Source organism: Lactuca saligna, chromosome 4 (assembly GCF_052625555.1).
Source record: "Lactuca saligna cultivar CGN05327 chromosome 4, ASM5262555v1, whole genome shotgun sequence".
Taxonomy (NCBI): Eukaryota; Viridiplantae; Streptophyta; class Magnoliopsida; order Asterales; family Asteraceae; genus Lactuca; species Lactuca saligna.
In genome coordinates this window covers 115,262,902-115,334,990 of record NC_136420.1, presented here as the reverse complement: position 1 = coordinate 115,334,990, position 72,089 = coordinate 115,262,902, and the positions used below count along the sequence as shown (strand labels likewise).

The 72,089-nt window shown below is 39.2% G+C and overlaps 1 protein-coding gene, 1 non-coding gene and 1 pseudogene across 2 annotated transcripts; 1 reads left to right on the top strand and 2 right to left on the bottom strand.

The window, feature by feature from the left end:
- Positions 1–30,444: 30,444 nt before the first annotated feature.
- On the bottom strand, positions 30,445–30,526 carry TRNAS-AGA (transfer RNA serine (anticodon AGA)). Its single transcript has one exon. It is a non-coding gene; the product is annotated as a tRNA-Ser (tRNA).
- Positions 30,527–33,610: 3,084 nt separating this feature from the next.
- LOC145040060 (uncharacterized) lies at positions 33,611–34,021 on the top strand. The gene has a single exon (XM_078988047.1). It carries the CDS (start codon positions 33,611–33,613, stop codon positions 34,019–34,021), a length of 411 nt encoding a protein of 136 aa, XP_078844173.1.
- A 10,060-nt stretch (positions 34,022–44,081) lies between these two features.
- Positions 44,082–44,199, bottom strand: LOC145044783 (5S ribosomal RNA; annotated as a pseudogene).
- Between the last annotated feature and the right edge of the window lie 27,890 nt (positions 44,200–72,089).

Sequence of the window (72,089 nt, the reverse complement as noted above, 5' to 3'; positions counted from 1 at the left end):
TTATTAATTTTTTTTATATATTTAATAAATTAATTAGAAATCAAAATAAGTGATTTATTAATATAATATGAGAATAATATTAATTAGATATAGTGTTGTTGAATTAAGAATTAATCAGAAATTAATTTGAATTAATTTTGGGGTTAATTGGATTAATTAAAAGTGGAAGGACTAAAGGTGAAAATGTTCAAAAGTTGAACATTAACCAATTCTAGAACCTCCGGATGGATGCAATTCTAGTTGCTTAATGGTTTCTAGAGCTTTTCTTGGGCTATAAGGAAACTTGGATGCCTTAGGGGAAAAACAAAAGGGATAAGACTTATCTAAGGAAACTGCCTTATACTTAGTAGGGATGAGCATAGGTAGGTACCCGTCTCATTTTTTCGGAACCGGAACCGACGGTTCCGGTGAAATTAGAACTAGAACCAGAACCGGTCTAGGTGGTTTTTAAAATTTTGTAACCAGTCCCGGAACCGGCGGTTCGGGTTACAAGAGCGGGTAACCCGGTTATGTCGTTTTTTAGTTTCGTTAATGCAAAATAATTCATAGCCATTGAAACAAAAAATAAATATTATAACTAGTTCATTATGAATTTGTGATACAAGTTACAAACGCTATAAAAATCGTTTTAAAAGATACTCTAATATTCAATTAGATAGTCCCAAAAATGTCTTAGCTATCAATGTTATTACGACCAATTCGTTTTAGTATTAAGTATTTTTAAATTGTAATATTTCGAAACTGGTTCCAATGGTTACCCGGCAGGTAACAGTTTCTAAAAAGTGAAAACCGAAACCGGAACCGGTCCTTGGCAGTTCCCATTTTTAGGAACCGGAACCGGAACTAGTGACCTTGGTTTTGATTCGAAAACGAATAGTTCCGAGGCGATTACGGTTCCGAAAGCGGGTACCCGCTATCCATGCTTATCCCTAATCCTTAGCCTTCCTATCACCTATATAAACCCTCCTCAGGGTTCAAAATTTCATTCATCCCTTCTACAAGAGGTAGAAATGAAAATCCTTCCTCCTCTCCTCTCTCCTCTTTAGCCTCCAACTTGCTAGAGTTTAGGTGTAATCCATTGGAGGAACGAGACTTTTAGTGCTTGCTTTCTAAAGCTAGATCAAGAATGAATAATTGTTTATTTACTAGAATAAACATAAGGTAAGTATTTTCTAATAACCTTTTAGTATTTTCGAAAATAGAAATGTAGTTGTAGGGTTCTTGATATTCAATAGTTGTTAGCAAATCATAGTGAGAACATAGACCCTTTAGGGTGCATGTGAACTTATGGTTTATGTTCTTCTGCCAAAAAGAGATTTTTGTAATATATAAAACCCATCAGTGGTATCAGTGCCATTGTTCTTACTGATCTTGCACATAGTTGAATAGATCAAAATTAGGGTTTATTGAAACAAAACCCTAATGGAGGCATTTTTGAAAATTGTCAGGGTTCTTGAAACCATAGCCTCCATACTTCGGTTTTTCGATTTTTACAAGGGTTTTAGAAACTTTAGCCTCCTCCTTATTTTTGATTACTTAGAGGGCAAGTTTGGATTTCCTTATTTGATAATTATCTTTTAATTAGTTAAAATAGAATAATTAAAATTTGATAACTCCCAATACCCTTATTTTTCAAAATTTTAGTAGGGATTGGATTACGATTAAATATAAATTATTTGATTAATAGTTAATTGTAAATAATTTTTTAGTCCTCATGAGATTTGAATTAATTTAATTAATTGTTAATTAAAAGATAAAGATTATATCTTAATTGGTTTAAATATAAATTAAATTAAATTTTATATTAATTTCGAAAATTTAAATTTAAACCTAGTATTTTTTTTTTTAAAATTTTAAAATACATCTTATACTATATAATTAAAAGATTAAAATAATATATGTATAAGACAAGTCAGTTAGATCACAAGTATGCCTTGGTCACGAAGCCAAACTCCAAGAAGGGGGGGGATATAAGGAAACTACCTATAAAATTGTAGTTGAATAGGTGTCCAGTCTCACCCACCACTTCCTTTTTTAGTGGAGGTCGTTAGTAGAATGGATCTGATAGGACAATAACTTCATTAAAATTATAATGCTATTAAAGTACTATAACTATTTTTTTAAAACCCACTCTTAGTTACTTTAGAAAAAATGTGAAAATTATGCTAATCCATGAAAACACACATCATGCTTTATATGTCATTAGTGGAGAGTGTGTGGTTAACCAACACACTAATAGGGACTATAAAGAGAATGATGGACATCTTGAAAATTATCATTGTTGATTGAGCGTGTGTGGTTAACCAGCACATCAATGGGAGATGGTAAAGGATATCAAGGTTGTTAAGCGGGTTTGAATGGTTATTCACATCTCGTTTGTGATCATTGACATCCCAATCACAAAAGCAAGAGCATAATCTAAGATTAAACATGTCATTGATAAGAATCAATGAATCTCAAAAGATCTAGGAGTTTCATAAGATTGGAATTGGTAAAAGCCTTACCTACCTAAAATAGATTTGAATTTAATTACGGCATCCCTCTTCAAAGTTCGAATCGAAAATATGGATCCTAGCCTTAATTTAATTTTATGGGTCAATAATTAAGGATTATAATCAACTAACTTGAATTCTCTCTTTCACCCATTTATAAATATCTTCTGAAGATAGAAATGGTCTTCCTAATTCTTAAGGAAATAGTTTTCCTCATTCTTCTAGAGACAATCTTCAAATTTTAAGTTATGGTGAAATTATTTTCCCTTCCTTAGGAAATGATGGAACTAGACTTCATCTTTCTTCCAACTCCTCCTCATGTGACTCTCCCAACGTCATGTTTTCCTCAAGTTGAAAGATACGAGACTACTCAATCCCTATTGTCATGTAAACTTCAAGATGGAAACTTTGTATGTATGCATGTTCTGAAAAGAAATCATACATTGACAAGTTTCATAGATTGGGTGTCATTTTCCAAAGGAAGTAAGCCATTGATATGGTTCTTCTTTTGCTTCCAAAGTTATATGATCAGTTCATTGAGAAATTCTATATGAAGAATATCAACGTGACCCTAATTGATCTGACCCAAATGTTGATTGTTGTTGAAGCATAAATGTTGAAGAACACATGTAATGGATAATCAAGCTCTATTGGAGTGTTACTAAATCTCTTGATGAGCGCAAGGGATACAAATGATCGGGTGGCCCCCGAATCAAACAAAACTAAAGCTAGAACATTGGTCACTAGGAATGTCCCTAAATAACATCCTAAATATAATAATCATAAGCATCAAGTAATAAATGAAATAAGGAGAAAATACATACCATTAACCACATCTGGTGCTGCAAGAGCAACCTTGGCTGACTACTGGAAAGCTCGACTCTTCACAACTGGCGCATCCGCCTTGCCCTGGCAACCATTGGTGATCCTCAATGTAGTTGGAGTGGATGCTATAACCACTCCTCCTATAAAACTCAGACAATTGGCATTCTTGTGGACCCTCTGATTGCAATCGAAGCAAATCAGATCATATACCTAGATATGGTGGGGCAATCCCTTCTAAAATAATCGGTCTTGCCGTACTTGTAGCAGCCGTATCTTCCCACTTGTAAAATCCATCGTGCACCTTGCCAAAGCAGCCCTAGCCCTGCTGGTCTCTCGATCACGAATCAACAACCTTGGGCTTCTTACCCGAGCCTGTGATACATGTTCCTGAATCCACTTCCTCTTCCTCATTGTCTCTAGATCAATCTCCTGCTCGCAAGCCCGATATATCATGTCCTCCAATTTCTTTCAACTACACATGCTCACAAACTCTCATATATCATCCTTCAACATATCATGATACCTGTCCTTCTTCATTAACTCGTCCTCCACATACTGGAAAACGAGCAAATCCGTCTCTCAGAACATGATGGTAATCTCTACCACTAACTCAGGAGTGTGGGGAAGGTCTTGGAACTCCCTAGCCAGCTGTTGAACCTCGATCACTGGTGCAAACTCAGCCCTAAATCTCATAAAAATATCATCCCAATTCATCGTCTTAACAGCCTCGCCTCCCAATGCATGGCATACCTCTTCCCACCAGTCACGAGATCTGTCTTTCAGAATACAAGATGCAAATCTGACCTTCACCTCCTTGGGACAGAGGCTAGACCGAAACCCGATGTCCACTAACCATCGTCTGTTAGCAATAGGATCCTTCTCCATGAAGAACTCAAAAGCCCCACATGCACAAAAAACTCTCAAAAATTCAAAGCGTGTGCACCCACCATAGCCACCATCTGAATATGAAATGCGCCCACATGCTCATCAATCAACTCCATAATTCCCCCACTAATCAAACCAAAGATCATAGGAGTCTACTCCAAAATGTTATAAGTAATATCAAACAAAATAAACTCTTGTATCTTATCATCTATACATCCGGCTCCAGATCCCAAACTTGATCCCTCACCAGGATCTGAACCACCTCGAGTGACCACCATACTGAAAATAAAAAATACAATCATTAGAAAACACTTGAAGAAATTCCACACTTAGCGAGTTCATTACCACCTCGTGACTTCTCTTGCCTCGAGTATAGATCTTGTGCTTTCAGCAGTACGGTCGCAATACTACCTTCCATACAAATCCGTACTTTCCTCAAGAGTCATCCCGATTCCCTAAGTGACTCCCTTGCTACCAAACATTCTACACCCCCGCTAAACAATGCATCTGCTAAGCTAGCATACTTCCTAGGCTCTCCTAGGATTATCTTCCCGCCGCTCTCTGCCATCAACTGCAAAAGAAATTCCCACTAATACCCGCTAACTACCTTACAAATATAATTACATGCAACATACACTAGATAATTTTTTAACTGCAAGGTCTCACACTACAACGATTAGACTCAAACAAGAGTTGTACAATAGAGTTAAACCTAACCTTTTAAAATTATCTAATGTTTGTAACATGTAACCTAGCATATTCGATTGATAATTAACTAGTATTAACAATGGTTCCTAAAAGCACAAAGCAAGCAATATTCGAGCATCGAGTCCTAACCAAAGCACTGCCTAACAGGCCCTCTTAACATATCATCTTAATCTATACTAGCATGCAGTTCTAGAGGCTTATACAATAAGAATACAAAGGCTTCCCCCTAACATACAATTATGAGCAATTCCTTAGCCCTAATATAGCATGTTGTTCACATATTCACATACAGAATAAAATAAAGATGTATGGGTATTTTGGGAATACTTACTTGATCTCGGCCGATTGCACGCATCACATCCCATTTTATAAAAATATTTTTAGGAAAATCTTTTTCTTTTTACTAATTCCTTAGTTTCAGTTCTGACACACCCGAGAGTGTGCATGAATCCCTCAAAGCAAGGATCTGATACCAACTTGCAACATCCCGAAAATACTATATATATATATATATATATATATATATATATATATATATATATATATATATATATATTTGTTTGTTTGTTTTTAAGTAGATCAAAACCATCAATCATTCAATTTAACCCATCAAAAGTATGACAATGTAGAAAAATAGTTATCATAGTACAACCCCAAAATCATAAATGCTAAACACTACTGGATACAATGCGATCATGTCGGGCCCTTCCCTTTAGAATCAGAAGTACCTGAAAAACATTTAAACATAAACTGTAAGCACAAAGCTTAGTGAGTTCCCCAAAATACCACATACCATACATACACATCATCCATACATATCAACCTAGAGTTGTAACGTGTCTATTTCACCCTTGTGTCCCTTCCGACTCCATGAGTCCCTTTCGAATATCTGACTCCTTTCCGACACCTTCGATATATTTCAAATGGTAAGGGTCTATTTCACCCTACATCTAAGCATACAATCATAATAGCAAGAGTCACAAAGACAGAAATGACATACAAGCATATCAGTAAGTGTCACGAAGACCACGATTATCCTGCAACATAATCAGTGGGTCGACATTGGTGCCCTCTACCCACAAGTACAGTAAGGAGATTCACCTCGATCTGATGACAAACAAATCACATTCTTGAGCTGCTGCTACCACGAACCCTACACTAAACATATCCAAAATCAATCCATATTAATAATTAGGGTAATAACCTTTAATCATTGGTACAAATCATATTCTATCTTACTAAGAGTAAAGACCATTTTACCCTTCCCATATTTGACCCAACTAATCATGTCCCAAAACCTATAATGACCCAAGGCCCAAAAATGGCCCAAGTAGGCTTCTGGTAGTAAGCCATGCGTACATCCCCATTACGCCTTGTGTACGGGGCTTCATCAGAAGGGCAACTCAAGCTAAACTTGATACGCCCTGCATGCCAAGAGGATACGCCCTCCGTACTCCTCTGTTGCCCAAAATCACCATTAAGCACTTAATACGTAAAGTCTAAATGTCCAATTCATAGATCTCATTCTTGAAAAGGTCTTAACTGATAAAGTTGGAAACTTTAAGCTTTTACATGGCTCAATAGGGCCTAAAACTAAACCCTAGGTCCATAACTTCATAAAAGACCAACAATTCTTGAGAAGGTCTCTGATTTTTATGACTTATCTAACTCAGAAATGGCTAGAAATGATGCTCAAAGGTTATGGAGTAACTTATACTCACAAGATCCTAGCCATGAGACCAAAACATGCCAAAACATAACCCAAGTTTAGATTCAAACTAATGAGCCATAAAGTTTGGAGCTTTATACCTATAAAAGATGCTAGATGAAAAACCAAGTCTGGATCCACAAGATCAAAGCTTCCCAACACCTCACCAATGGACTCCTTCTTCAATATGCACCAAAACACACAAAGTTTCACTCTAAGAGCTCAAGAACCTCACAATGTGGCTAGGGTTTCTAAATGACATAAAGATAGAGAGTGGAGGTTGGTTATGAAGAGGCATTGAGGACTTAAGGTCTTTAAATAAGGTCTAAACCCTAAAAATTAGGGTTTAGACCTGCATGAGTACGCCCTGCGTAACTATCATGTATGCCCTACATACTCGAAGAAATCTGCGACCCATTTTTAATGACTTATGACTGACGTATTCATCAAGTACGCCATACATAAGGACCAATTTGAAAATATTTTTTTTATAACTTAATTCATTTAGAAAAATATCTGGAACACGGGTATTACAATTCTTCCCCACTTTAATCAGACTTCGCCATCAAAGTCCACCGCGACAACCAACTCAGGTTAAATCTCCCTCATCTCCTCCTCAGGCTCCCACGTCCATTCAGAGCCCTTCTAGTGCTGCCATTGCACCTTTAATAATCCCACCTCCTTGTTTCTTAGGGTCTTGATCTTCCTATCGAGAATCGCAATCGGTATCTCTATGTATTTTAGGCACTCGTCCACCTGAATATCCTCCAGTGGCACCACTGCGGAATAATCTACCAAACACTTCTGCAGTTGAGAGATGTGAAAAGTTTTATGGATCTGACTAAGCTCCTCAGGTAGATCCAAACGATGAGCAACCCCATCAACCCGGGAAATAACCTTTTTCTTAGGGAGAAAGCTTAACATGTATTCCTGATATGATTGAGCTAACTAGTGTACCTTTTATCTTGGGAAGCAGTATTACATATTACCAAACCTAATTTGGTTGGCCCGATGGCTGAACCGAACTATCAGTGGAAGATCGAACTGAACTTGAATAGCTGAACCAAACCATCAGTAGAAGAACGAACAAAAGATGAATGGACGAACTAAACTTAAATGGCTGAACTGAACCATTAGCAGAAGACCAAATCGAACCTAAATGGCCAAACCGAACCTAAATGGTTGAATCAAACCATCAACAGAAGTCGAACAGAGCTTGAATGTCCAAACCAAAATTGATTGACATAACCGTATTTGATTGAAAAATGTATACCCGAACTTGGAAAAAGGTCTGATGACATATTTACATCATTAATAACTTTTACAAATGCATTCTAGACTTCGGGGAGCCAACTTATGTAGAGCATAATTACGCAAATAAGGAAACACCCGACATCCAAACCCCCAAAAAGTATCATAGTTTGGTGAAGATCCAAAAATAAGCTCAAAGGGAGACTTGTGATTGAGTACCTTTGTGGGTAAGAGATTAATAATATATGTGGCTGAAATAAGAGCATCAAGCCAAAATAAGTAGGCGCTTGATATCTAATGATGAGTGCCATTGTAAAAAAAATAGTATGAACTCGATGATTGAGAAATTTCGTGCCACCATCACTTTGGAACACCTTAAGTTTTGTGGAGAATTGCATTTGAACTAAACTTAAAAAGATCTTAACAGTCTCAAAAACGTCGGATTTAGATTTTAATGGATAGAACCGTAACGCCTGGTTCCTAGTACACATTTAATTATAATTTATTGTAGAACAACTCAACAAGTTGGGAGCCCTAAACTCATCGAGTAGAGATCAAAAGAGATGCTGGATTTTAAGTAACCTACTCGATGAGTTGAGAGTCTGTATCTCATAGATAGTCGAGGAGTTATTGGAGCAGCCATTAGAGATTCCTCATGCGAGATTTCATAGTTAGCTTTGTGAGGTGAGTTTTCCTCCTGTTTGAAAGGGTCGAAGGCACCAAGGCTAGAATGTATATGTATTGATTAGTAGGTGAGCATGGGCGAGGCCCGTATCTCATAGATAGTCGAGTGTGGGCAAGGCCCGTATCTCTTAGCATTGTTTGAGTATGGATATAGAACTGATTGATAGATTTGATTATACTTGTTGTCTATGTGATACTTGTATGCATGCTTAGTAGCTAAGTGTGTGCGGGGCCCATATCTCATAGTTAGTCGAGTGTGGGCGGGGCCCATATCTCATAGTTAGCCGAGTGTGGGCGAGTCCCGTATCTCGTAGTTAGTCGAGTGTGGGCTGGGCTCATATCTCATATTCAGCAGAGTGTGGGTAGGGCTCGTATCTCCTAGTTAAAGAAGTGTGGATGGGGCCCATATCTCCTTGAGTGTGGATGGGGCCCATATCTCCTTGAGTGTGGGCGGGGCCCATAACACCTAGTAGCATGATTATTTGTATGGTATGTGGTAGTTTGGGGAGACTCACTAAACTTCGTGCTTATAGTTTTTATTTTTGGTTTTAGGTACATCTGGTAGTAAGGGGAAGAGCTCGGGATGACTGCATTGCACACACCACAACGTTTTAGCCTGGGATGAATTGCTTTGATATTCAGGCATGTGTTTTTGATATAGTGTTTTGATATATTACCACTTATGTTTTATGAGATGATTTGGATTACTATGGTTTCATTTTTAAATTAAAAACAAAATTTTGGACCGTATTTTTGGAATGTTTCAAGTTGGTATCAGAGCCTTGGTTTGAGGGATTCGGGCACACTCTAAGGTGTATCTGAACTCAAACATAGGACTTGGTATAAGATTTTTAAAAGAAAAAACATTTTTACAAAAACAATTTTGAAAAGAGAAAAAGGGTGTGGTGCATGTAATCAGGCGAGCTTAAGTAAATACTCCCAAATTACCCATACAAGCTTATGTTACGATATGTTTGTGAGAACTACAAGCTAGATTAGGGATAAGGATCTAGGAAGGATGCCTCATGTGGCTGTTATATGTGTATGAGCTTTATGAACTGTGTGCTAGTACTGACTAGTTTGTGATATGATAGAATGAGTAAAATATGCTTGATTATGTTACCCAATGCTTGAATGCTACTTGCTTTATGCTTTTAGGAGTTCTAGTTATCTTTAACTAACTAGTAAATGAATATGTTAAGTTACATATTACGAGGACTAAATAATTTCAGAAGGTTGGGCTTAGCTCTATTTCGCAGCTCTTGTTTGAGTCCAAACGTTGTTGGGTGGGACCTCTCATTCGAAGAATTTTCTAGTCTTAGTGATATGTAATGGTATTAGCGAGCTAGTTAGGGGAAGATAGCAGGGACTTCTTATGTAGCTGATAGCGGAGAGTGGGGTGGTAATTACCTTAGGGAAAGCCTAGGATGAGATTAGCATGAGAACAATAGTAGCAGTAGAAGGGACTTGGTGGAGTCAAGGCAGTTCTTGAGGAAAGTATGGATAGATATGGAAGGTAGTATGGGCCTGTACTACTGAAAGCATAGGATCCGTAATCGAATCAAGGAAGGCTGAGATGAACCCAGAAAACTTGTAGTATGTGAGATCCCTCAAGTTATGATGTGTTTACTGATGTTTGTTATGGTGTATTTTGAGTATGGGATGCTACGCACTAGGCTCGTCGGTAATTCAGGTGTCGGTGAGGGATCATGCTCGGGCAGCTCGATGAGCAGACGAGAGAGTTCATTTCGCCTGAGGTCATGCGCGTTATTTTAGACCAGACTCCTATGATATTCGGTACGATCAAGGAGGGTATCTTGGAGCTTTTGGATGAGATACTGAGTGCATTCCACACCGAGGTGGCGGCTATAATGGGGTCGTTTACGCTGACATTCAGAGAGTTTAGAGCTTGTGGAGCTCCCGACTATCATGGGTCTTGGGACCCCATTGCTAGCTGCAGGTGGTTGGCTAATGTCGCCAACGCCTTCCATACGATCCGATGTCCCGAGGGGGACAAGGTCTGACTTGCTTCTTGTCTTTTGAAGGACATGGCATGTGACTGGTGGGAGGAGGTAGGACATGCCATTGGAAACGATGTAGCTCTTAATGCGATGACTTTGAGTGACTTTTCGGCCAGGTTCAGGGCCGAGTTTACACCTGTGATTTAGGTGTAACAGCTTGCTAGGGAGTTCCAAGATCTCTAACAGACGACTGAGACGGTAACGGAGATCACCACTATGTTCAGGGAGAGGGCCCTTCCCGTTCACAGTACGTAACGGACGAGGAGATGGAAAAGGCCCGATATCATGAGATGTTGAGGCGAAATATCCAACAGTTCGTGAGCCGATCCAGCTGCAAGACGCTGGAGGATATGATTGCTAGGGGAGAGAGAGAGAGAGAGAGAGAGAGAGAGAGAGAGATTGATTTAGAGATGGAGAGGAAGAGGAAACCAGATGCGGCATCCAATATAGAGGTCTCGGGTAAGAAGCCCAAGGTAGATTCCCGAAGGAAGGGCCAGTAGGACTGAGGCCGGTGCGGTAAGTGTGGGAGGTCGCACGAGGGGACGTGCAGGGCTGGTAGTTCGGGCTGCTTCAGGTACAACCAAACTAGTTATGTTAGAAGGGACTGTAATGCTACCACCATCGCCCCGACAATATCTAATCTGATTTGCTTTCAGTGAAATCAGAAAGGCCATAAGGGGTCCCAATGTCCAAGTTTAGCAGCAGCAGGGCAGGTGACAGCACCTGCTCCTGCTACCTTGAGGATTATCGACGGCTTCCAGGGTCAGACGGAGGCGCCAGTGGCGAAGAGAAAAGACTTCCAGTTGACCACAAAGGAGGCATGTGTTGCACCCGATGTTGTGATGGGTATGTATCTTCTCATTATCTCTTTACTTATATTTATTTTTGCTTATGTTTATGTGTTTCATAGTAGGATCATTCCTTGTGAATGAAATATCAACGCTGGTATTGTTCGATTCGGGGCTACCCGATCTTTTGTGTTGCTCGCTCTTAGTAACTGGAGCTCCTGGGGAGCTAGACTGTCCATTGGATGTAAACATAGCAGATGATAGGACCATTCGTGTTGCGAGGGTTCACCGAGGATGTACACTACAGTTGTTCGATGAGCAGTTGTCCGTGGATTTGGTCCCTATTCCCCTGCGAAGGAATAAGATTATAGTTGTAATAGATTGGTTGAGCCCCAATTGGGAAGTGATCGACTACGAGCAGCAGCTAGTGAGAGTTCTGACTCCTAGTGGGGGAGGGTTTGTGATATAGGGCGAGAAGTTGCAGGGTGGACCGACTCTATGTTCAACAGCGAGAGCGAGGCATTACCTTTAGCAATGGTGTGTAGGTTATGTCGCCTATGTTATGGATACCCGAGATAAGGGTAAGGCGACAGTGGATGATGTACCGATCATGCGAGAGTACCCAGATATATTCCCAGAGGATATTCCTGGGATACCTCCGGAGACACAGGTTGAGTTCAGGATTGGCCTAGTCCTTAGTGTGGCTCCGATAGCCAAGGCACCATATCGGTTGGCTTATCCCGAGATGCAGGATTTGTATACACACCTGCAGGAGCTGTTTGACAAGGGATTTATCAGACCAAGTAGTACACCATGGTGAGCCCCGATCCTATTTGTGAGGAAGAAGAACGGGTCACATCGGATGTGCATATAATACTGGGAGCTGAATAAGGTAACGATGAAGAACCGTTATCCCCTCTCGAGGGTCGGTGATTTGTTTGGCAAGCTACATGGTGCATCTTGGTTCTCTAAGATTGATCTACGATTGGGTTATCACCAGATGCGATTCAGGGATGACGACGTGCCAAAAATAGCCTTTCGAACTCGCTATGGTCGCTATGAGTTCGTGGTGATGCCATTTGGGCTCACTAACGCTCCTACCGCATTCATGGACCTCATGAACCGTGTGTGCAGACCGATGTTAGACCGATATGTGATAGTCTTCATTGATGACATCTTGGTTTATTCCAAGACTTAGGAGCAGCATGAGGAGCACCTGAGGGAGGTGTTGGAGACACTGAGGAGGGAGAGAATTTTCACAAAGTTCTCCAAGTATGAGTTTTGGTTGCACGAGGTGCAGTTTCTGGGGCACCTTGTCAACTAAAAGGGTATGCTGGTCAATCCAGCCAAGATAGAGGTTGTGATGTAGTGGGAGGTTCCGAGATCTCTATATGAGATTCGGAGATTCCGTGGTCTAGCGGGTTACTATCAGAGATTCATACAGGATTTCTCCAAGATTGTTGTTCCTCTAACCCAACTGCCCAAGAAGTCGGTGACATTCTGCTAGAGGCCTGAGCAGTAGGCAGCCTTCGAGACTCTCAGACAGCAGTTATGCGAGGCACCGATTCTGACTTTGCCGGAGGGCATCGATGACTTCGTGGTTTACTTTGATGCTTCAATCACGGGTATGGGTGCGGTATTGATGCAACAGGGTCACGTGATAGCTTATGCTTCGAGGTAGTTGAAGCCTCACGAGGCAAACTATCCGACGCATGATTTAGAGCTGGGGGCTATGGTTTTCGCCCTCATGATTTAGCGGCATTACCTATATGGGGTTCGTTGTACCATTTACAAGGACCATAAGAGCTTGAGTTCCTTCATGGATCAGTCGAATCTGAACATGAGGCAATGCTGGTGGTTAGATATGGTGAAGGATTATGACTGTGAGATCCTTTACCACCCGAGAAAGGCCAATGTGGTGGTCGATGCTCTTAGCAACAAGGCGGTGGTGACTTCGATTCGAGATATATGTCTAGGGATGATAGTGATTACTCCATGGTTGGACCAGACCTGAGAGGCGCAAGTCAAGGGTATGAAGGAGGAGCGCCGAAAGTGTGAGTGGATCATAGGCCAGGTGACCTCATTTGATTATGACAGTCGTGGGTTGTTGACCCTGCATGGGATGGTTTGGGTTCTGTATTGGGGCGGAGTACCACAGGCTCTAATGGATGAGGCCTACAAGTCGAGGTTCTCCATCCATCCTGGGGCGACGAAGATGTACCGGGATCTTCGCCCTGATTACTGGTGGCTCTGCATGAAGCGGGATGTAGCATGGTATGTGGAGTAGTTCTTGACTTGCAGGAAAGTCAAGGCCGAACACTAGCTACCACACGGAAAGATGCAGTCATTGGATATTCCCATGTGGAAATGGGAAGACATCACCATGGATTTCATCACCAAGCTTCCCAAGACCGCGCACGGAGTAGATTCGATATGGGTTATCATGGATTGGTTGACCAAGAGTGCTCATTTCATCCCGATCTAGGAGGGTATATTGGCTGAGAAGCTATCCAAGATTTACGTACGTGAGGTGGTGGCACGTCATGGAGGGCCCGTTTCGGTGGTGTCAAACCGAGATGTCCGTTTCACTTCCAAATTTTGGAAGCGGTTTCACAACAAGATGAGTACTCATCTCCAATTTTAGCACCGCTTTCTACCCTTAAACGGATCGGCAGAGCGAGAGGATGATTCAGACACTCAAGAATATACCGCTTGCATGTGTTTTGGATTTCGGTGGCAGTTGGGATACGTATCTTCCGTTAGCTGAATTTTTGTATAACAACAGTTACCACGCCAACATAGACCGACCTCCCTTCAGATGCTCTATGGGAGGAAGTGTAGGACCCCAATCTGTTAGGGCGAGGTCACTCATAGAGTCATGGGGAGTACTGAGGTGGTACTAAAGACTACTGAGAGGATTCAGCAGGTCTGGAGCAGGCTCCAGATTGCTTAGAGTCGGCAGGAAAGCTATGCCGACAAGCGCCGTTCAGACTTGAGTTTTAAGTGGGTGACATGGTCCTCCTAGAGGTATCACCTTGGAAAGGTGTCATCTGGTTCAAGAAGCGGGGCAACCTGGGCCCCAGATACATCGGTCCATTCAGGGTTTTGGATCAGGTGGGTTGGGTTGCTTACGATTTGGATCTTCTACCAGAGCTCATCCAGATCCACATCACTTTACATGTTTCTCAGTTGTGGAAGTGCTTAGTGGATGACTCAGCGGTTGTGCCTCTAGAGGATATTCATGTTGATGACAGCCTGAATTACATCGAGAGACCGGCAGCTATTCTCAACAAGAAGATGAAGAAGCTAAGGAACAAAAGGGTGGAGTTGGTGAAGGTGTAGTTGAAGCATCGCAAGGGCTCAGAGTGGACCTGAAGGCCCGAGGAGGAGATATGGGAGCATTACCCAGAGTTTTTTCCCGATGCAGCAGACTTCAAGGACGAAGTCTAAGACAAGTAGGGGAGAACTGTAATGCTTGGTTCCTAATATGCATTTAATTACAATTTATTCATTTTTGTAGAGCAACTCGACGAGTTGGGATCTCCAAACTCGTTGAGTAGAGATCAAAAGAGATGCGGGATTTTAAGTAACCGACTCAATGAGTTAAGAGCCCCAACTCAATGAGTAGGGTTGCCAGAATGAAACCCTAAATTCAGGGTTTTTCACCCTATTTAAGCATCCTAATCCCTACTTGTTGGCCTCATTCCTAAACCCTAGATTCAGAAACCCTAAGACATTTGTGAGCTTGTGAGCCATTTATGAGTGAAACTTTGGGTGTTTTGAAGCTTATGAAGGAAGGAGAAGCTTGGGGATTCAAGAAGAAGATTGTAGATCCAGAGACTCCACTTCATTCTCATCGTTTTCTAGTAAGCAAGTCTCAAACTTGCTTAGTAACTTCTTAGATTTCTTATTTATCATTTTATTGGGTTTTTGGTCCAAGAAGCTTGATCTTTGGTATATGGACGTCCCAAGTGAGTAAACCATCATATCTGGAATCATGGAGGACTTTCATGGCATAAAGGTGCAAACTTTATGGCCATTGAAGCCCCATGCAAGCTATAGGATGTCATTTTGGCCTTTTAAGCTCAAAAAAGGCCATGCATGGAGATAAAAGGTGGAAGCTTTACAAGTCTATGTAGTGTTTAGGGTCTAGATCTCTACTTGTATGCTTTAGCTTGGATTATGGATGGCTTGTGGACCAAGATCTAGGTCCTAAAGAGTTAGGGTTCACGCTAAACCCATTAAGTAAAGGTATTAACGAGTAAAGTTGGAAACTTTACCCTTAAAAGGACATTTTCAGAGTATATGAGAAATATGAAGCTTAGATCTAAAGAGTAGGGGCTTAATGCATTAAAATGGCCCAAACAGACTAAGGAACTCATTAAGTCCATAGAGAAACTCGAAGAGTTAAGTCAATTTTCCCCGATTCTGAATAGGGTAGAACTCAATGAGTCTGAGGAAGGACTCGACAAGTTGACTCGCTTTATCTCGACTATGAGTAGCTCGGGAACTCGGCGGGTCAGGGGGATGACTCGACAAGTTGAATCGCGAATTCAGGGTTTTGATTTATAGAACTCGGCGAGTTGATGGGTCAACTGGGCGAGTTGAGTCAACCCAAAATGTTGACTTTGACCAGGGGTAAAATGGTAGGATTATTGGATTTTGACTACGTGTTATTGTGATAATTATAGTCGGGGAGTCATTGGAGCTGCCGTTAGAGATTCCTTATGCGAGATTTCATAGTTAGCTTTGCGAGATGAGTTTTCCTCCTGTTTGAATGGGTCGAAAGCACCAAGTCTGACCCGCATATTGTTGGATAAGGTGTCTAAGTCCATAACTATTTCTGGTATGTACTTGACCCGACCCGGCATGGTCCATTTGGGTTGCATGGCACCGTGCAATTGAATAGACTAAATGAGAGAAATAACACTTGGAGATTATTAATATATTATAAGTTCTAATATATTAATAATATTATTCGATTAGTTTGATCAAGAATTAATTTAGAATTAATTATGTGATCAAAAGATAACTAATTAAATATATGGGTTGATTATGTAAATCATCCATATCTTGTATAGTGGGCTAAGAGGCTCCATGGATTATCAAGTTGGGTTCCACCCATAGGATGCTCCATGGATGCTCCATGGGAGTTACAAACCCATGGGTCATGGAAATGAAGAGTCATGACACATTAGGGTTTAACCCTAGATGTGTCAACACTATATAAGAAACATGTTCTCCACCTAAAATCGGCTACAGTAAGAAACAAGAGGGCTTGGCCGATTTTTGAGAAGTGTGTGTTCTCTCATAAGTTCTTCCAAGAGCATTTGGTGTTGTGTGAAGCATTTGAGGCATCACACTTGGGGTGCTAGGCTCACAAGGTTTCAAGGAACACAAACAACAACAAGGTAAGTTATTCTATCTATACTTTAAGTTAAAATTGTTCCCCATGTATGCTAGATAGGAATATAACCTTGGAATTCAACTTTGCATGATAATTAGACAAACATAGATCCAAGGTTATTAGGGTTGCATGTACACTTAGGAAGTGTTAGAATGCTCAAAACCCATCAGTGGTATCAGAGCCTAGGCTTGTTTGTTTTTTATTTGTGCTTAAAAGTTGAAAAAAGTCGAAAATCTTACTGTCTACGAATGGACTCGTTGAGTCCATAAGAGGGACTCGTCGAGTTCATGTGTATCTTCAACCAACTCGGCGAGTAAGTTCATACACTCGGCGAGTAGGGTCGACTGATTGCAGAATTTCGATTTAGTTGCTGGAAATGAATTAGAAACATTACCCTAAACTTTTTGGTACTTGAAAAACTTGTTTTAGATGGTGTAATGTCTTTGATAATTCATTTACAACAACTAGTTATCAAAATTACAAAGTTTTAAGTGTAATTTTTGATTTATGAATAAGTTCATATTCATGTTCTTGTTCTTATGATGTTTTAGATGATCATAGGAATTATTTGTAACCTATGTGGTAGATTAATTCTTGATCATAATGTGTTTTAATGGAGTCCATAACTTGTCCTCAAGTTATGGAAAACCAAGAGTCACACTTGAATTAAAACCATTAAAACAAACACAAGAGTTAGAAAAATGAAGAGTCTTCATTTTATTACTCTATTAAACTCATAAGTTACAAGAAATGAAAAGTTTTGAAAGTTACAAAACTTGCCCTCAAGTTTTGGAACAAGTAAAGTTAAGTTAAAACTTTAAATTCCAACCCCTAGAATTTTAAAAGTTAAAATTCAACCCTTATACTTATATTATGATAATTTAATAATTATATATATATGTATAAGAATAAAGTCGTCTTACCGCTAGTACGCCTCATTCACGAAGCCGGTCTATAAGGTGGGTATAAGGTTGTTGCCTATAAAATGGTGACTTAATGGGTGTCTACTCTCACCCACCGCTTGCTTGACTGGTGGAGGGTCGTTAGCCGAACGGGTAAGACAAGGACTTATAAACTCTCATTCAAAGTATGATGTATATTGTAAAGTAACTAAATGTTTTATTAAATTCCCAATCTTAGTTACTTTAGGAAAATGTGAATAAGGTGCTAATCCATGAAATTACACTTTACACTTTGTCTAAGTCGTTGGTGGAGCGTGTGTGGTTAACCGACACACTAACTTGGACTTAACAAGGTAGGTAAAGGGTGACTTAAGGTTTATTATAGTATCGGTGGAGCGTGTGTTGTTTACCGGCACATCGATTGAGTGATAAACTTTAAGAGTACCAAGTGATTTGCATGGTTACTTCACACCTCGTTTTGTGATCCTCGGTATCCCAGTCACAAAACTTGGAGGGCACTCTCGAGATTGAAACATGCCTTTGAACAGTTCATTAAATCTCAAAGAATCTAGGAATTTCTAAAAACCAATAAAACCTAATATCTAATATTTCGGTTTTCGTGGTGGAAATTGGTGAATCGTCATTCACCTACCTTTCAAATATGGTATAGCTTAGATTACGGCATACCTCTTCTAAGTTATATTATATTGTGATTGGATCCTAGCCTTAATATTACATTTGGGTGTTTTATTAAGGACTCTCTTATATCTACACTAAACTTGTTCTTCTCTTTCAGATGTCTTCAAATAATGCTTCTGGCTCGAATCCTAATGGCTCCTTTACTCTTATGAGTTTGTGTGGGAAAGTCACCTTTGATGGATCCAACTTCAATGAATGGATCAGAAACATCAGGATGATTACCCGCTACGAGGACAAAGAATATGTCCTTGACAAGGAGCTTAAGGAGATTGATGAGACCACTGCAACTCCTCAGGAGATCGCTGACTTTCAGGCACATGAAAGGGATGCTACGAAAGTAGCATGCATCATGATGGCCACAATGACAGCAGAACTCCAAAAGTCCTATGAGGATTTCTACCCTTATGAAATGCACCAAGATTTGATGGAAAGATACCATCAAAGTGCACGACAAGAGACGTATGAAATCATCTGCTCCATGATAACAACCATGATGAAGGACGGGGATTCCGTCACGAGCCACATGCAGAAAATGCAAAGGTATGTGGATCGATTGCTGAAACTTAATGTGAACCTCCCTGAGGAGCTAGCAATAGATATAATTTTGCGCTCCTTACCATCGTGCTATGATCAATTCCGCATGACATATCACATGAATAAGGAAGAGGTCACTCTCAGCAAACTTCAGGGACTTCTCAAGACTGCAGAAACAGGTCTTAAGGGGAAGTCGGTTGCTATCACTCCTACTCCAAACTCAACTCCGGTTTTGGCAATCGGAAAAAGTCTAGGGAGGAAGAGAAAGAGATCTTCGAAGGGTACCAAGGCTCGGACCCTTGATGGCTCTTCTTCAAGTGGAACCAAGAAAGGTTTCATTACTCCTTCTTCTGACCCAAAAGAGGCTGAATGCTTCTATTGCCATGAAAAATCTCATTGGAAGCGGAACTGCCCAAAGTACTAGCAGGATGTGAAGGATAGGAAAGTCAAACCCAACCATGCAGGTATTTACACTATCATTTCTAATAACTCACCCCATTCGAAATCTTGGGTCCTTGATACCGGTTGTGGTATTCATATTTGTTGTGACTTGCAGGGACTAAGAAGAAGTGAGGATGTGGAGCAAGGAAGAATAAACTTGATCATGGGGAACAGGAAAGATTCACCTGTCACCAAGATTGGAGTTTATACTTTATCGCTAAGTAGTGGGTTTAGTTTAGATTTGAATAAGTGTTGTTACTCGCCAGGAATGGCAAGAAATATTATTTCCTTTCATGCTTTGTACAAACAAGGGTTTACCTTTTCGTTTAATAATGAAGTTGGTTCTATTGATGCTTTCTTTAATAATGTTCTTTATTTTAAAGCATTACCTTGTGATGGTGTGTATAAAGTTGTGTCTGTTGTAGATAACTTAGGAAATAATGTTTTGTGTATTGATTCTACTAATAATAATAACTTGGATAAAGCATCATTATGGCATTGTCGTCTTGGACATATAAGCAAGAAACGCATAGGCCAACTCCAAAAGGATGGAGTCTTGGAGTCGTTTGACCTAAAGTCAAATGATAGTTGCGAATCATGCTTACTTGGAAAAATGACAAAGTCACCCTTCACAGGCTCGTGTGAAAGGGGTGAAGGTTTGTTGGACCTTATACACACGGATGTGTGTGGACCATTCAAACATGCCACAAGGGATGCTAATCGTTATTATTTAACTTTTACTGATGATTACAGTAGATATGGATATGTCTACTTAATCAAGCATAAGTCAGAGACTTTCGAGAAGTTTAAGGAATTTAAACAGGAAGTCGAGAATCAATTGGGCAGGAACATTAAGATGCTTCGATCCGATCGGGGTGGTGAGTATCTTAGTTCAGAGTTCCTCGACTATCTAAGGGAATGTGGGATTGTCTCACAATTGACACCTCCTAGGACACCGCAGTTGAATGGTGTGGCTGAGAGGCGTAATCGAACCTTGTTGGACATGGTTCGTTCCATGATGAGTCGAGCTTCGCTACCAATCTCATTCTGGGGGTATGCCTTAGAGACTACCGCCCATATCCTTAATCTAGTCCCTACAAAGAAAGTTGCCAAAACTCCTCACGAGATGTGGACTGGTAAAGTACCTAAACTAGACCACATCAAGATTTGGGGTTGCGAGGCTTTCGTGAGACGCGAGACTCATGATAAGCTCGAACCTCGAAGCGAGAGGTGTATTTTCATCGGCTACCCACAGCAATCCTTTGGATACCTCTTCTACAGACCTAGTGACAATGTGGTCTTTGTAGCAAGAAGAGGAGTCTTTCGAGAAAGAGAGTTTATAAGCCAAGGAGACAGTGGGAGGCAAATTGATCTTGAAGAAATTCAAGAGTCAAGTGGTGAAAGAACTTCAAACTCTAGCCCTCAACTTGAGGAGGAAACTCCTGTTGAGCCAATTGACGAATCTGTACCTCTGAGGCGTTCCACGAGAGTTAGGAGTGCACTTGAGCATTACTATGGATTCCATATTACTGCAGAAGGTGAGACACTTATTAGTGATGGAACACTAGTAAGTCAAGATGACCCTAACAGCTACGAGGAAGCCATGGCAGGCCCCGAGTCTGCTAAATGGAAAGAGGCTATGGATAGCGAGATACAATCCATGTATGACAATCAAGTTTGGAACTTGGTTGAGAATGTACCAGGTCGAAAGACTGTAGGGTGCAAATGGGTCTTCAAGAAGAAGACCGACATGGATGGTAAAGTACACACTTATAAGGCTAGACTGGTTGCAAAGGGCTTCTCTCAAATTCCTGGAGTGGATTATGATGAGACCTTTTCTCCGGTAGCCAAGATTAAGTCTATTCGGGTTCTGTTAGCCATAGCCGCATTTCATGACTATGAAATTTGGCAAATGGATGTCCAAACCGCTTTCGTTAATGGAAAGTTGGCTGAAGATGTTTACATGAGTCAGCCAGAGGGTTTTGTCAGCAACAAGTACCCCAATAGAGTGTGTAAGCTTGAGAAATCCATTTATGGGTTAAAGCAAGCACCTCGCAGATGGAATCTTTGCTTTGATGAAAAGGTCAAGGAATTTAGCTTTTCTAGGAGTGAAGATGAATCTTGTGTGTATGTCAAGGCTAGTGGGAGTATAGTTAGCTTCTTGGTATTGTATGTGGATGACATACTACTCATAGGAAACGACATTCCAACCCTGCAGGAAGTAAAGTCCTGGCTTGGAAAGTGTTTCGCTATGAAGGATCTTGGTGAAGCTGCCTATATTTTAGGGATAAGGATCTTGAGAGATCGGAGTAAAAGACTAATTGGACTTAGTCAAAGTACCTACTTGGATAAGGTGCTGAAGAGATTCAGAATGCAAGACTCCAAGAAAGGAGAGTTGCCCATCCAGAGTAACGCCAAACTGAGTAAGACACAAAGCCCTAGCACTGAGGCTGAGATAGCACAAATGAGTCGAGTACCTTATGCTTCGGCTGTAGGATCGATCATGTATGCTATGACGTGTACCCGACCTGATGTAGCTTTTGCCCTGAGCATGGTTAGCAGGTTTCAGGGGAACCCTGGCAAGGCACACTGGACTGCGGTAAAGAATATTCTCAAGTACCTACAAAGGACTAAGGACTGGGTCCTTACCCTCGGTGGGAGTGATGACTTGAGAGTTGTAGGGTATAGTGATGCTAGCTTCCAAACTGATAGGGATAATTTCCGCTCTCAGTCGGGCTGGGTCTTTACCCTAAATGGAGGAGCAATTTCTTGGAAGAGTTCCAAGAAAGAGACAGTGGCAGATTCTACTTGTGAATCAGAGTATATTGCAGCTAGCGAGGCGGCAAAGGAGGCGTTATGGCTGAGGAACTTCATTGGAGACCTTGGAGTTGTACCAGCTATTAAAGAGCCAATGGAAATTTTCTGTGATAGTGAAAGTGCTGTTGCCTTAGCCAAGGAACCAAGGGATCACGGGACATCCAGACACATCGACAGAAAATACCATTTCATCAGACATCGGATCGAAGAAGGACTCCTCGTGGCAAAGAGGGTATCATCAGATGAGAATCCGGCAGATCTCCTCACGAAGGGACTGACTCGGGTTAAGCATCTCCAGCATGCTTGGAGCATAGGGCTGAAGGATGATATTAGATTTAGTAGTTAGATAACCTCGAAATTTGTAAAGTGTAATTGACATCTGATGATGAATAAAAGTGTTTTATTTATGAGTAAAGTGTTGCTATCTCTTGTCGATCATTTACTATATTTCTTTTGCATGTTTTGACTTCCAGAATAATTTTTGTTTGGTATAACATATTATTCAAACCTCCACAGTCGGTCATATGTCGGAAGTAGATATGAATCAAGACTGTCATGTTTGGTTGTAGAGGTCTTGGACAAGGCTACAACAATCATGAGTGCTCAAAAGTTCTGAGCATTGGACTCAACCCACGCTCACTGGAATCACTTCATGGAATTCTATCTCGAGTGATCGTGAGACGGTAATATCGTATAAGTCTTCAAACCTAGAGATATGATTTGTTACTTACAAGTTGGTTATGCATTGATTGTACGAAAAACGCATTGGTAACTCGATGTTATAAATCGCGCTCTTGTGTGTAATTCAATGAGTGGTAGAACAAACATATGAGTCGAAGTTTATCTGTTCCTTCTTGGATTAGAAGCTGATATCTGGGCCCCTCGATGACTTTGTTTTGACCTATGTACCGGGCCCGGTCAGAACTAAATTGATGTGTTCAATGAAGTTCTTTGTCAAACAAATCGGAAATCGGGAAACAAACTGTTGGACAATAAGTAAGACATTCTTCCGTGTATCTGTCCGACTGATATCTAGAATAGAGGATTATATGATCACCTATCTTAAATGGCGTACCATCATCTTCTCAGTTCCGAGAAACCTTGTAAAGAGCTACGATTGCCGATCGGTTCCTGAAGTCATACTTGCAGTAATAGTTATTAGACTTATCCAAGTGGGAGACTGTCGGATAAGGTGTCTAAGTCCATAACTATTTCTGGTATGTACTTGACCCGACCCGGCATGGTCCATTTAGGTTGCATGGCACCGTGCAATTGGATAGACTAAATGAGAGAAATAACACTTGGAGATTATTAATATATTATAAGTTCTAATATATTAATAATATTATTTGATTAGTTTGATCAAGAATTAATTTAGAATTAATTATGTGATCAAAAGATAACTAATTAAATATATGGGTTGATTATGTAAATCATCCATATCTTGTATAGTGGGCTAAGAGGCTCCATGGATTATCAAGTTGGGTTCCACCCATAGGATGCTCCATGGATGCTCCATGGGAGTTACAAACCCATGGGTCATGGAAATGAAGAGTCATGACACATTAGGGTTTAACCCTAGATGTGTCAACACTATATAAGAAACATGTTCTCCACCTAAAATCGGCTACAGTAAGAAACAAGAGGGATTGGCCGATTTTTGAGAAGTGTGTGTTCTCTCATAAGTTCTTCCAAGAGCATTTGGTGTTGCGTGAAGCATTTGAGGCATCACACTTGGGGTGCTAGGCTCACAAGGTTTCAAGGAACACAAACAACAACAAGGTAAGTTATTCTATCTATACTTTAAGTTAAAATTGTTCCCCATGTATGCTAGATAGGAATATAACCTTGGAATTCAACTTTGCATGATAATTAGACAAACATAGATCCAAGGTTATTAGGGTTGCATGTACACTTAGGAAGTGTTAGAATGCTCAAAACCCATCACATATGTCTTGATTAGTAGTTGAGTGTAGGCAAGGCACGTATCTCACAGATAGCCGAGTGTGGGCGAGGCCCGTATGTCCTAGCATTATTTGAGTATGGATATAGAACTGATTGATTTGATTATACTTGTTGTCTATGTGATACTTGTATACATGCTTAGTAGTTGAGTGTGGGCGGGGCCCGTATCTCGTAGTTAGCCGAGTGTGGGCGGGGCCCGTATCTCGTAGTTAGCTGAGTGTGGGCGGGGCCCATATCTCGTATTCAGCAGAGTGTGGGCAGGGCTCGTATCTCCTAGTTAGCGGATTGTGGGTGGGGTTCGTATCTCCTTGAGTGTGGGTTGGGCCCATATCTCCTTGTAGCATGATTATTTGTATGGTATACGGTAGTTTGGGGAGAATCACTATGCTTCGTTCTTACAATTTTCAGTTTTTGTTTCAGGTACTTCTGCTAGTAAAGGGAAGAGCTCGGGATGACTGCATTGCCCACACTATAACTTTTTATCTTGGGATGATTTGCTCTGATATTCGAACATGTGATTTTGATATAGTGTTTTGAAATGATGTTTTGAGATATAACCACTTATGTTTTATGAGTTGATTTGGATTAATATGGTTTTATTGATAAATTTAAAATGTAATTTTGGACTGTATTTTTGGAATGTTTAACTAAATCTAGAGTAGTCATCCACAAAAAATATGTAATATCAATAGGAAGATCATTGGTGAGTTTACTAATTGAAATCAAAATTTTGGTAATATGTGGAACAACAAGAACATCTAACAAAGGAATTTTGTGAAGAGTTGAATGATTTATATGAGTTATAGGCAAAGTGTTACCATTTCGTAAACCAACAAAATCAACCCCATTCTAAGACTTAGCACTGTGAACATTAGAAGTCGATGGAGTCATGTGATCACCGATACCATAATCAAAATACCAATCTGGATATGTATCCATATAAGTTTCATGAAAACTGGATACTAAGTTTGCATCAGTAGTGGGTGTCGAGTGGCAAATGTTTGAAGATCCGGGTATTAAGTTGCATAATTCCCATCTTTTCTACAAAGTTGGTAGTAAGGAGACCTACGTCTATGTCCCCTACCCCCATTGTAGCCACCCCTATGATGTTGATCACCATTTGAACCACCACGGTTTCCTCTACCATTTGAAGACCCCCCCCCCCCCCCCCCCGCCGATTTTGAGTTGAGAAAAAAGCAGCTTGTGGAGGAGGCGATGGTGTAACGCCCCATTTCTGGTATGTAATTTAAATAAAGTATCTTTCAATTTTTAAGGGGGTACTCGATGAGTCTGTAGCCCGACTCGTCGAGTTGAGATGGGATAGTCGCGCAATTGGGGTTGGCTACTCGACGAGTCCATACGCTGGGACTCGGCGAGTCCACTTGTTTGAATGATGCCCTAATTTCAAGGGTTTGTACCCTATTTAAATGTCCTTATAGCCTCCCACCTCAGCCTCCAACACCTTTAAAGCATTTCCCCTATAAACCCTAGCCCCATTGTTGAGTTTGAGTATGATTGTGTTAGCTTGGAAGCTTTGGAAGAGAAGGAAAGAGAGAAGGTCCATAGAAGATAAAAGAGATCCAGGAGTTAGCTTCCATCTGTTTCTCATTCAGGTAATGAAGTTATGACCTTGTGTATTCCTCCATTTAAAACCCCTTTTATGCTTGTCATGTCTTCTTTGGAAACTTTTATGATTCAAAACTTGAGATATGGACTCTATTTTGGAATGGAAACCTTAGATCTGGACGTTATTGAACACCAGGAACTCATTAGAACCACCTTTATGCGATCTTGGCCTTGTTCCAACCATAAGTGCTTAGTATTTGTTGATTTTAGGTATTTTAGCCTCATAGTCTTGTGCATGCACGTGAAGTTGGAAACTTTACGTGCAAAACCAATCCTAGAAGCTTAGATCTATGTTTTGGAAGCACTGGAACCGATTAGAATCGACTGTGTAGTAATAGCATGCTTGTGACTCGACGAGTTGTTCTTCAGACTCGATGAGTTGTTCATCTTTCGGCGAGTCACAGTCTGGATGTGTTCATATGTTGAAGGAGAACTCGACGAGTTGTTCATGCAACTCGACGAGTCGGATGAAGTTAGACTTGATGTTTGCATCAAAGAAGAACTCGTCGAGTCTTTGCCAAACTCAATGAGTAAAAGCAGGTAGAGAACTAGAATGGAGGATAGGTACTTGGCGAGTTGACGGCCCAACTCGGCGAGTCCGGTCAACTGAAATATGACTTTGACCAGGGGTAAAATAGTTATTTTACCCTAAGGGCATTTATCAGCACCTGACCTAGTGTTTTGTGGGATTTGTAGCCGGACGGTTCCGGAGCAGCAGCCAGCCAACGTTAGAGTTAGCATCTCAGCAGCCAACGTTACGATGTGAGTTTTCCTTCCAGTAGGAACGGGTCTACGGCCACAATGCCGACTCGTTTAGTTAGCAGTAGTTTCGGACTTCGGTCTGATGCAGTAGTTCAATGTGCTTGATGTCTTTGTGATTCAAGCATGTCTTTGTGTTATGTGTTCTGGACTTCATCCTGATGCAGTATGTAGTATATGTGTTTATGCCAGTTGATATGTCTATGCTATGCTATGTTATGCCCAGTCAGTTCCGAACTTCGGTCCAATGCAGTTAGTTCTGGACTTCGGTCCATTGCAGGGGACAAGGTCCCAGTTAGTTCCGGACTTCGGTCCGATGCAGAAGGCAAGGCCCTGGTTAGTTCCGGACTTCGGTCTGATGCAGTTTCCGGACTCCGGTCCGATCCAGTAGGCTAGGCCCAATAGTTGTTATGTGTTATTGTATGGTATGTGGTAGTTTGGGGAGCTCGCTAAGATTCGTGCTTACAGTTTCAGTATTGGTTTCAGGTATTTCTGCAAGCAAAGGGAAGAGCTCGGATTGATGGCATCGCACACACCACAACTTCAGTTTATCATGGGAGTTTATTTTAGATGTTACTATGATTGATACAGATTTGTTTGACACAGTACTATAACATTTGAGTTGCTCATTCCGTGGTTTTATTATATATGATGTGATTTTTAGTATTATTAAAACAAAAAATTTTAGATCGTATTTTGGATCATTTCAGATGGTGACATGGATTGGATGAATAACTCATGTCCCTCAACCTATGAGAGTAGATCACGGAAGGAAAGGTGAAGTTTAACAAGGCGTTGGGAAATTGAAAAATTCTTAAAAGAATGTCCAAGACAACACAAGAACCAGTGGCTTTTATCATAGTCATCCACCAGATGTCCAATGACGGATAACTATTCACAAACAAACTTAAACTTTCGACCAAATTCAAATATAAAAGAAGTACCTTTCCTTAATTGTCGAAGAGAATCCCATAGAGTTTGCATACACTCAACAGATTCATGACGGTAAGCGCTTACAAGTGCAGTCCATAAATCACAGGTTTTGGGTAAGCCATGAACCTCAACCATTGCTTATTTAGTGAGAGAGTATTGCATAATAAGAAGAGCTTTTTTATCGTTCTATCGCCATTTAGTGTACTCGGGATTAGGAATGGGTGCAGCGATGACGCGTCGTTTGATGTTGGGAGAGTAATAGTGTTTGGAGGAGCAAGTAAGGTCCTATCAATATGATCCATTAATTTCTGGAATGAGAGTAATGGGAGGATATGATTCCTCCAAAGGTGATAGTTCGAGGAAGAAAGTGTAATAGTAAGGAGATGGAGGATGGTATTTAGATTAAAAAAAAAAAAAAAAGGAGGATTGACTCTCGCCAGCAACCATTGAAAACGAAAGAAATAAGAATAGGTAGAACAAAATTGACGATAAAGGGAATGGATCAAAATATGGTTGGTACCCTGTAATGTTTGTAATTATCAACACAATTGTGAGTACATATAATAAAATTATAGATAAGTAACATACATTTGAAAAAATTAAACCCTAAGTTTAAATGTACATGATAAGAATGCTAAGGGATAAAGCCAACTATATCTTTATCGCTAATACCTGCCGGTAAGGTAATCTTCTTCCTCCGACAATTTGGTCGATGTGGTTGAAGATTTGGCCTATAATGACAGAGAGGAACTGTGATGGTGTTTGAGTTCACGTGATAAATATTTAATAAACAATTTCGTTATGGACTAATAATTAATAATTAATTAAAAAATCAAAAAATAAACAAGGACGAAACGGCCTTCTTATGTCCGAAGGAATGTAGTGTTCAAGTTTTAAACAAATGCGTGACGATCGGAGTTATTTTTAAAATATAACATCTTCACGAGGACGATTCATCTAATTTACTATATATATATATATATATATATATATATATATATATATATATATATATATATATATATATATATATATATATATATATATATATATATATATAAACAAGTGCGTGACGATCTGAGTTATTTTTAAAATACAACATCTTCACGAGGACCGATTCATCTAATTTAATATATATATATATATATATATATATATATATATATATATATATATATATATATATATATATATATAAACTTTTAGGATGTTGAGGCGGCATTTTACATAAAAAAAACTTCCTGAAACAATTTTGTCATTTTAAACGCTTTTATAAATAAAATATAGTAAGTAAATTTTGATAACAAATTGAAATATAGACAATTAGGAAAACCGTTTCGATGAAGCTCATATAAAAATAAAATATGGTTCACAAATTATGCATGTCATATTTCCATAACATAGATAATCAAGTTTCACTATTTCACAGTTAAAAACTGATATTTGTTGGATGTCTTCACCAAAAAGGATATGTATTTTGTTCAGTGGAGATAAATTGTATCCATCTAACATCACTTTTGCCTCATTTTGTTATGATATTTGGATTAGGGTGCGTATATGGGCCAAAACCGAACTAATCAGTATTGATTTTAGTCGGTTGTATTAATGAGGTTTGGTTACGGTTAATATTGTTTTTTTACTTTTTACCATAATGTTGCAAATTGACATAAAAATAGAAACTATATGAAAAGTGAACACATAAAATACATTGTGGTAAAAGAATAGAAAGTTCATTGATATAATGTATTAAAACTAGACTTGATTATAGAAGTATGTTGTAAAACTTAAAAAGAGAAAGTACATTGTTATAATTGGCAGCACTATGGCTAAACTTTCAGGTAGGTAGGGTGGCAAATATGTCGTGTTCGGATTGGCAAGCCACGGGTTGACAAGTCATGAAGCTCAACCTATACACAACTCATATAAATATTCGTATCGTTTTGCTCAACCCTAACTCAGATAAGCCAAACCAGGACATCACAGGTGTACCCGTTTAATTATACATGTTCGCGGGTCAAAATCGGGTTCATGGGTCACGAGGAAGGAAGTCCAAATATTACATATTAACTTGTTAGTCTTTATCTCTCTCTTTTATTTAATAAATATATTTTTTACTTTTTTTAATCCAATAAAAAATAAATGGTTTCACGGATTGCCCCGTAAAATTGTATGTAAACCCGAACATGAACTCTATAATAAACAGGTCGGCGGGTCAAAAAAACTTAATCCAAACCTGTTTATTTTCATGTTAGATTCATGTCATGTCGAGAATTGCTACCCGTATAACCTAACAATTTTTTTTTGAATTCCAAACAACTTTCTTTTCATTATGCTAATAAGTTTTAGTTCTCATTGCTACTAGCGTATATGCAGATGCTACTTATTTGAAACCATGAATTCGCTTGCCCCTCACGAACTGCTAAAAACAGAGCTCAAACGGAATTGATAAAACAAGTTGTTATTATTGTTAATATTATTCGTACAATATTTTTATTGTTGTTCATAGTACATGTTTTGCTCTCATAAACTCGTTCACATGGCCATTGACTAATTGTACCATATATTATCATCACCTAATATGCAATGATACGTTTTTCGAGCTAAGAAATAACACTTCCGGACACATTTGCCCTTTATGAACATGGACATAACATCACTTGAATGAGAGTAAACTTTTCAAGTAAATTATACTTTCTTCTACAAAATAACAAAATAGGAATTAAACTACAAGAATTTCATATACAAAATTCACTAAAAATAATAAAACTTGCAAATTTCTTTAACATAAATGACTTTCAAAGACCATGTCATATACTGATTATCATGTCGAACAGAAAAAGTGGGAAACAACGATTATATGTATTAGCAAGAATTAGATTTCTAGTGATAGATTTGCAAAATAACACAACTGTTTGGTTTCCAAAAACGTCGAACAATGATTTCTGATTTGACTAACATTTTTATTCACAATGCAAACAAGAAATAGTCACACCTAAAAACGTGGACGGCAGGATTCGAACCTGCGCGGGCAAAGCCCACATGATTTCTAGTCATGCCCGATAACCACTCCGGCACGTCCACTTTGTTGATTACTTCTTTCGTATAAGTATATTATAACAAAGCCTTCCAATCAACTAGAAAGGCAAAAACGCGCATGTATAACGGGATAAGAACGAGTATTGGGAGGAAGGGGGTTTTGTTGATTGCTCATAAATCATGATCTTAATTATTTTATTAGTTTCATAAACTAATTAGTATTCAAATGTAATCAAAATATATTATAAAATATAATAATTTACTTTTTTTTTTTTTTTTTTTTTTGTAGAAGCAGTTTAATGAGTTTTATGAAACCAATTGAGATGATTTCATTTTTGCAGTTGAGTTTTTCAATTTTAAACACTTGATTGATTAGAAAAATAAATCAACACATTTTTTAAGCTTATATCTAACGGTTAATCTTTGGGTAAATTACACCAATCGTCTCTCGTGTACTTGCCAGAAAGCGTGTTTAGTCCCTATTTTCAAAAATTAACTCGGACCGTCCCTTGTTTCTTTAACACTTGCACGCTTCGTCCCTGATATGCAGTTTTATTGCGAATTTAGTCCATATCAAATCTAAAATGACCATAATGCCCTTTTTTTTATTTAATTTCCAATTATTTTTGATTTTTTATTGATATTAATTATATATTAATATTTAGAAAAAAGATATATCCCCTTATTTATTTCTAAAACCTCACCCTCACAAAAAATCACAAACACCACCATTTTCTTTCCGGGTGGACATCGTCAGACCACCGACCGCCAACATCGCCGGAAAACCGTCTGTCACCATCATCGGAGCACCACTCACCACCATTAGTATTGTTTACAGAACCATGACATCTCTCTCCTCATTGTTTTCCCATCAGATATCCCTTATTCTCCACTCACAATCTTGTAATCTTCTCCACCATTCAACCATCCTCTTCATTGTGACCTACCTTCCGCCAAGCACAACTCTTGTCTCATCGACGACCTTCAACAACCAAGAGCATAAGTCAGGGTTTCGAATCGCCACCTAGGGTTTCGAGATCGAAGATCTCCTTCTTCACCCGAGCGCCATCACCTGTACTGCATCTCTCCCTTCCTCTTTTTCCAATCGACGATCTCCTTCTTCACCTGTGTGTCTAGGGTTTCAGATTTATATATGGGGAAATGTGTGGTTTCAGATTGCGAACTTTGGGCATTTCATGACAGATTTCATTTTAGGGGTTTCAGATTAAGCATCACCACTACTAATAATCTTTTCTTCTAGATTGTGTCGTAACCACGGTTAGAGTTTGACCGGTGGATTCAGGAGCTTGTTAGATGGTGGGAAGGAGGTTGTACATGGTGTGTGAAACCGGTTTTGAGTCGAGTAAATAGGAGGAGAATAGGTGGTGAGACGATTTTGGAACCAAAATAAAGTGGCTGTGGAAAATACGTCGGTGATTTATCTGATGATTTTGATCGGAGATAGGGAGGTTGCTATTAAGAGGAAAGGACGGTGGAAAAGGGAAGAGGGAGGGTGGGTACATGATATACTTTTTTCTTTTTTTTTAAAAAAAATGATAAAGCATTAAAAGAAAATTAAAAATGAATTTTTTTAAGGGCAAAATAGTCTTTTTATGTCCAGAGGGATGAAATGTGCAAGTTTTAAACAAACGAGGGACGGTCCGAGTTAATTTTTGAAAATAGGGACTAAACATGCTTTCTGGCATGTGCACGAGGGACGATTGGTGTAATTTACCCTTAATCTTTAAAAAATCAATACTTTCCTTTTGTAAGATACATAGAGAGGAAAAAATAATTAGTAGTACTTTTCTTTTGTAAGATAGGAAAAAAATAACTTTAACTGATATAGAGACATATATAATTGTGTAAAAACAATGTGAGATACACTAAGTAGTCATCTTATTTGCATCGGAAGTAAATTACATATGCTCTCAAAATATCTTCTATGATTTGAATGGTTCTTTCATTTTGTCTGTCGGTTTGGGGATGGTACGCTGTACATAAATTTGATTTTCGTCCCTAGTTCTTCCCGCATAGATTTCCAAAATAGATGGAAATACGATTTGTTACTACAATGAAAATGAGTATTCACCAACATTTGAAGGAGTAGGTATTGGTACGCCGGAGTACATAACGAACATAAAGGAAGTATACGATCAAGTTGGACACCACCAACTTCATGTTGATTTGGTGGAACATCACTTCAATGCTCAAGTGAATCTCATTGTCAATGATTTTAAGGACGAGTTGTTCAATAATACATTTGACGAATCAGACATGTTTGTAGATGATTCGGGCGAGAATTATGATGACATTACGACCAACGATGATTAAGCCTGTCGTAATATTTAACCATGTTACAATTGTGTTTTTTAATATTTAGTTTTTTAATTAATGAAATAGTTTCTTTTTATTAATTTTATATAATTACATTTTATTTAATTAAAAAAATAGAAAAAAGGAATTGTGATAAGATGTGTTACCGTTCCTATCAGTTTTGTGGGCGAGCGGATGTTGAGGATAAAATGATGTGGTGCTCACGTGGTAGGGAAAAAGTGTGGTGCCACACCAAACGATCTTAACACCATCATCCACATCGTCAACATCGTTGCATAAATCCCATTTTCAACAGTAATGACCCACAAACACCATCAATGTCCACAATCGCTATCATCATAACCCCAACACATCACTTCAACATTGATCTACTCCGAACAATCACTGCCACCCTGTTAGAGTTCATTTAAGATTATGCAGTTTCCTAGTATATCTCTATTACTTTTCCTAGTTTATCTTTATCTTGCAGTCCAAGATATTTTCTATTCGTTTCCTAGTTTAAGTCTCATTCTATTTCTTAGCTTATATATAACTATTCCTGTAATCAGTTTTGCAATCAATAAAAATATTACAGAGTATCAAAATTCTCATGGTATCAGAGCAACGTTCTCTGGAAAAACAAAATTTCATATAAGATGACCGGAAGTGAAAGCAGTAATCCGTCGTCAATCGGTGAAAAACCCATCGACATGTCATTGCCCTACTTTCTCACATCAGTCGATCACACAAGGCTTAATTTCATTGGTTGAGAACTTACTAAACGACGAGAATTATAGTGATTGTGTGAACGAGATGACTAATGCGTTATACACCAAAGACACAATCGGATTTGTTGATGGTTCTCTTCCAAAACCAGAAGACGGATCCAAATATAACTTGAATTGGAAATGTTACAACATAATGGTTCAAGGGTGGCTTGTTAGCTCAATGGCGAAGGAAATCAAGAACAACGTGAAATACACGATTACCGCAAAAGACATATGGGATGATAAAAAAGAGAGATTCAAGAAAGAGAATTCCCCAAGAGCATACAAACTCAGAATGGTATCAACCATGATTCAACAAGGAGATACGAAGATATCAACCTATTACACCAAACTCAGAAGCATACGAGATGAAATCCACTCGATCACCCCAAAACCGACATGTTCCTGTCAAGGATGCACATGCGATATTACAAAAGAAATCAACATGATTCGGTAAAAGGAGCGTTTGTATGATTTCTTAATGGGGCTAAATGAGGAATACACGATGCTAAAAACATAAATACTAAGTACTAGTCCTCTTCCAACCCTAGGAATTGCATACCATCTTGTTAGTCAAGATGAGCAACAAAAACAAATTGGAAACACATGAACCCTTTCTAATGATTCCACTGCATTCCAAACTTCAAGAAACAACTCCAAGAATCAAAACAAAAGCAACACTTATCAACCTTCCAACAAAAGGAAAAGTTATGATCGTTGGTGCACCCATTGTTAGAAATCGGGACATACTATGGAAGAATGTTTTGAGCTAATTAGATATCCAGAATGATGGAGACCAAGAGCTACCAACACAAAAAATTATGCTGGAAAATCAAAACCCTAACCACGTACTGCTACACAGTTACTGAAGAACCCCAAGTTCAAAATCTTGGTCTCACAAAAGGCGAGTCTGAGAAGCTGTTGCAGATGATTTGAGACACCAAGGTGAACATTACGACACCCACAACAAGCATGACAGGTAAAACCAAAACCAATTATGAATAAATTATTGACTCTGGTGCAAGCGAACATATTAGCCACATCAAGGAGTTATTCAAAAACAATAAAGAAAGATGGTAACAACACCTTCGTTACAATACCTAATGACAACATGGTCGAAGTTTAGGGAGTTAGAGACATACACATGTTAGATGGTTTCAATCTGAATGATGCATTGAATGTACCTGGTTTTAAATGCAACTTGTTATCTGTTAATAAGTTAGCTAATGATTTACAATGCTCAATAACCTTTTTACCAAAAACTTGTTTCATACAGGACTTACGTACGAGTAGCCTGATTGGGACGAGTAAGGAACAAGATGATATGTACTACCTGCAACCATTAAAGAAACATGGATGGCGATAATGACATGGCCCAAACATGAAATCTAGCAAAGAAGATTAGGTCATGTGTTAGAGGGAGTTCTCAAGAAAATACAACAGTTAGGAAATTAAGGTACACCTAATAAGTTTTGTGATTCATGTATTAGGGAAAAGCAAAGTAGATTACCATTTCCTACTAGTTTTTCAAAAATAAATAAATGTTTTAAATTAATTCATGTTGACATTTGGGGGCGATACAAGCATTCTTCACTCAATGGTTCACAATATTTTCTTTCTATAGTTGATGATTATAGTCGTGGAGTATGGGTGTATTTTTTGAAAAACAAAACCGAAGCATCACAATATTTAGTAGCCTTTTATAAAATGGTTGAAACCCAATTTAAAAAACAGGTCATATGCATAAGAACAGACAACATATCTGAGTTTCAATCTCGAGATATGATGGAATTCTATAGAGATAAAGGAATCCTTTTGTGAAACCTCATGTGCTTATACACCACAATAGAATGGTGTGGTAGAAAGAAAACATAGAAACTTATTGGAAATGGCTAGAGCATTACCGTTCCAAGCATCTTTACCAATTGAATTTGGGGTGAATGTGTCATGATAGTCGCCTACATCATAAACAAACTACCAACACTAGTTCTTGAGAACAAAACTCCACACGAGATTCTAATACAAAAGGTACCATCCTATAAACATTTTAGAGTTTTTGGTTGTCTCGCTTACGTTTATGACAACATGAAAGTTGATAAGTTGATGAACGAGGACAACCTTGCATATTTATTGGATACTTTGTAGAAACAAATTTCCATTTTCAAGAAAATGATAAAGGGTACAAGATAATTAACAACAAATATTTAGTTGATGCTTTGGATGAAATGCCAAGTTTTGATGAAGAAGAGCAACAATGGGACAAACCTAAAAATAGTTCCAAAACTGAAATCAATGAAGGCAACAACACAGAACTAGAAACCAATCGAGATGTTGACACACATTAAAAAAAATAACATCTAACCAGAAACACCTAAAAATAATGAAATGTTAGACAAGAAAAACCAAACCCTTCGTCATGGAACTCGCACCCGATTTCAACCTAAGCATTTAAAAGAGTATGTTACCGATTTGCCACCATCGCTTCAAGACTCGTTACCCGCTCCTGAAACAAGCTCTCGTAAGGTATATCCTCTTTCTCAATATGTTACATATGATAAAATTTCTAACAATCATCGAGCTTTTTAGCGGCCATTACATCACTTGATGAGCCCAAAAGTTTTGCACATGCTTGCAAAGACCCTAAATGGCATGAAGCTATGATAAAAGAAATAAAAGCTTTGAAAGAAAACAAAACATGGACCATCACTAGACTTCCTCCTTTAAAGAAGGCTGTAAAATCCAAATGGGTCAATAAAATTAAATACAAGACAGATGGAGAGATTGAAAGATATAAAGCTCGTTTAGTAACAAAGGGGTACACTCAAATAGAAGGTGTTGATTTTCATGAAACCTTTGCTCCAGTTGCAAAATTAGTTAGCTGTCACTGCAAGGAAAGATTGGGAAGTTCATCAACTATATGTATAATGAAGTTTTGCATGGAGACCTTGAAGAGGAAGTATATATGAAGATACCTCAAGGATGCAAGAACACCAAAGAAAGGCGTGTATGCAAGCTGGAAAAATCTATCTATGGATTGCAGCAGGCTTCTAGAAATTTGTATAAAAAATTTACCAAAGCTCTCACTAGTAATAAGTGTTGGGTTAGGTGTCTAAGTTCATAACGATAATTGATATGTACTTGACTCGAGAGTAGCATGATCCATTTCGGGTTGCATATCACCAGAACAATTTGATAGGATGGATACTTGAGTAAGAGGTTACTTATGATTTATTAATATATTATAAGTTCTAATATATTAATATGAAATCATATTATTTAATTAGTATTGATTAAGAATTAATTTGAAATTAATTATGTGATCAAAAAAGACTAATTAAATATATGTTGATTGATTTGGTAAATTAATGATTCTTATATTTAGGATGAGTTAAACCAATATGATAGTCCATGGAGGTTTAACCCATAGAGCTTAAGTAATATGAAAGGTCATGAAGCATTAGGGTTTGTATGGTTGTAACCCTAAAGTGAATTTATGCTTTAGCGACTTGTACATTAGCAGATCGAATGTTAAAATCACAGATGGATTAACTTGTCTGTGATTTTGATGACTATTTTTGTAATTTGTGTTTTTTTTATTAGTTTTTACGAAGTAATTAAGAGGTTAGATCATTTTTGTAATTTTCTCATATATTTCAATTATAAGGTTTCGATTTTAAAGTGCGCTATCCATTGCAAATATGTCGTATCAATATAAATAAATTAATTCAATCGTACTTGAATAATTTTTAATTTATTATCAATAATTTCTTCTTAGAAGGTTATGGAGCATGGAATTAAGACATGAAAAAGGATGTTAGTGGTTGTGGTCTTATTTTATGGACTATATAGACAAGCAAAGAAGAAGAAAATAAAGACATGTCATTGTTTTGACTTTTTTTAAAATTTTTTTATTTAAGTTTTAATCATTGAAGATTAGAATACACATAAATGATTAAAATGGAAACGCGATACTTACATTGATTATTGCCTTCGCTTGTGTTTAATGTGTAACAACTCCTTGTTTGATATGAGTATCTTGGGTAATGTAATTTTAAATTTTATTGTTTTCTCATATAACATACTAATGTTTTTATGATTTTGATAGATCTTATGAGAGTTCAAAAGGTTTTAATAGGTCTCAGAGACCTTAGTCCGAGGGTCCCGAGGCCACTGCTCAATTTCTGGTACGTAGTATAATTTTTTTTTTCTATTAGATGCACCGGTTTGAAGTACGAGTGACACCCCTACTAAAACATTATGCATCCGCCACTGATAGGTCTCATGAGAATCCAAAAGGTTTTGAAGCATAGATGCAATAGTTGAAACATTAAAATCCTTTAGAATGACGAATTAAGAAAATATAAAAAATCATATCATTTCTTCCAAGAATTTATTCATTTATGATGAGTTAAACCTCGTAGAGTCAAAGCATTTACGATGACTATTCAATCCAACCTAATCTCGCAGATTAGAAGTGTTCAACTCAGGCTTTAATGGAAGAAAACGTTAAAGAAGAAGACCTCATAGAAAAATGATAATTAATTTGTAGATATTAACATATCTATCTTATAAATTTAGATTGAAATTTGTGGCTTCAAAATCCGTTTTTAAATATTTTCATGTAAGTGCAATTGTTCGTGTTTTCTTTTGCTAGTGCCTCTTCTAATATTTTGCCGTTCCTAAAAAAATTGTCTTATAAAAAGGTCACACCCTCTACAGCCTTTAGTAAAGGATGGGCACTAGCTTATCCAATAATGTCTTCTAATCCATCACTGCCAACAATGTGTGATGTGTCCATGAAGTGGATAAGACATACGTTTTTCACTTTCTTTATCATATCCTAAATATAAATCCAAAAGTTTATAAAAACTAAGATGAAATTCATAATTGGATGTATTTAAAAAAAAATCTTGAAAAAATGATAGTATGGTGAATGCCGCAAGACATTTTACTTATGAGTTATGGAATACACCAATCAAGATTCTTTGTTTTGGATTTTTGATTGCGAGTGACGACGTATCTTTTATTATAAGGGCAATACATGTAGAGACAAAAAATAGTATTATAAAAATATTTAATTTTAACGTTTCCTAGAAAAATGGCAGGCATGACTATTTATCCAACAGAAAATATTTTAATGGTGAAATTTATGCTTTTGTTACAAGAAAAGTCGTGTCACCCCACTAATTACTTAGTCTAGATATGGAGATTCTTTGTTTTGGATTAGACCATGCTGTATATGACTATATTCATCATCATCATGCGGGCCTGGTGCTTATTTGGCATGCGTGGCTATGCAGAAACACCGCCATATGATAATAGATGATTTGATAAATTAGTTAATTTAAATAGGATATGTTTTTTAAAAACAATATATTAATTTAGAGTTTTATAGGATACTTATGATAGATGGATAAATAGTTAATTATTATAAAAAATATTTTGAAAAGGTTAAGTTATTGGAAAAAGTTATGCAACCTATTACGTGCCATAAGTATTATTGTAAAATAAAAATCATTTATACTCTTAACCAAGTTGTAAGTAATATTAGTCACGACTTGATGGTAATATCTAATTTTTAAGTTTTTATGAGTCATGGCTAGTCATATCATTTATAAGGCGTCACGAAAGGTGATAACTTTATATATATATATATATATATATATATATATATATATATATATATATATATATATATATATATATATATATAATTCGTTTTTCTATATATCGCTTTAGATGGGTTCAACTAACATGTCTTCTATGGAGTATTGTACTATCGTTAAATATATGTCCATGATCCCAATATTGTTAGTTGATAAGATATGTTTAGTATGTTGCAAAGCATGTTCAGGCTACTTTGGAGAGCATGCAGTCCATTGTAAAGAACTCTCGGGGTTTAAATACCGATACAATATGATTAATGATGTTTTGTTTGACATACTTAAGCGTGTCGAAGTTTCCATCAAGAAAGAGACTCCAATGAATTTCTTGACCGACCCGACAAAAGAAAGGTCAATCCTTAGGCCGGTTGACGTTGTTGGTTTTTTGAAGGGTTGGATGGAAGCACGTTTGTGTGGACCTTACAGGGGTATCCCCTCTCATGGGTTTGGGGGTTGAGGGTTTCAAGGCGGAGCAAACTGCTTTAAAAGCTGCTACATGCAAAGTCACAAAACATGAAAAATCATGTGTGGAAAATCAATATGTGTTCATATCATTTATTGTTGATACATTTGGTTTCCTCACGCTGGATGTGGTGGAGCTTATTAATAAAGTACAACGGATCATGCATAACTATATCATGTCCCATAGATTTATAAATGTAGTATTAAAAAAAGTTTGTTTTATCATACAAAAAACATTTAACGGTCTAGCTTGTTCTCCGTTTGCTTTCTCACTCATTGTATTATGACTACTAAGGAGTAGTTGTGTTTCATATATTACTTAATACGATATTTTATTAAAATGCGGCGTCAAATACAAGCCTTGAAGCTACGACAAGTTTTTTAGAATCTTACTCTTAATAGGTTCACCAAATATTGAATAAGTATTATTAAATAAATTAGAAATATGTTGCTTTCAAATAACAAAAATATTTTTCGAACTTAGTTATATATATATATATATATATATATATATATATATATATATATATATATATATATATATATATATATATATATTCGTATTAGCAAAGATATATATATAGTTTATAAAGATTTAAAATATAAGATCTATCTTAATTTTTTAATATTTTATAATCATTTTAAATTCTAATTCTTATCAATTTACTATAGAAAATAATTGTTATTACATAGTGAAACAATCAAACACTGTTATCGCATCTGGTTTGATCTTTGAAGTTTAAAAGAGGTAAAGATAAAAACATTTTTATTGTCAAGGCTGAAATTGATGTGAAATGGAGGACAATGACGTCGTTGGATTGCGTACGAGGATGTTCTAGGGTCTAAGATGACATATATGGTTTGTGGAGAGGATCGGAGATGATGCGTCGTGTTTGGGATTTCATATTCAAAAGGATTCCCACAAACTAGAAGTAGGTACTAATCCATTAACAAATAGCAACTTACTTTATTAAGTTGTTTTCTTATAGCATGATACCTTTACTTCTTTAAGATACAACATTGTACTTTTAAAGTCTAATATATATTATAATGACATAATATCATAATTGATCCCTTTTGTTTTCAAATTATTTCATTTTGAGGACTTTCAAGAAAAACACCATGCCACTAGTTCATATGGTTTGTAAAATTATATGAAATGTCTTTCCTACCATTAAATCTACCTTTTCTGTTATATTTTAATTAAAAAAGCTATTTTACCCTTATACCAAATTTGCAATATATTACAAACCTCAAAGACTATTTGTGTAATTTTGTAAATTTGAAATTATATATATATATATATATATATATATATATATATATATATATATATATATATATATATATATATATAATTTCAAGAATTCGATAGCTTTTTTTTTTTTTTTTTTATCTATTTGACATTTTGTTTTCTATAGTTATTTATGGTTTTTTCTAATGCTTTTATTTATTTTGATCCAAGTAAATAAACTTAAATTCAATAAACCATATCAAAACCATTTTTTTCTTTTTTAAAATTTTCTTTTCTGTGAATTGAAGTGTTAATGCTTTTTTTTAAAAAAAAAATTATATTGATACGGTTCATGTTTTTGTACTTGTGTGCTCCGTAGTTAATATTGTTAACAACTTTATGTTTTCATTTTTATCATTACATTATTTCACATTTTGTTTTCTATTTTTTTTTATAGTTTTAGTTATTTATTATTCTTCTATTGTTTTTATTTAAGTACTGGAAAATAAAAAATAAAAAATAAAAAAAAACTCAAACACCAAAATTGTAATATACTATAATATATTAATGTATTTTACATTTTTCATCTTTTTTTGGTTTTATTCGTTTTTTTTTCAAATTTTTTCATATTATTTTTTCAAAATTTTTTCATATTATTTTTTAATTTTTCCTATTTTAATTTTTTTCATTGTTTCGTTTTATTTTTCATCACTTTGATAACTTTTTACATCTTTTCCAAAATCTATAAAATGTATAAATATATAGTATATTACAATTTTGGTGTTTGAGTCTTTTTGGTTTTCTATTTTTTTATAACTTTGATTATTTATGGTTTTTGTAATTTTTTAAATTTTGATTCAAGGATTGATCCATTTAGTCTCTAAAGTTTTATTGATTCTTTATGAGGGCATAAAGTAGGAAGCAACATGTGTTTTTAGTCACAGGGACTTATTATAGGGATTTTAGTGCCAGCTATGCAACGTTTGCCACATCAACAATGATATGACAATGATTCACTATTACCATATTCAGGAACGATGTCGCTTAGCATATAAATCATAGGGACCAAGATTCATACTTTTTCGTACCCGGCTATATAAGAACACATTGATGACCTAAAACGGTAAGAGCCCTAAACATTGTTTCACAGTTCTCGCAAAAAAACTCCATACCCTAATCACTTTCAACATGTTGTCAGTTACATCTCCCACCAACAGTTGGTCCTTCAATGACCACCGTCACCTAGAAGGGAATGGTTCAAACAAAATCCAGCACAAGACAAGGTGATCACCTTACTCCAAACACAGTTGGAGGTGCCATTGATCTAGGAGGGGTTGTTGCTGACTTGATTTAGCTACAGGAGAGGCCGTGCAGAGAAATGGATGCATTAAACCACAAATTCGATAATGTTAGGGCTGGAAAAATTGAAGTTTCAAATATGGTTGCTGATCTGAAGAACCATTTCTACTCTATTCAAGCTATATATGTGAAGATGTTGCTCAATAAGAAGAAGGTGGAGAAAGTAAAATGTCTTGTTGGTTTTCTCGTTATTGTTGGGATCGGGGTTGCAAGCTTAAAATTCTTCCACTGACAGAAGAACTTTAGTTTATATGTTTTCATTCTTGGGTTTATGCTATTAGTGATCTCCAATATAGTTATTTTAGCGCATTTTTGTGGTTTTTTCGGTGGTGGGTGATGTTGTTGATGTTGATGTTAGTTTAGGATGATGTTTGTTTAAGATGCGTATAAGATCTAGTGACATTTTTTTGTAGATCGTATTATGTATGTAAGCTAATGGTAATGTAACAAACCTCAAGACATGAAATCAGTTCATGTTTTATTTGCGTTTTAATCTTATATATGCATGAACTGTGTAAACGAACACAAACAAGGTGTATCCCTAAGTCCCATATAGTTGGATATGCAAGATATGACCATATGTAAAAGTAATAAAATTAACAATTGATAACTAAAAAAATAGGGACAAAAAGTTTTAGTTAGAAAAGGGTTAGAAAGGAACATTCTACCCCATGGTTGCAAATTATAGGACCACCTTAACCTACTTTTGTATGTAACCTAAAATGGAAAAAAAAACTTGAAAAGTATGTGTCTTTTGTTTATTTCTGATGAGAAGTGGGATGACGGTTTATTTATGTACATAAATAGCAATGTACTCTGATGTAACTTAATAGGAATCCACTTTCATGTAGAATAATACAAAAAGATGGTTTGTTGATGTATATAAACAACAATATACTATGATGTCAAGTAATACCAATGAAATTTTCATATATTAAATACCAAACTCTTTTTATGTATATTAATAGCACTCTATTTCGATTTATTTAATTGTAATCTACTATCATGTAAACTGTTACCAATCTAATTTGATGTATATTAATGCAATTCTACCTACAAGTTGCCCTATTAATAGCTATGCACTATGATGCATATTAAATAGCAATGTACTCTGATGTAACTTAATAGGAATCCACTTTCATGTAAATAATACAATAAAGATGGTTTGTTGATGTACATAAACAACAATATACTATGATGCAAAGTAATACCAATCAGATTTTCATGAATTAAATACCAAACTCTTTTTATGTATATTAATAGCACTCTATTTTGATTTATTTAATTGCAATCTACTATCATGTAAATTGTTACCAATCTAATTTGATGTAAATTAATGGAATTCTACCTACAAGTTGACCTGTTAATAGCTATGTACTATGATGCATGATGACAAAGATTGGATTTTTAGATACAATTCCAAAGTACCATCAATAAACATTTCCATAAAGTAAAATGAAATTAAAAACATCATTCGCATTGTTTAGAAAGCTTACATATTTGAAGTACTAAAATACCCCCTCCCCCAAACAACCTAGTAGGTGATTGTAAACAACTACACTCCCGCCCAACTGCCACTTACCACATATTCCACAAACAACCATCCAATATCAATTAATCCAAATCTATTGATGTTAAAGCACTGTTACCTTCACCTTCAACTATTTTTGCAAGCTTCATTTTATGGATTCTCTCAGACTTTATTCTCTTATTTGGTTGACTCACATTAGCAACATGCACAACATCTTCATTAATGTAACACCCCCCTCTGGCACGTATCACAATATTGTCCGCTTTGGGCCACTCGGCACGAGGACTTCCCAGGGGGTCACCCATCCTGGTACTACTCCCGCCCAAGCACGCTTAACTGCAGAGTTCTTATGGGATCTGCTGCCCTCACGGCTTTAAAACGCGTTGTTACAAGGAAGGTATCCACACCCCTTATAAGGAGATGTTTTGTTCTCCTTCCAAGCCGATGTAGGATCAGGTGCAACCCACCTTCACCCCCCATTATAGGGTTCGACGTCCCTGTCGAACACATCGACCCGTGCCCCAACTCTGATACCATTTGTAACACCTCCCTCTGGCACGTATCATAATATTGTCCGCTTTGGGCCACTCGGCACGAGGACTTCCCAGGGGGTCACCCATCCTGGTACTACTTCCGCCCAAGCACGCTTAACTGCAGAGTTCTTATGGGATCTGCTTCCCTCACGGCTTTAAAACGCGTTGTTACAAGGAAGGTATCCACACCCCTTATAAGGAGATGTTTTGTTCTCCTTCCAAGCCGATGTAGGATCAAGTGCAACCCACCTTAATTTGTAGCACCTGGTTCCCGGTATGTAAATCTTATTTGAGTATTTCCCATTTTAGCCTTGGACTCGGCGAGTCATAGGTCCGACTCGCCGAGTAGGGACGAGACTCAGGACACGTTTAAGTTGGCGACTCGGCGAGTCCATATCCTGGACTCGGCGAGTCACCGCTGCTGGATGAAACCCTAAATTTCAAGGGTTTGCACCCTATTTAAACCCTCATTTCCGCCCCAAACTCGACCCCATTTACCCTCAGAGCTCACAACATCGTTTATACCCTTATTTCCTTGAGAGATTGAAGTGTTTTGGTGTGTTCTTGAAGATTTTGAGGAGAAAGAAGAGTAGATCAAGAAGAGGAGAAGGAGGCCAGGCATCTTTGTGTCATCTCAATGTTTTCCTTGAGGTATAGCTCGTTTCCCCTCTGTTTTCAAGCTTGTAGTCTCTTTTAGCTCCATGGAAGTCCTTCTTGAGCTTTTCCCCAAGCTTGTTTGTGCATTGTGGGTTGTAATAAGTTGTTAGCCTTTAGATCTAGGCATGATTTAGTCCCTGGAGCTTGGATCTAATGCCTTTATGGGGTCATATTGCATGAAAGCCCTAGATCTACCTCTTTTGGTGCACTTTGAGCCCTAAAATCCATATTGGTGAATATCTACACGTAAAGTTGGAAACTTTACGTGAGAATCGTGTCCTAGAAGCCCAGATCTGTGAATGGCATGGACTGGAATCAAGAAAATCGGTGTATTTGATGGAGGCATGGCGACGACTCGGCGAGTCATTTATGTGACTCGACGAGTCTGCTCGCTAGTCACCGAATTGGTCCCTTTATGATGTATCGAGTTTGATCCGTGAGTCACAGGGGGTGACTCGGTGAGTTGGAAGTTGAACTCACCCATGTTAGGACTCGGCGAGTCAATGCCCTGACTCAGCGAGTCCAAGGCAATCTTCATAGATTAAGAACAGACTCGACGAGTTGTTCATACAACTCGGCGAGTCTAAGCATGAGTGTTCATCGGATGAAGATGAACTCGACGAGTTGTTCATACAACTCGGCGAGTAGGACGAAGAACTTCAATGTCAGTTTAGAAGAAGAACTCGTCGAGTCTTAGCCTAACTCGACGAGTAGAATCAGGGACTCAGGACAATCGTCTGGATAGGAACTCGGCGAGTTGGTGAGCTAACTCGGCGATTCGGGTCAACTAAAAGTTGACTCTGACTTTGACTTAGGGATAGACCAGGGGTAAAATGGTTATTTTACCCAAAGGACAGTTAGCAGTGTGTGATTGAGTATGTTGTGGGAATTGCAGTCGGAGGAGTTCCGGGGCAGCAGCAGCGGTCAGTCAGTTCCCGATCAGTTCAGCAGCTACTTTGAGGTGAGTTGCCTTCCAGTAGCAGTGGGTCTAAGGCCACAATGCCGACCCACCAGTAGGAGATGTGTGATTAGATGATTGTCTTTGTGATATTCATCTAGGGTTGCTAGACTATGTGATATATGTGTTATGTGGTAGTAGTAGGGGGTGAAATAGTCCCCAGTATCCGGTCGAAAGGACCGAAGGGGAGGCCAGCACCCAGATATGCTAGGCAGTATCCAGTCGAAAGGACCGAAGGGGAGGCCATCACCCAAATATGCTAGGCAGTATCCGGTCGAAAGGACTGAAGGGGAGGCCAACAACCAGATATTCTAGGCAGTATCCGGTCAAGAGGACCGAAGGGGTAGGTCGGGCACCCAGATATGCCAGACAAATTTATGTATGTTATGTGATTATGTGGTATGTGGTACAGTGGGGGAACTCACTAAGCTTTGTGCTTATGTTTTACAGTTTTGTGTTCAGGTACCTCTTCACCGAAGGGGAAGGAGCTGGCGCGGTAGTGGCACATCATGCACACACTCTGGGTTCCGCATTTACGAGATTCACTGGGATTTGTACTCTGATATTTTGATGGGTTGTATGGTTTGGCTTTTAAACATGATTTGCGTTGTGTTGTGGTTTGATCAAACAATGTTTTAATTATTAATGTTTTCTAAAGTAATGTTTTAAAACGAAATTTTCGAACGTGAAAATTTGGGTCGTTACAAGTTGGTATCAGAGCCCTGGTTTGAGAGATTCGGACTCACCTTCGGGGGTGTCTGAACTCAAATCGAGGGATTAAAAGATTTTTAAAAGAAAATGTTTTCTAACAAGGAGAAAAGAGTTTAAGAAAGAACGAAAGTGTGTGTGATGTGCGCGACCGGCCGAGCTCAAGTAAGTATTCCCCAAAGTACCCATACCAGTTTATGTTATGTTTATCAGCTTTTGTAAGAACTGCATGCTAGAATAGGACTAAGGATCTAGGAATGATGCCTTATGTGCCTGCCATATGTGTTCCATCCATATGTGAATTTCATGCTTGTGTAGTGTAGACAGCGGTAGGGTAGCCTGTTAGGGTATGCCTGGTAGTATAAGCGAACACGGTGTGCTAGTTCGGTTCCTCTCTATGAGAGCGGAATTGTTTGAAGTCGTTTCCCTTGTCTGAATGCTGCTTGCTTCGTGCTACGTGGGACTCCGAGTAATGGGAATTAGCCATTAGGTGAATACGTCACACCACATGTGATCAGAGTTGAATAATCTTAGAGTACCGGATTTGATCCTACTACGCAGCTCTTGTTTGAGTCCAACCGTTGTAGGGACGAGTCGGGTACTCGAAGGATTATCTGAGTCTCATCACATGTGATGGTGTTCGGGTGATGGCTAATTGGCATTACAAGGAGGCCTGCAGCAGCTGAGGATTGAATCGAGTGGAGCCGGAGATTTCCATAGGGCGAGCCTGGGATGAGTATAGTAATAACCAACCGTAGTGTAAGGGAATCTTGTGGAGTCGAGGCAGTCCTTGAAAAAGGTACGGATAGATGTGGAAGGTAGTATGGGCCCGTACTACTGAAAGCAGAGGATCCGTACCCAAACCAAGGAAGGCCAAGACAAGACCAGGGAACTTGTAAGTAGCTATGATCCCTCAGGGAGCATCAGTATATCTAATGATTGTTGTGATGTATTGCAGAATGGTGGTACTTCGATCGAGGCTGGTAGATGGCGGAGAGGGATCGGGCTCGGGATCGGGTTTCGAGCCGGTAGATGAGGGGCTACGTGAGTTCATCGCGTCAGAGATCACCAGGGGTATCCTTGAGTCGACTCCCATTATCTTCGGGTCGATCAAGGAAGGGATCATGGAGTTGAAGGAGGATCGCCTACGGGCATTTAGGAGCGATTTGGCATCTGGCCAGTCGGGGTCACGCACACTGTCCTTCAAGGACTTCAGGGGCAGTGGTGCGCCGGATTTCCATGGGGTAAAGGACCCCATTGCTGCCAGGCGATGGATTGCAGACATCGAGTCTGCACAGTTGACTAGCTTCTGCCCCGAGGGGTCGAAGGTGAGATATGCAGCGGGATGTTTACGGGACCGAGCCCGGGATTGGTGGGAGTCAGTGGGTGACTCGTTGGGAGCCTCAGCTATCGAGACTATGACCTGGTCGGACTTTGTGACCAGGTTCAGGGGGAGTTTGCGCCGGCTGTCGAGCTTCAGCAGCTGGCCAGGGAGTTTCTGGATATGAGACAGACGATAGAGACTGTGGCGGAGATCACCGCCAAGTTCCGGGAGAGGGCTTTGTTGGTGCCCCAGTATGCTGGTGACGAGGATATGAGGAGGACTCGTTATCACGATATGCTTCGAGCTGACATCCAGGAGCATGTTAGCTTTTCGGCTTGCCCTACCTTAGACTCTATGATTGCCAGGGCGAGGGAGAGGGAGATAGATTTGGAGCACATCTGGAAACGGAAATTAGAGGAGGGACAGACAGGAGGGGCTTCGGGAAAGAAGCCCAAGGGATCAGAGATGGGGCCGAAAGGCCAACAGGGACGGGGATGCTACCGGAAATGCGGCAAGGCACACGAGGGGGTGTGCAGGATGGGATCCTCGGGCTGCTACAAGTGCGGCAAGTTTGGGCACATCAGTAGGGATTACACTGCTCCTGCGGCAGTTATTCAAACATCGGAGTTGCTGTGTTTCCACTGCAACCAGAGGGGCCACAAGAAGGCTAATTGCCCCTGTTGTCAGTTTCAGCGCCGGTGAAGGTGCCAGCTCCAGCGACCCTGCGGATCACGAATGGTCGACAGGGCAAGGCAGAGGCTCCGGTGGTGAGGAATCGAGCATTCCAGCTGACTACCGAGGAGGCACGCGCCGCGCCCGATGTGGTGACGGGTATGATTCTTTCCTTCTATCTTTTGTTTTATGATGTTATGATATTGATATGTGCTCCGTGTGTATATATATGCATTAGGATCGTTCCATGTGAACGGCATCCCAGTTCAGGTATTCTTCGACTCGGGTGCATCCCGATCGTTCGTTTCTCTTGCGCTTAGCAAGAGGTTTCATGAGACTTCACGCGAGTTGGATTGCCCGTTAGAGGTAGAGATTGCTGGCGATCGATCGGTACGAGCATCGATGGTGTTTCGAGATTGCGTTATGCGACTGTTTGAGGAGCGTTACCTGGTAGACTTGGTTCCCATTCCATTGCGTGGGAACAAGGTGATTATTGGCATGGATTGGTTGAGCCCTAATGGGGCGGTGATAGACTGCGCGCAGTAGCTGGTGCGAGTCAAGACCCCGAGCGGGGGAGAGTTAGTGATTCACGGCGAAAGGCCGCAGTGTGGACCCACTGTGTGTTCAGTAGCGAGGGCTAGGCGCTATCTTCAATAGGGATGCGCGGGATATGTCGCGTATGTGATGGATACCCGGGAGGTGGGTAAGGCAACCGTGAGCGAGGTTCCGGTGGTTCGAGATTTTGCAGATGTTTTCCTGGAGGAACTACCTGAGATACCTCCGGAGCGACAGGTGGAGTTCAGAATTGACCTTATTCCCGGTGCGGCTCCGATAGCCAAAGCACCGTATCGGTTGGCTCCTCCCGAGATGCAGGAGTTGTCTATGCAGCTGCAGGAGCTGCTAGACAAGGGATTCATTCGTCCGAGCAGTTCGCCTTGGGGAGCCCCGATTCTATTTGTGAAGAAGAAGGATGGGTCGCATCGGATGTGTATAGATTACCGGGAGTTGAACAAGGTGACGGTGAAGAACCGTTACCCACTCTCGAGGATTGATGACCTCTTTGACCAGCTTCAGGGAGCATCTTGGTTCTCCAAGATTGACTTGCGTTCGGGTTATCATCAGATGAGAGTCGGGGAGGAGGATACATAGAAGACCGTGTTTCGGACACGTTATGGCCACTATGAGTTTGTGGTGATGCCGTTTGGGCTCACCAATGCTCCTACCGTATTCGTGGATCTCATGAACCGCGTTTGCAGACCGATGCTGGATCGGTCTGTGATAGTCTTTATCGATGACATCTTGGTTTATTCCAAGACCCAGGAGGAGCATGAGGAGCATCTGAGGGAGGTGTTGGAGACCCTGAGGAGGGAGAGCTTGTATGCCAAGTTCTCCAAGTGTAAGTTCTGGCTGCGCGAGGTGCAATTTCTTGGGCACCTCGTCAACCAGAACGGGATTCTGGTCGATCCGGCCAAGGTCGAGGCCGTGATGAGATGGGAGGTTCCGAAGTCTCCATCCGAGATTCGGAGCTTCCTGGGATTAGCGGGCTACTATCGGAGATTTATCCAGGATTTCTCCAAGATAGCCGTACCCTTGACACGGCTGACGAAGAAAGCCGTGGTCTTTCGGTGGGGACCCGAGCAGCAGGCTGCATTTGAGATGCTGAGACAGAGATTGTGTGAGGCGCCGATCCTAGCCCTTCCAGAGGGCGTAGAGGATTTTGTGGTTTACTGTGATGCGTCCATTTCAGGGTTGGGCGCAGTTCTGATGCAGAGGGGGCATGTCATTGCCTACGCTTCGAGGCAGCTCAAGCCTCACGAGGCGAACTACCCGACGCACGATTTGGAGTTGAGGGTTGTGGTCTTCGCCCTCAAGATTTGGCGATATTACCTCTACGGGGTTCGTTGTACCATCTACACGGACCACAAGAGTCTGAGGTATCTCATGGACCAGCCGAATCTGAACATGAGACAGCGCCGGTGGTTGGATGTGGTGAAAGATTATGATTGCGAGATCCTTTACCACCCGGGGAAGGCCAACGTGGTGGCTGATGCGCTTAGCTGCAAGGTAGCGCGTATCAGGGACGTATGCATGAGGATGACCGTAGTGACTCCCCTATTGGAGCGAATTCGGGAGGCTCAACAGGAGGCTATCAAGGAGGAGCATCGGAAGAGCGAGCGCGTGGTGGGTCAGGCGTCCTCCTTTGATTATGATAGCTGGGGTCTATTGACACTACACCATAGGGTGTGGGTGCCATATCACGAGGGCGTCCGCCAGATTTTGATGGATGAGGCGCACAAGTCCCGATTCTCTATTCATCCCGGGGCAACGAAGATGTATAAGGATCTCCGTATGAACTATTGGTGGCCCTGCATGAAGCGGGATGTGGCATGGTACGTTGAGCGGTGCTTGACTTGCAGGAAGGTCAAGGCTGAACATCAGAGACCACATGGTAAGATGCAGCCGTTGGACATTCCACTGTGGAAATAGGAAGATATCACCATGGATTTTATTACAAAGCTTCCAAGGACCGCGCGTGGAGTGGATTCGATTTGGGTCATCGTCGACCGACTGACCAAGAGTGCTCACTTTATTCCGATTTAGGAGAGCATATCGGCCGAGAAATTAGCCGATATCTATATCAGGGAGATCGTGGCGCGGCACGGGGTGCCGGTATCAGTGATCTCAGACAGGGATGTGCGTTTCACTTCCAGATTTTGGAAGAAGTTTCAGAGTGAGCGGACCGTCCAGACTTTGGAGGACATGTTGCGGGTGTGTGTGTTAGATTTCGGTGGTAGCTGGGATACCTATCTTCCCTTGGCTGAGTTCTCATACAACAACAGCTACCATGCGAGTATTGACCGACCACCATTCGAGATGTTGTACGGGCGGAGGTGCAGAACCCCGATATGTTGGGGTGAAGTTGGCCAAATAGTCATCGGAAGCACCGAGGTGGTGCTCGAGACGACCGAGAGGATCCAGCAGGTTCGGAGCAGACTTCAGACTGCTCAGAGTCGGCAGAAGAGTTACGCCGACAAGCATCGATCCGACTTGGAGTTCCAAGTCGAGGATATGGTTCTCCTGAAAGTGTCGCCTTGGAAGGGCGTCATTCGATTCAGGAAGCGGGGCAAGTTGGGCCCAAGATTCATCGGGCCGTTCAGGGTTGTAGCCCGGGTGGGCAAGGTGGCGTATAGGCTGGATCTGCCAGCCGAGCTCAGTCAGATCCACAACACTTTCCATGTTTCTCAGCTGCGGAAATGCCTAGTGGACGATTCAGCGGTAGTACCGTTGGAGGACATTCAGGTTGATGACAGCTTGAACTACATTGAGCGCCCAGTCGCAATACTCGACAGGAAGTTGAAGGACTTGAGGAACAAGAGGGTAGAACTAGTAAAGGTGCAATGGCAGCACCGCAAGGGTTCGGAATGGACTTGGGAGCCGATGGACGAGATGATGGAGCATTACCCCGAGCTGTTTCAGGATCGAGCAGCAGACTTCGAGGACGAAGTCTACAATAAGTGGGGGAGATTTGTAGCACCTGGTTCCCGGTATGTAAATCTTATTTGAGTATTTCCCATTTTTGCCTTGGACTCGGCGAGTCATAGGTCCGACTCACCGAGTAGGGACGAGACTCAGGACACGTTTAAGTTGGTGACTCGGCGAGTCCATATCCTGGACTCGGCGAGTCACCGCTGCTGGATGAAACCCTAAATTTCAAGGGTTTGCACCCTATTTAAACCCTCATTTCCACCCCAAACTCGCCCCAATTTACCCTCTGAGCTCCCAACATCGTTTATACCCTTATTTCCTTGAGAGATTTAAGTGTTTTGGTGTGTTCTTGAATATTTTGAGGAGAAAGAAGATTAGATCAAGAAGAGGAGAAGGAGGCCAGACATCTTTGTGTCATCTTAACGTTTTCCTTGAGGTATAGCTCGTTTCCCCTCTGTTTTCAAGCTTGTAGTCTCTTTTAGCTCCATGGAAGTCCTTCTTGAGCTTTTCCCCAAGCTTGTTTGTGCATTGTGGGTTGTAATAAGTTGTTACCCTTTAGATCTAGGCATGATTTAGTCCTTGGAGCTTGGATCTAATGCCTTTATGGGGTCATATTGCATGAAAGCCCTAGATCTACCTCATTTGGTGCACTTTGAGCCCTAAAATCCATATTGGTGAATATCTACACGTAAAGTTGGAAACTTTACGTGTGATTCGTGTCCTAGAAGCCCAGATCTGTGAATGGCATGGACTGGAATTGAGCAAATCGGTGTATTTGATGGATGCATGGCGACGACTCGGCAAGTCGTTTATGTGACTCGGCGAGTCTGCTCGCGAGTCACCGAATTGGTCCCTTTATGATGTATCGAGTTTGAGCCGTGAGTCACAGGGGGTGACTCGGTGAGTTGGAAGCTGAACTCACCCATGTTAGGACTCGGCGAGTCAATGCCCTGACTCGGCAAGTCCAAGGCAATCTTCATAGATTAAGAACAGACTCGGCGAGTTGTTCATACAACTCGGCGAGTCTAAGCATGAGTGTTCATCGGATGAAGATGAACTCGACGAGTTGTTCATACAACTCAGCGAGTAGGACGAAGAACTTCAATGTCAGTTTACAAGAAGAACTCGTCGAGTCTTAGCCTAACTCGACGAGTAGAATCAGGGACTCAGGACAATCGTCTGGATAGGAACTCGGCGAGTTAGTGAGCTAACTCGGTGAGTCGGGTCAACTAAAAGTTGACTCTGACTTTGAATTAGGGCTAGACCAGGGGTAAAATGGTTATTTTACCCAAAGGACAGTTATCAGTGTGTGATTGAGTATGTTATGGGAATTGCAGTCGGAGGAGTTCCGGGGCAGCAGCAGCGGTCAGTCAGTTCCCGATCAGTTCAGCAGCTACTTTGAGGTAAGTTGCCTTCCAGTAGCGGTGGGTCTAAGGCCACAATGCCGACCCACCAGTAGGAGATGTGTGATTAGATGATTGTCTTTGTGATATTCATCTAGGGTTGCTAGACTATGTGATATATGTGTTATGTGGTAGTAGTAGGGGTGAAATAGTCCCCAGTATCTGGTCGAAAGGACCGAAGGGGAAGCCAGCACCCAGATATGCTAGGCAGTATCCGGTCGAAAGGACCGAAGGGGAGGCCAGAACCCAGATATGCTAGGCAGTATCCGGTCAAAAGGACCGAAGGGGAGGCCAGCACCCAGATATGCTAGGCAGTATCCGGTCGAGAGGACCGAAGGGGTAGGTCGGGCACCCAGATATGCCTGACAAATTTATGTATGTTAAGTGATTATGTGGTATGTGGTACAGTGGGGGAACTCACTAAGCTTTGTGCTTACGTTTTACAGTTTTGTGTTCAGGTACCTCTTCACCGAAGGGGAAGGAGCTGGCGCGGTAGCGGCACATCATGCACACACTCTGGGTTCCGCATTTACGAGATTCACTGGGATTTGTACTCTGATATTTTGATGGGTTGTATGGTTTGGCTTTTAAACATGATTTGCGTTGTGTTGTGGTTTTATCAAACAATGTTTTAATTATTAATGTTTTCTAAAGTAATGTTTTAAAACGAAATTTTCGGACGTGAAAATTTGGGTCGTTACAATTAACCCTAAAGGCTTACGTACCTTCATTAACAATAACAACTTTTTGCTCACCTTCATCAACCATAACATCATCTTCCCCAACCCCTTCCATATTTAATAACTCTTGCGTTTTCCTCACCTTTTATTTCTTTCTCACACTAATTTTAGGTAGCCTTTCCACTTGTCCTCTCTCTTTGTATATTCAATTAGATAGATTTTTATGTGCCTTTGACACCATGTGTCTTCCGGGCATTTCGGAACTATCCATTGTTCTCTTCATGGTTGGCTTGCCTAACATTCTTCTTTTTAGTGGAGGCAAAGGAGGGATGTACTTTGTAGTAGGCCACATGTTTCTCCCATTCGTCCCATGTAAGGGATTTTTTTAATTATTATGGAAGAAAGCTCCCAAGTACAATGTTTCTACTTATGGTCCATCGGGCTTAATGTTTAAAAATGATAATGTGGCAACTGAATGCACACACTGCTACTTATTTAATTGCCACAACCTGCATGTACATTCATTTTTTAGGAAATCATCAACATAAGACTAATCCATGTTTCTTCTTTCAAACTTCATCACCTCACATGATATAACATGACAATACCTACATAATGCCATGCAAATAATTAGTTTTCAAACAGGTAAGTTACAGATTACTATATATGTTTACATACCTCGCATGGTATGTAGCTTATTTAACTTTTCTCTAATGTCTGGACATAATGAGTAACAATTCCACCCTTTTCCTTTAAGTTGCATACTAACCATCTTTGGCACCATATAAATACAAATATCATCTATCATATTGATAATAGGCTTCTTCTTTTCATCCTATATGATACTATTAAGGCTCTCTGAATACCCATTCTCCACAGGTTCACAAGAATCATGGTGAACTATGAAAAAAATCTAAAGGCAATGGCTTAGGACCCTTCACCATAATATGAACAAATGCAACATGGTATAATTGTTGAATCTTTTTCATGGTTACATTGAAATGTGCTTCGGTTTTTGCCTTACTAGCTCTCGAAAAAATATTTTCAAACAGAGCTCCACCAAAACTTCTTTTTAAAGTTGGCACATATATACCTTGCGTGTTGCCTATGTTCTACTGCTAGTAATACATCTTTCACTGCTTCAACTAAACCCTACATATGTAAGAAGAAGTAATGAAATTAGTCAAACTTAGTTTCTCTTTTAATATAATTATAAATGAACCATACCTTGTGGTGATTATATATTAGAACTAGAAAAAGTCCTTGATTTGAAAACCATTTCCAATTATCTTTGTTTTCCACACATACAACTTCCCAATAAATTAGGAATATTCCATTGTTAGCATCCTCACCCACAACACAACGTAACTCACCTTTAATTTTTTTTTCAGGAAACAACCATCCAGGTCACTGATCCTTCTACACCCTCCCCTCCATCCCTTTTTCACTCCATAAAAACATATGTAAATCTCGATGAAGTAATTCTTACCATCAAGCATTGCATTAACATATTTTTTACAGTTGATCCTGAATTTGATATTTTGACCTCCTCACCATATGACCATAGCGTGGAATAATTTTTATAGTTGTTCCTTCAATTAGATTCAAATCATACTTCATGGATCTCCTAAACTAAATCATATTAACTTCAATATTGATTTACAATTTTGAGAGGTGGTTGTCGTAGTGGTGACATGGAAAGATCACAACATAGAAACATCTGCCATTTGTTCTCTGGGAGGAGGTCTCGGGAGAGCACTTTGATGGTCAAGTTAGTGGTTTGAGATGGTGAGTATGTAGGGAATAAGGGCGGAGATCGCTTACCTATCCATTGATTGAGTAGGGCCTTTTATAATAGGTTCTCATTATCAGTTCGTACAATAGACAAGAGCTTCAGACCCGATAGGATCAATCGTGCTGATTGGGCGATCGTGCTCTTGATCGTGTCAGAGCTTGTGATTGGTTTAGGCGATAATGCTCTAAGCTCACTCCTTGTCTCTTATAGTCGTTAGATTTGTCGTGAGGTGCAAGTATCCCTTGGAGCTTCGCCTCGCGAGAGCTTCCACTGGTGAGTGGACACTTTCAGGCGTGAGGATACCTACGATGGCCGTTGTTGGGATTCTATGGGTGCGCCTTTAACCATCCTGAGCTCTTAGAGTAAGCGAGATGTAACCCTCGGACCGTGCCAAGGGGTACATTATTAAGTCCCCTATTATAGTAGTTGTAGCGTTTGTAGTAGACTAGCTATGATGTTCTAGACTAACTGCCTTTATATGTGTCAGCTTAGGGTGAGTTAGACACTTCGATTTGTTTAGTGACATGATCCCTTATCACGCTGTCAGTTACATCATAGTGGCATAATTTTTTAATTTCCCACCTCTACACTCATATATTTTCCATTCACTCGCCATTTAATCCTCCACACATTTTAGAATCCTTGCCTTTTTCCATCATCGTTTCTTCTTCTTTCTGCTCTTATGGCTAATCATTCTGGATTTGTAACTTATGGCGTTGAATTTGAAAACCTTCACCAGGTTTATGGTTTCTCTTTAGACGATGACGTAAAGTTGCCTACTCCTGATTCCATGATCTTGTCTCCTCCTCTGGGGAAATTTGGTGTTTACTTAAGGACTTTCGATGCCGGAATTCATCTTCCCCTTGCCTATTTCCAAGACAAACTTCTCAAGAAGAAAGGTCGTAGCATTCAAATGTTGACCCCCAACACCATTAACAAGATGGTGTTGTTTGAGAAGATCTGTCGTGCCAATTTCGTTCTTCCTGACTTCTTCATCTTCAAGTTCTTTTCCCAGTTTAGCGCTATACAGGAGACAAGTTCATTTTATCTGCATGTTGTAGCAGTCTTGTTCCTTTTCCCGCTGGAAAGAATCCAAAAAATTTGGCAGGACTGGTGGTTGTGGGTCAGTGTGAGGGGAATTGATCGTGGGTATTTTCGATCCGTCGGCTTTTCTGATGTTCCTTTCAAACTATGTCCCAAAAACCAGACAATTGTTGATATCTTGAAGGGTATTCAGGTTCCTTCGGATGAGTACCATGAGCACATTCTTGTTGGTGCTGGTATGACTTCAAGCTGGTGATCGAGGACGAAGATGTTGGTCTTATACATTTTTGTTGACGGTATGTTTGTTATCTCTATTATTTCATTCGTTCTCCTCCCCCTCCTTTTTTTGTAATAAATTATGTTTTATTATAGGTGTCGAGACCCCCACTTTCTTTTGACTTTGTTCTCTGGAGGAAGTTCAAGGGGAAGCTGGAGTATCATGAGGCTGATCTCCATGAGACTCTGTAAGAGAAAACTTTATAACCTAAAGAGTCAAATACACGCTTACCATTAGCTCCAACGCCAGCGCAAGCGTCAGCTCATGTACCTCACCAACGTCAGCGTGTGATCACTTGTAGTAGTATATTTACTTTGTATTTTGTACATATAGTAATAGTAGTTGTTTGTTAAACGATCCTTAATCTTAGTGATTAGGATCGTTTTGTTTACTTAGATAAGATTTTGTTGGATTAGTCTCTAAGTCTATAACAATATTTGGTATGTACTTGACCCGGTTGTAGCATGGTCCTTTTGGGTTGCCTTCACTGGAGCAACTTGACTGGATGATTAGTGGAGAAAGGGGATATTATGGTTTATTAGTATATTATATGAATAATATATTAAAATAGAAATCATATTGATTAATTAATATTGGTCAAGAATTAATTAACAAATTAATTTTGTGATCAAAAGATATTCATTAAACTTAGCGGACTGGAACTGCAATTATAGGATAATTGGATTTTGGGTTGTGGATCATATGCATAAAGGGGTGGAAGAACTTAGGGTGGAAGCCCACCTTGAAATTGTTCAAGGCCTTATTCCAGAAGGTTCCATTGGACCGATTAAGGCCTAAGCTATCCAATTAGGGTTTTGACTGAAACCCTAGCAGCTACAGTATATAAGGAACCCTAGGGCTTCAAAAATCGACCACCAGAAACCCTAAGAAGTCTTAGAGATTATTTTGAGCCTCTCATCCCCTCTCTCCAAGATCATCCAATTTGCTTTGGTGTTTGTGATCCATTAGAGGCATCACATTTAAGGTGTTAGGTTCTCATAAACTAAAGATCTTCAAGCAACAATCAAGGTAACATTCTTATTGGTTATTTATGTTATTTTGAAGATTTCTTGTATGCTAGATTAGGGTTTGTAAGCTTTGGATGATTTTCATGTACAATAGAGAAACCTAGATCCAAAGCTTTAGGGTTTGCATGTGCACCATAGGATTAATGTATTGCTCAAAACCCATTAGTGGTATCAGAGCCTTGATTGGTTTCTATTGTATTTGATGCATTGTACAATTATTCATTGCTTAAAATCAAAATTTTTGCTTTCTGTCTGACAAACTCGTCGAGTCACCTGATGAACTCAACGAGTCCAGATGTGATTCGGCGAGTTGGAGAGTCAAACAGAGGAAATTTCGGGATTTTGGCCTATTTTGACTTGAGATAATTACCAAAAACATTTTTGATCGATAAAATCTTAATTTTATTAATGTAACATCCGGATTTCCAGGTATTATAATTTATCATTTATTTTTGGAGTTAAGAGAGGGACTCGACGAGTTGACGCCTAAACTCGTCGAGTGGGATCGCGTATTGTTGACTGATAAATGAGGGGACTCAAGGAGTCGGTAAGGGTGGATCAAAGAGTTCCATGCTGACGATTGAAAACCTAAATCCCTGGGCTTGTGCCATATTTAAAGGACCTTATAGCCCTCTTGTTCGGCTACCTGTCCAGAGAGAGTGCCCCTTGAGAGCTTGAGCGAGTTGAGAGAGAGATAAGGCTATATTAACCAATTTTGGTGTGATATATCAAAGGAGAAGTTGTTTCCAGCAAGAGGAGGTCAAAGAAGTTGTGGATCCAAGGTTTTCGAGTCCAAATCTACACTTTTGAGGTACCAAATCAAACTTCCTTTCTATTTTGGGTTAAGATCCATGATCTAGGGTTTTCTATAGCCTTTTTAGATTGTGATAAGTGGAGTTTATGGTCCTTTGCTATGTTAGACCTCGGATCTGGACCCATAGAGGTCCAGAGAGCCTTCCCCATTCTGCTTTATGTTGGTTTATGGAGGAAAGGAGACTAGGTTGCCATGTTAGATGGAATTTCATCAAAATAAGACTTGGGTGCAATGCATGTATAGCAAGATTCAACTTTTACGTGGTTATTGGCTATGGGGAAGTCAGATCTATAGATTAGGGAAGCATATCTGACCTCAGAAGGTTAGATGGGTGTTGTCATGGGAGCAACTCGCCGAGTTCATGAGTGGAATCGACGAGTCGAGTAGGGGTTGCCCCGCGATTCATTACTGAGTAACCCGATGAGTGGAGAGGGGACTCATCATGCCAAGTGAGGATTGGAAGGATTCAGAGGACTAGTGTGGACTCGCCGAGTCCCTCGAGTGCACTCGACGAGTCTGGTCAATGTTTGACCGTTGACTTCATTGACTTTTAGGGTTTAGTCAATGTTTGGACTTATGAGCCATTAGAGGGGTAAAATGGTCTTTTACCCTTCTTAGAAAACTTATTGAGAGGGGTTGCTATAGCCTTTAGAAGTTGTATTAGTTAGAGTAATTATTATATGATTAGGCGGAGGCTAGTGCAGAATTTCAGAGTTCAAGGTTTACCAACTTATCCGAGGTAAGTCTTCTCACTATACTTTACCGTGAGTGGTAATTAGAGTTATGCGATATATTATCTTGTATGCTATTTATGTGATGTGTTGCACAACATTATTTCTATGTGATATATGTTGTGTGTATGTCAGAGTTCACAGAGTTAGGACCAGAGGGTCCATAGAGTTAGAGCCAAAGGGCTCACAGAGTTACAGCCTTGAGTGGCTATTATGTGCTAAACGTGGTATTTTGGGGAACTCACTAAGCATTTATGCTTACAGTTTTTTGTGTTTTGTGTTTTGTGTTTCAGGTACCAGTGAGGATCGCGGGAAGATGCCGACATGATCAGTACACACTATTGGAGTTTTTATACATTTTGATCTTGGGATGTGTTTTTATGGATTTGATATGTGATACAATGAGATATGAGAATGTTTATGAATTAAAATTATAAATTTTAAAAGTGAAAAATTGTTTGAAATTTACATTGTTACAAGTTGGTATCAGAGCCTTGGTTTGAAGGATTCAGATGCACCTTCGAGCTCATTTGAACTCAAACTGAGGATTTGAGGAATTTTTCGAAGACAATTTTTTTTTCTAAAAAGAGTAAAAAAAAGGTTTTGAAAGGAATAAAGCAAAGTAGTGTGTACGATCAGCCAGCACCCGAACAGTGATTTCCCAAAATACCCTTATATTATGTGTTATGAGATAGGAGATAATATGTTATGCATGCTAGAGTAGGCTAGGTATTCTTATTAGGACTAGAGTGGCTTGATTTGTGATGCCTTAGCTTAGGGGTTTTGCTGCTGGGAGATGCTTGAGAGTGAGTAGATAGCAGCGAGGAGCTTTTGAGAAATCTGCTAGAGAGTATACTATGCATAGTGAGAGTAAAGTACTTGGGATTTGGGATCCTAGGAGGAGGACTTAGGGTGAATGATGTGGTGTGGACGGTAGTATTGGGCCTGTACTACTGAAGACACATGAGCAGTGCGCAGCCCAAGTAAGAATCTTTGGGGTACCAGGGATCGAGTAGGGTTGAGTTATCGAGTGCGAGTATGCTCGAGCGAATCTATGATATTTTTATGTTGTATTTGAGAGACATCATGGTTGGAACACGCCACAGACCAGAGACCAGTGGGGTGAGTGATGAGGAGCTCTGCCAGATGATCCATGAGGAGGTGGTTATGAATATCCGTGCAGTGATTCTAGATATGTTCGGGTCTATTAAGACCACACTGGTTGATACTTTCGATGAAGATACACAGCGGTTACTGAGGCTGCAACCGCTGCAGCTACCACAGCTGTTGCTGCTGCCAGACCTCAGGGTGGTGATTTGTTGCTGTTTCGGGAGTTTAACAACACGAAGCCACCAGAGTTTGATGGGACACAGGATCCAATTGCTACGTTGAGATGGGTTTATGATATTGAGGGATGCTTCTATACGTGTTCATGTCCAAAGCATTTGAGGGTCTGGTTCGCGCTGAACCAGCTTCGCTTGAGAGCGAAGGACTGGTGGAAGTTTGTGACAGCGCACTTTTCATCTGCTGAGCTTGTTGCGGTGACCTGGGAGAGGTTCACTGCTATGTTTCGTGATGAGTATGTTCCCCCGGTGGAGAGGGAATGTTTGGCCCAGGAGTTTCTGACCCTTAAGCAAGGTATTGTGTCTGTTACGGTGATTACCAGGATATTCCATGTGAGGGCGATGTTCTGCCCTGAGCACGTGTCTACCGAGCAGGCACGTATGAGTCGGTACTTATATATTTTGAGGGGAGACATATGAGAGTTCGTGGCGAACTCGTCGTACAGGACATTTGCCGATATCTAGGCAAATGATCAGAAGAGGGAGATAAAGCCGGAGACTTAGACTAGGGAGGAGGCGGAGTCTCAGGGGAGAGATCGGAAACCGGCTCAGTCCCAGCCGGCAGCGAAGCGGGCCAAGCCCGCTGATTCAAGATCAGGGAACCAAAAGGGTCGTACTTGTGGCAAGTGCGACAAGGTTTATGAGGGAGTGTGTAGAGCAGGGTCTTGCTACAAGTGTGGCAAGGAGAGGCATATGGCCAAGGATCGGCCCAAGGGATTTGCAGTTTGTTTTCACTGCAACCAAACCGGACATCGGAAGACCGAGTGTCCGCAGCTGTAGGGATCAGCATAGGGAGCATCACATGGATCTGCCCCTGCTGCTGTTCGAGCTACCGAGAGTCGGCCGGTGAAGGCCGAGGCACCGAAGGCACAAGGGAGAGCATTCCAGTTGACCGTGGAGGAGGTCCGCGCAGCGCCCGATGTTGTGGCTGGTATGTATTCTTTCATGTATTTTCTATGATGTTTGAGATATTGTGTTTATATTATGTTATGCGTAGGTACTTTCCTTGTGTGTTCTGTGCCTGCCTTGGTGTTATTTGACTCGGGTGCGAGCCAATCTTTTGTGTCATTAGCCTTTAGTCAGCACATCAGTATTCCTTGAGAGGCGTTGAGTCGACCTCTGCGAGTTTCCATAGCTGGCGAGCGAACGGTGTATGCCACCGCTGTGATTCGAGGATGTGTACTTGAGATCTTTGGAGTGGAGTTTCTGATTGATTTGGTTCCGATTGTAATGGGGGATGTATGTGTCATCGTGGGCATGGACTGGTTGAGCATATTTGGAGCGGTTATCGATTGTGAGCGGAAGCTGGTGACCATACGAGACCCTAGTGGGGGAGTTCTCACGGTGTATGGCGAGGGTACCCGTCCAGGGTCAGCACTTTGTTCGGCCGCTAGAGCGAGGCAGAGCCTACAGCAGGGCTATAGTGGATTTATGGCATACGTGGTGGATACGAGAGTAGATGCAGAGAGGCCGAGGTCGGTCGATGAGGTCCCGATAGTGCGGGAGTTCCCTGACCTTTTCCCCCAAGATTTTTTGGGTGTGTCTCCCGAGAGGCAGGTAGAGTTCCGTAATCGATTTGGTTATGGGGGCAGCACCTATCGCTAAGGCGCCCTATCGCCTTGCGCCTCCAGAGATGCAAGAGTTATCCTCGCAGCTTCAGGAGCTGTTGGGGAAGGGATTTATTTAGCCAAGTGGCTTGTTGTGGGGAGCAACGATCCTTTTTGTTAAGAAAAAGGATGGTTTGCACCGGATGTGTATCGATTACCGGGAATTGAACAAGTTGGCAGTCAAGAACCGTTACCCCTTGCAGAGGATCGACGATTTGTTTGATCAGTTGCAGGGAGCATCTTGGTTCTCCAAGATTGATCTAAGATCTGGATATCATCAGATGAGAGTTCGCGATGAGGATATTCAGAAGACAGCAGTCAGGACTCGTTATGGGCATTACGAGTTCGTGGTGATGCCTTTCGGGCTCACCAATTCACCGGCGACATTCATGGACCTCATGAACAGAGTGTGCAGGCTGATGCTAAATCGTTCAGTGATCGTTTTCATCGATGATATATTGGTATATTCGAGATCTAGAGAGCAACATGAAGAACATTTTAGGGAGATCCTCAGAGTTCTGAGATCGGAGAGGCTTTACGCCAAATTCTCCAAGTGCAATTTCTGGTTACGAGAGGTCCAGTTCCTGAGGCATCTCGTTAACCAGAGCGGGATATTGGTCGATCCAGGGGAGCCACACTTGATCAGACAGTCAGAACGATTGACCGATGGATCTCTAGATACCTCACGGTTGACGAACCAATATGGGCTGATGGCGGGGCTGCGAAAAATGATGGCGGGGCCGCGAAAAATGATCCTTCTTCTATCGACATCAACCACACAAGGAAGGTGGGTGTTTGGTTGTGTTTGACGGAAACAAGTGGAAAGGAGGAGGAAGAGGATTGCCATGGCCGACAGCTTCACAGGTTTCTTCTTCTTATTTGATAGGGAAAGAAAGAGAATTCAGTGGGTGTTTAGGACCTGTTTTTCTCATCAAAACAAAAAGGGAAAGAGAGATGGGGGTCGTTGGAGGCAGGAGCGAGCTGTGAGGGTGGCGATTGGAGGTCTCTTGGCTCCAATAGTTTCCTTTTCTGGTTTGATCATTGAAACTCAAAGAACAGGGGACTGATCGATGGTGGTACCTCAGCAACTGGAGGGTTGTTTTGGTTGATGTTCTACAGGAGAAGATAGAAGGAATAACGGAAGGAGGGTGTTGCTGCTTAGCTCACTGGAGAAACCACAAGAAAACCACCTCCAATGGAGGTGTTCATGGATGTGCATCGAAACAGAAATAATGGAGTGCGATGGCTGACGACAAGGCGGTTACGTCGTGTCTCGACCGAGCGGAGGATATGCTGAGAAATACACTAGTGCTAAATCAGAGGTACTTCAATTCTCGATCGTTTTAGCTTTGTGGTTTATTTTATTTTATTTTTTTCTGCCTGATGCAGATCATAGTTTGAAAACTTCAATTTTCCTTGTGAAAATGAGCTAAATTAGTCAAGCTTAAAAAACTATGATTCCATTTTGAAAATCTAGATATTCATATTACAAAGTACTCTTATGTTCTCAAGATTATGGTTATGTGTTATCCTGCGTAGTAACATTCATGACTTATAGATCGTTTTAGCTAAAGAGGACTCTTGTTTGAGTCCAAATTAAAGTGACATTAGTAGTAACTTTTACTGAGTACCTGTTGAGTTATGTGTTTTTACAAGTAAAGCATTAAGCATGTGATTTAAGTTACCATCATGGCTTAAATACTTTTAAATATAGAGCCTATAAATATATAGAATCTGAATGGAAAATAATATGATATTTTATTAGTTTTACTTTGTTTCTTTTTTATCTTATTAGGCTTAATGGGTTAAGCACTTAATCCAGAAATCTACATATAATTGTTTCCTTTTGACTTAATTTGGACATAATGACTTGATGAGTTAACCAAAAAAGCCTGCCACATATTTTCGATAGGGGTATTATGGGAAAATCCTACGAATAAAGGGCTTATATATAAATCACACCACCATAAGATGAATTCATTAAACGATGCAGCATGAGGTTGAGTTAGGTTGTTTGTTTAAGATTTACATAATTTGGTTCTGTTTTGATTTCAACTCCTCTCTTTTGGCTTTAAAACTAGAAAAATCTTAAAAAGTCAAACTGAAATTTTATCTAAACTTGAAACGTTTCATGATAATGTTTCATATTATCAAAGATAGTATTCATATACGAGACCACAAATCCTACTATCTTGTTAACTTAACTCTACTGTATTTTGAATCGCTTCATTTTCTTTCTTATATGAATCCATCATCATTCTATATTTTGGGGTTCTGGTTCTTAGGAGTGAAACATATCCTCGTACAGTTTCCCAACACTGTATTTTTTTTAGTTTTTATAAAATATAACTAATTATTATTTATATTAATAATATTAAAATTTATGGTTTCTAATAACGAATTAATTTTCAGAAAAGTCTCAATAACGAATTAATTTTCAGAAAAGTCTCAATAAGTCTCAATGATCAATGTTCTGATGGAATAAACAAAAATAGGCTAACTTGAGTTGGGATTAAATTTTAAAATGATCCACTTTTAACCTTATTTTCTCTTTCTGCAGTTATTGATCTCAAGGACAGTTTAAATCAGTTGGACAACAAAGTGGGTGATGGTGATTGTGGATCCACAGTAAGTTCATGGACTGATTTTACTTGGAAGGTGTTGTACTAAGCAATTTACATACCTCGTTGAAGAAAATAGTTTGTGAATTGCATCAAACTCACCAGTTATCTGCTCAAAAAATAGATAGATAGTTAGTGTGTCATCATTTCTCAAATCTATACAGCACGAGAGAGAGAGAGAGAGAAATAACAATAACATGCCTGAACTACTTCTTCATTTTCACCAGCATATTGTGGAGTTTGATCCTTTCTTAAAATACGAATAAAAGCCCCAGTTGAGTTTCTCATTTCAGATATAACTGCACCACCCTTTCCAAGGATACATCCAATTTGATGTGCAGACACAATGACTTTTGCTGGTTCCACAACCACAAGGGTATTTTAGTCATTAAGTAATATACAATTGTTATAATTTCCTCTTCAAAAAATCGACAAAAAACTAAAAGGGTATTTTAGTCATTTGGTAATATACAAAAAATCGACGAAAGGGTAGTTCAGTCATTAGGTAATGTACAGTTGATGAAAATTTCCTTTTTGACAAATACCGAAAGGGTATTTTAGTCATTTGTTTTTATAATTTTCTTTTGACAAAATTGGCAAAAAACTGAAAGGGTTTGTTAGTTAGTCATTTGGTACTTCACACTTGATAAAAATTTCCCATTGTTAAAATCAACAAAACAAACTGAAAATTTGGTAACATAGAATTGTTATAATCTATCTCTTTTTGACAAAAATTATCTGAAAGGGTATTTTAGTCATTTGGTAATATACAGTTGTTGTAATTTCCTTTTGACAACATCGACAAAAAGGTAAAAATGTATTTTAGTCGTTTGGTGGTATACAATTGTTGAAGTTTGTTGTTGTGTTCCAGTATATCCCCGGTGACCACAAGCCACCACCGGAGGACCCCCGTTGAACACCCCCAAAATCTGGTGGTCACTGCCCACAGAACAGGTAAGGATGCCTTGATTTGTTTTTTTACTGATGTGTTGTTTTTCGGTGACCACTAGCCACCACCGGAAGACCACCGTTGAAGCCAACCCGAAGAAATCCAGCTGCCACTGCCATATAACAGGTATGTTTTTTTATGTTATTTTATTTTGGTTGGATAATCTTATAAATTTCTAATATCTTGTATGCCTCGTATGATTATTTGTATAATTGTTTGAAATTGATTGTGTGAAAGTCATCTACTAAAGCAAGGTTGGTGTAAGAGTTGATGACGAGAACATTGTTCCAAGACCTTCAGTGAGTTATGATGATGTCCCTTAATAGCAATGTAGTATTAGGTTGTAAAGTTAGTGATGATTATTGTATTTGACATTTTAGTGCAATGAATTATCTTTCTTATTTATTGTATTTTATTTTGTATTTTGTATGACATTAACTTTTGTGCAATGGATTGTATTTTTTTGTAAATGGTATTATATTTTCTATTATGAGACATGAAATGCAATTTTAATTTGAAAATTAGTAAATCTATAAATAATTCTTTTTAAAAAAAAAAAAAAATTACAATACGCAAAAATGTGTGTCATCTTCATTTATGACATGCCCTTTCTTGACAGCGGCTTTAATGATACGCATTGCGTGTCATAAAGGCACGTCGTAAATGCGCGTTGTCTCTTTATGATAGGGCCTTTCTTGACGCGCATTTGCGTGTCGTCTGAGCATTTTACGACACGCAATGAGCGTCGTAAAAGGCCTTTTTTCTAGTAGTGTGTCTTGCGTTAATTATTTACCTATTGTTTCACTTTGCATGTCTTAACTTCCTGAATAATAAGATTATTCGAACAGTCCACAGTCGTTCATATGTTAGAAGTAGATATGAAAGAAAACTGTCGTGAATTGGTTTGTAGATTGTCTAAAGTATATAATGTTGGCTTTTGATCATTCTAACACTCCTATGGTGTACATGCCACCCTATAAACCTTGGATGTATGTTTTCTCTAAAATACATGCAAATAAGAATTTCCAAGGTTTACATCCTAACTAGAATGCCATGGGAAACTTGAATCATAAAAATACTAGTAGAATGACATACCTTTTAGTAGTTTGGATGCCTCAAATGGAAATCACAAATCACCACAAACTTTGGAAAACTCTGGAGAGAATAATGCACACTCTTGAGTTTGGCCACCACTCTTGTACACACACAACTAGTGTCAAATCAAGTGCCAAGGACTCATTTATATAGTGTGGAGGATTAGGGTTACATCCATATAAACCCTAATACCCATGACTCTTCCTTTCCAAGGATCCATGGGTTAAAAGCTCCATGGACCATCCATGGACTCCCATACAAGCCTAGCCCGTTCCAAATGAGTATTAGCCCACACTATATAAATACAAGAGCCCATATTTAATTAGTCACCTTTTTTATCACTAAATTAATTCTAAATTAATTTATGATCAATACTAATTAAATAACATGATTTCATATTAATATATAATAACTTATAATATATTAACAAATCATAAACATATTATTCTCAAAAGGTTATCCAAATCGTTCGGGTGAAGTGCAACCCAAATGGACCATGCCGGGTTGGGTCAAGTGCATCTCAAATATTGTTATGGACTTAGACACCTTATCCAACAGTCTCCCACTTGGATAAGTCTAATAACTATATTTGTAGATATGACTTCAGGAACCAACCAGCAATCGTAGCTCTCAAAACTCTGGTGAACTATGAAGCGCCATTTTAAATAAGTGATCATACAATCCTCTGTTCTAGATATCAGTTGGACAAATACATGGAACAATGTCTTACTTGTTGTACAACAATTTTTTTCTTGATTTCTGATTTGTTTGATATAGAACTTAAGTGAACATATCAAATTAGTTCTGACTGGGCCCGGTACATGGGTCAACACAAAATCATCGAGGGGTCCAGATATCGCTTCTAATCCAAGAAGGAATAGATAAACTTCGACTCATATGCTTGTTCTACTACTTGTTGAATTATACACAAAGGCACATTTTATAACATCGAGTTACCAATGCGTTTACGTATAATCAATGTATAACCAACTCATAGGCAACAAGTCATATTTCTAGGTTTGAAGACTTATATGATATTACCGTCTCACGATCACTCGAGATAAATTCCATGAAGTGATGCAAGTGAGCGTGGGTTTATTCCAATACTCAGAACTTATGAGCACTCATGAATGTTGTAGCAACCATTTCTATGGGTAAACACCTTTAGTCATCTACAAGCCTAATTCATGACAATCTTAATTCATACCTACTTCCGACGTATGACCGACTGTGGAAGTTTGAATAACTTAGTCATTCAGAAGGAATAATCTAGTTATTATGGAAGTCAAAACATGCAAAGTGATACTCAAGAATAACTGAATCCAATATGGTCTCAAAACTTATGAATATAAATAAAACACCTTCTATATATCACCATATTGATTACACATTATTCTGTTTCGATTTATCAACTTAACACTTGAATTAAAAGGATAGTTGTCACATGCTCCAAGCATGTACACTATGTTTTTCTAAACAACAGTTATGCCAAACTTCAAGTATGCAAACTATGTTTGTCTATGATCTTTACTTTGTGAAATAGATCAATTGAACATGGTTTTAACGATGCTCATTTCACAATCCCAAAAGAATATCAAATTCTTATCATTTACTATAATCAGTTAGATTTAAACTCATATGCATTGATCCTCTTGCAATGACTATGCACAAAAGTCACAAGGACCTTGAAATAGACATTACAAAGTATTCCAATGGAGATCAATTCCATGGAAACAAAGTCTCACATTCAAAGTACATTCCTTTGAATATCCTGTTTGCATAAAAGTTTCTAACTTTCTCATAGATTCTTAAAATCCAACTCCGAATATGGAAAACATTTCCATATTCTCATTTTGACTCACTTCTGAACAAGAGCTACCTCTTTTCAGAATATGTCAATATGGCCCTTTCCAAAATTTAGCATCATACTTCCAACTGTCCATAACAAGACAATCTTAGGTAAACCTCAGATTGTTCTTGACAATTGCTTAATCATTTCAGCCATATCCGGTTCTATTCCTTTTTTCCTCTTAACTCTCTAGGCATTTTGAAAAATTTAGAACGGATAAATATTATAGCACATGTGATCGATCCTATACCCGAAGCATATGGGACACGATTCATGATGTCTCACATAAAGACATGATGCTAGATCAGTCTTTTGCTACAATATTTTTTATTTTCCATGTTTTCAAAAATCAACTATGAAGAGGGATGCCGTAATCATAATCGAAATTTGAGAATGCAATATATATATATATATATATATATATATATATATATATATATATATATATAATTCCCTCATGTTGAACCATTCCAACATAAAATTCAAATATATATATATATATATATATATATATATATATATATATATATATATTCTTGACTAAAGATGATTAAAATCTTAATCTAAACTTTTAGGATTGAAATGAAGTATAATCCTCTCTCCCTTAATTATAGCAAAATAACATTTTCCATGCGAAACTTTTGTTTTCTATAATTAACAATACTTATCATTATGCTCCCACTAGCATAATATTTATTTAGCATAACAATTATGCTCCCACTAGCTTTGACATATACTCAGAAATCGACTTCTATAAATCAATACTTTATCAACTTTCATCACCAAAGTTCAGACTTCTGACACGAGATGCTTCGACAAAACTTTATCTAAGCTTCTCAGACTCATACATCTTTCCTTAGATAGCTCACATGTGTGTCTAAACAATTATGAAGAGGGATTTTGTAATCATAATGTTTAGACCTTTTTGCCATTTCTCACAAGTCCATGTTAGTGTGCCGGTTAACCACACATGCTCCACTAACGAATTTGAGAATGCAAATATCACAATTGCTATCTACTTAAAATCTACTTAGTGAAATCGTTTCCTCAACATCATTTTCATGAATCGGAAAGAAACCTTATGACACTTAGACTTTATGGTGTATGTGTTTCTATCCATATGAATTTTTCAAAACCATAACCACAAGACAAGGTTAGTGACAAACTCAAACTCATATGAATTGAACTTGTTCAGCCTTGATTTCTTGACTCTTGGTAGAACAAGGGCCCACCATTGCTTCCATGTTGTTATGCACACAATTGAGAACTCACAGGACTCATATACATACTCAACTTTACCGGGATAGGCACAGAAAAACAAGAATTATGTCAACACGTCAGGTTACAAACCTCAAGTCGTGTGCTAACGATAAACTATAGGTTTTATCCTTGATTAGCTCTTGAAACTTTCAAGACCTTTAAGACTCCCACTGTCCTCTTGACATATAAGTTTCTCTTTGTCAATAACCATTCCTTAACAACCAACCAAATATTCAAGAGTCAGTGCGGATTCTTATCAAGATAAACACTTCACACAATTGGCCTTAGATGGTCTTTGTTTTATCCAAAACATCACAACTTACCAATTTCAAATGTACAAGAGTAGAAAACATTTTACTCTTACGTTTGACAAGTGTTATAAACCTTCTTTAAGATGTGTCACTTAAGTTACAATCTTGGAGTATGACTCTAAGACTTATTTTGGAACGAAGTATGTATCACCTTCTTGATTTAACCATTTCAATAATTCATGACTCCTCTTCTTATCCATAAGAATGCACTAAGATGTCCCCAGAGGATTAATTGTGATATGGTCTCACAATCATTAAGATGATCATAAAACATGATATTAAAGTACTCTCCCATCTTTTAAGATTTGAGAAACTTTTATATTTCTGCCAAATTTGATTCTTCCCATTCATTATGTCATACATCGAAACTTTTCCAATGTTTTAGAATTATACTTCAACTATTAAGTATAACCATATTTACTAAACTTTAGTAAATCACGATGAATATCCTTATCGATCTTTTGTGGTGGACTTGGCCAACACAAACCCAATGTACTAGATCCTTTAGTCTTTCACTTGACTCACATATACATGTGAATAAGGAATTAGTCTTAATTTTCCAAAGATGAAAGTTTTTCATTCATCATGCAATACAACCTGCATGATTCCAAGTTTCGGTCCAATTGAAACTTGGGTGATGAGAATCTTTCCTTATTTGGTAAATTTAGACACTACCATAGATGAAAGAATCAAATTCATTATTGCAAGAAATATATAAACAATAACTTTCCATAAATGCCATTTCAAGGAGATATAAAATGAAGTAAAACAAAAATTTTATTCATTTATAAAATCCGGAAAAAACTTTTTCCTTACAACACAACTTTAAATGGAAACTATGTTATTACATATTTCCTAGCAATCTATCATAACTCCTAAGAAGTAGCTCATGAATCCGATCTTCGAACCATACGATTCAGATCTATATTCGCGATCAGATTCAACATCCTTTTCTTTTAAGCTTCCTTCCTTTTGCTTGATCCTGAAGAAAAACCATATATTCTGACTAAAGATCTCAGGTAGTCAGGGCAACTTCAATTCCAATGTCCCTTTCCTTGGCAATAGAAACACACAGGCTCATCTAAGCCACCACATAGAGTAGTCTCAGAAATGGACTTTCTCTTATGATCA

What these genes read in the sequence shown, in the direction of transcription:
- LOC145040060 (XM_078988047.1), top strand. Translation starts at nt 33,611, where the DNA reads ATGACTAATGCGTTATACACCAAAGACACAATCGGATTTGTTGATGGT.